At 45.0% G+C, this 71,398-nt stretch overlaps 1 protein-coding gene across 6 annotated transcripts; it reads right to left on the bottom strand.

Annotated features, from left to right (window-relative positions):
- Positions 1-30,833: 30,833 nt before the first annotated feature.
- On the bottom strand, positions 30,834-66,911 carry BCAS1 (breast carcinoma amplified sequence 1). Of its 6 annotated transcripts, none has more exons than XM_032127163.1 (12): positions 66,817-66,911; positions 63,326-63,399; positions 63,153-63,234; positions 58,303-58,829; positions 53,396-53,548; positions 52,846-52,890; positions 47,639-47,674; positions 47,173-47,373; positions 42,594-42,761; positions 40,173-40,238; positions 36,661-36,912; positions 30,834-31,896 (listed from the first exon to the last, which is right to left on the bottom strand). In XM_032127163.1, exons 2-12 carry the CDS (start codon positions 63,392-63,394, stop codon positions 31,822-31,824), a joined length of 1,674 nt encoding a protein of 557 aa, XP_031983054.1. In that variant the 5' UTR covers positions 63,395-63,399; positions 66,817-66,911; the 3' UTR covers positions 30,834-31,821. The 6 variants fall into 6 exon arrangements, with proteins under 6 accessions (XP_031983054.1, XP_031983051.1, XP_031983050.1 ...); XM_032127160.1 differs by lacking the exon at positions 47,639-47,674 and adding an exon at positions 50,528-50,668 and having other exon boundaries at positions 66,817-66,909; XM_032127159.1 differs by lacking the exon at positions 66,817-66,911 and adding an exon at positions 50,528-50,668.
- Between the last annotated feature and the right edge of the window lie 4,487 nt (positions 66,912-71,398).

Below are 71,398 nucleotides of genomic sequence, written 5' to 3'. Positions count from 1 at the left end.
ATAACAAACCCTAGGACTGGCTGGCCTCAATGAGACTGAGCCCCGGTGAGAGGCTCCAAGGCCTTGGTGATGCCTTCAGGAATCACGACTTTATGCCTGGGAGTGTCATGAGGGCATCCCTGACTGGGAAAAAGCACTGCCTGACCCTTCTAAAATCCTGTGCATCTCTGGATCCTGCACAACTCAGCAAGGCCTCGCTCCTTGGGAGCAATCAGGCAGTTCTAGGGGAGGAATTGAAGGTGAACAGGTACAGAGTGAGGCCCGCCCAGGGCACCCCTCGGTGCCAGCCTCCTGCAGCCGCTCCCATTTGGGATAAAGCTCCCAATTTCCCAGGGCATTGCCCAGGGTCCATGTGCTGACTGAGGAAGGGCCGAGAGCTTTCCCAGCAGGTTGCAGACCTGGAGCATGGCTGGATGGGGCAGTTCCCAATCCCAATGCTCTGGGATTGCAGGCAGCTCCCCTCGCAGCCAGCCCAGCACATGGAATCTGTCAAATTAGTAAATATATTAAAGTGCAAACTTCAAAATCCCTGATGGGAAGGTGGTGACAAAGAAGGACACCAAGCAAACACACTCTGACGGTGCAGATCTGGGTAAGAGCTGGAAGAAGCCTTGAGAAGATTTTTCTCTCGCTCAACCCCATGGTTTTCAAGTGAAGGTCTTTGAACTTCTTTATCTGAACACTTATATTTTTATTACAGGAAATTAAGAGGCTGAATGATGTGTGATTTAACTGTGGATCCCTGGACATGAAATGAAGCCATAATAAAACATTTTCATATGAAATCAAAACCAGAAGCTTGACTCTCTCCTACTTCTGACCTCTGCTCTATGGCCATGGTGGGAGCCAACAACTGCTCCTTGTTGTGTTGCACCAGTAAGTCTTCAGATGGGTTAAGTGCTGCTTTAAATTATGTTAGTGGCCATGGAATCCCTAAGAGCAGATCCCTGAAGGCCTCCCAGCACAAGGCAGGACAGGGTTATCCTTTGGCACCTTTGTGCCTGGCTGGACTTGAAACCCAAGGCTGTGAGTCCCACTCCATTTATTTACTTTGCCTCCTCCCACCACACTGAGATGAGACACTGAGACACAGACTTTGGTCTATCCTTTAGAAGGATGAAGTCAAGAAATGAGGCTAGGCAAGAGAAGGTTGCTTCAAAGATGGTTTTTGCTTTGAAAGTTGCTACTTAGGAAGAACAAATGCAGCCACTCAGTGTCCTGCTGCTGCTGCCTGAGCTGGCAGAGGAGAACATGTGAGAACTGGAAGCATCAGGCAAAGAAATCAAACTGATGCTCTAATCAAGTGCAGCTAAAATCTGTAATGCCCAATAAAAGACAATCAGCACAGCTGGAACTGTGCCAAACAACTGAACAATACAAATCCAGGGAGGGCCTCTGATATTAAACTACAAAAATTAACAAACACTGCAGTTACAGATAGACCAGCCCAGGGGCTCACCCCCTGTGCCAGCACCTCCAGCCACAGGGATCTGGCTCAGGGAGCTGAACCAGCCAAACCCAAACCATTTTCTTTGCTCAGGCTCCATGAAATGACCAATTGTCAGAGGTGAGTCTGAGGGGAAGAAAAATGCAATGATTTCCTTCAGATCCTTCTTGCCAGCTAGATGGGACACCATCTTCCTGCTCCTCACTCTTGTTTTGGCATCCCTCATCCTGCCTTGCATGCCCCATTTCTGCTCAGATCTTCTCCCCATCCAGGTTCCAGATCTTCAGGGCAGCCCTCTCCTTATTTCGTCATTAAAATGGAAATAACAAGGGGGAGCAGGGACACCATTGTTAAACCATCTTTATGCCACCTGTGCTGAAGAGTCAGAAAATAATGGTTCCAAAGCTCCAGGACAAAAGCCACTGTCTGTCACTCTGAAGTGGAACAGTCACCTGGGCACATTGGAGCAGAACTGTAAATACAGGTGATGTGGTGACAGGCCAAGGGACAATTACCCCAAACACAAAGGTCCCTACTCAGTCCCTACTAAAGGGAGTGTACATTGCCAACACCAGATGTGTCACACCTGGGTGACAAAGGTCCCTCACCTGTGCACGAGGGACACTGGGACAGAGGGATCGGCACTGGAAAGCAATACCCAAACAAGGCAGAACGAACACATGGAGAAGTGAAGTGATACAGAAACAGAGAGGAGGAAATAGAGGAAAACAAAAATAAAACAAAAACCCCAAAGGTGCTTTGTCTGCTACTCAGATCTAAAGTGAAGGATTCTTTCTGGTTCTGTGTGGTCATCAGTGTCTGGAACACTCAAATTTACAGGCAGAAGATGAGAGGATGCCAAGGACAGGAGGACAGGGATTGCTGGGTTGGGGCAGCACCTGAAGCAGTTTTCCTGGTTTGTGACCATCAGTTTAAAGCAGAAAAATGAAAGATCTGGTCTTCCAGCATCTCTGCCACTGCTTCAGAACCAACTCCTCCACCTGCAATCTTTGGCTTTTCATTTACATTTGGAAGGATGTGAAATGCACAGTAGCAAAACAGTATTAGAGTGAGCAAGCCCAAGGAGAAAACCAAAAGAGGAAGTGAAAGGCTTAAAAAATAAAAATAAGACATAGCATTGGCCTCTGACAGTATTTGCTGAGACAGTCAAATGGAAATGTCATCTGGAAATGGTGCAATTTCAGTGGTGGCTACTGAGTGTGTGGCCAGCTCCCATCTCCAAGGGCACAGGACAGCAGGATACAGGATTTCCTTGGAGCACCACTTGGAAAAGGCTTGGCCATCGCCAGGACATCTGGCCTTGTGTTTAGAAACTCACAGCTTAGTTCAGAGCTTTTGTTATGACAGCCCCAAAAGCCCTGAGCTTGGTCGAACACAGCCTAAGATCTCCCAAATCTTTCACAATCCAGGTAAATGATTTGTAGAGAAAATGCAGATCCCAAATGTTTGGGGAATTCTTCTCAGTTCATCACCAAAACATCTCCTCAACTCAGCCTGAGTTATCTGGGTTACCAGACCCCTGATCTTTTCTAGTGCCTCTAAATCTATCAGCAAACCTCAAGAGCAGAACAATGAGGATTATGACGGTTGAAATAAACAAGGTGTTTTCCCTGAATTTTCGGGTACACGGTCTTTTATCAAAAATTTATATTCCAGGAAAAGAGCTGAAGGGGTCTTCTAATTTTATTTACAAATGCTACTCTCAAACACAAACTCTGACAGACTCAGCCTTAGTGAAATAACAGTGTCACAACAACCAAAAGTTTAAGTCAAGAAGGTATTTCCCCTAAGCAACAAACGACAAATAGTGCTGATTTTGTTAAACATTAAAAAAAAAAAAAGTCATCAACTTACACATTAATGATGGGACATCCTGGCACTGTCCAAACTTTCCTAGCAAAAGTGATGCAAGAAATTACAGGAAAAGTTTTCACACTTCTTCAGAGAGGACAAAATCCCTGTTGCTGTTAAAAAGAAAATCAAAACAAAACCATAAAACAATTAAAGGCAAAATACTTTTTAGAAGTGTTTATTTCTCAAAAGAGACACAAACCAAAGCTCAACAACCCTACTTTTGCCACTTTAAAAAAAATTATTCTAATTTTAAAATTACAGCCTTTGCTGATCTTTTCAGAGTATTTTCAGTTCTACAGTATAACTCCCCGGAACAAACCTCCTCCCTTAGCCACCATCTTTACTTAGGAAGCTTTTCTGAGGTTATTTCTAGGAAAAAGAAACTAGGAAATTACAATATTTGCTGTTGTTTCAGTACTGGTTTGGGTTTTTTTGTTTCCTCCTACTCCTCATGTGGTCATCCTGAGATTACTGGAATGTACAGGAACACCTCGGTAGAATAAAGTTCAAAAAGAATTTTATTACAGAGCTCAGAAAAGAAAAAAATGCAAGGCTGGTAATTTTTCCTAATTCCTCCTGCCACGACATAGAAATGCTTTCTGGTTCATTGAGCAAATTGGTGGGTCTGAATTCCAGAAATTCAGATATCCTCACAAAGGCAGCATTATGAGCAAACAGGTTCTGTGTTGGGAATTCTGGCCCGGTGCCACTTTGTTAATAAATACAAGTGTTGGATTCAGCTGGATTTAAAGATTGTGTTCTTTGCTTGAGCAAGTCTGAAAGTGCCAGAGTTGTAAAATTATCGTTGAGCTGGTGCTTTGAAACTCAGAGACAGCAGTGCAGATAAAAAGTGTCTGATCCTGCCGGGAGAGCGAGATGGGCAGGGCCAGCGGTGACCAAACACTCTGCAAACACAGAGATTGCACCCCCTGGAACAAATTAATCTCTCAGATAACCTATAAAACATATTTAATTTGGCTTTTCATTTTTTTAATTCTAATTTTAGTGATAGAAGACAAAGCAGCACAGAGCAGGATTAGAGATCAAGGCTGAAATTGTTCCTTTTTGGGTCTTCTGTGTTCTTCTCCATTAAAAAAAATTCATTTTCTTCGATAAAATGGATAATATTTCATCATCAACAACAGCAACCAACTAAAATTTTAACAAAAATCGCCCAATATTTGGGGGTTTTGGGGTTTGCTTTGTTGTAATTTGTTTTAATTACAGGTTTATCAAATTCTCCATATGCAAAACTGTTCACAACTCAAATTTGGGTTTATTTCTTGTTCTTATACAAGTGTGAGAGCCAAGGAACTGTCTTCACTTAAGCAATTCCTCCTTCCATATACAGGTTAGTTGGTCCAACTGCTTTGTGCTCCTTTTCCTGAACATTTGGGACTGTGCTGGTATTAACAAGAAAGAGAAACTTCGCCCTTTCTCTCCCAGTTCTGCTACAGTTCGAGATTTAGACCCAAGTGAAAGCCTTGTTTCATGAGAAAAACAATGATTTGGTTTGAAATTACTCAACTAATGAGTCTGTTTTGAGTGGCTTTGGGGACAACTCTTCATAAAACCTTCTTGTTATTAGCAAAGAGAGTTTATAATTGGCATCGTGCAATTAAAAAAACCCCAAACCCCAACATCTGGACTGTCACTGTCTGCAAGAGGTGTTTGGCACTTCTCTCTTTGAACATTGAACAACCTGGGATAGTGAATGGTGTCTCTGCGTGGGATGGGACTGGAGGATGTTGAAGGTCCCTTCCATCCCAAACCATTCTGGGATTCGTTCTAGGATCCATTTCCCTCGGGTGCTGCGACCTCGGGATTGCAGAAAGCTGAGTGGAACCCTTACAACCTGCAGTGCAAGATGCAGACAGGCACTGAGTGGGAAATTTAGAAATTCCCTGGTTTTCCATACCCTTGGAACGCTGAAATATTACAAGGAGAGGAACTGAGCATCTCCTGGAAGAATAAAGTGAGACTTCCAGTGTGGAATGGGCTCAGTAATACGGGTCCTGGTTTAATGCTTTCTTTTTTTGCTCTAAAAGTGTTGGAAGGGTGTAATTGCAGCAGCCTAATGAAGCTCTGCCATGCCTCACTTGCTTCTTCCCAGGGCTGGGACACACAGAGCCGGGGGAGGAGGGGGAAAAGCAGGAAAACAAAAGGATGAGAAGTACATCCCTTATCGGAACACTTGGCTAGGTGCTTTTCATGACATTGTGCGAGCTAATCTAGTCAAAATAATCCAAAACATCCAGTGAAAGAGATGAGTGACTGCACAATGAAACCTTGCAAGACATTTACTCCCCTTTCAGACGCCACCCACGACCCCGTCTGAAGATTTCCACACTTTTTCCCCAACTGGGCACATTTAAAGTCACAGCTCCTCCAGCTGCACCATTGCTCCGTGAGATCAACACTTGCGTTGTAAATAAAAGTGCACGAAATACCCCTCTGCACGTATTTACACCCCCCGAGCTGTGGCGTTTGCAGAAGTGCAGGCACGTATTTACCGAGCTGTTATTTTACTTCTGTGTTTGTACAGCTCAGGAAAAAAAGGAACAGTGCAGCTCTAACGGGGTCGTGTTTATGATTTTGATTTAAATACTTGGGAGCTGTGTGCGTTCCAACATCTCAAGGCACGCACGTTGTACCGGCATTTTTATCCATTAAAACGGCGCTCTGGAGAGCTGTCTCACCAAAATGTTTTGTGCTCCTCGAGTGAGGATCAGTCACAAATAATAACTGCTTTGATATTTAATCAATATCGAGATGTCACTGGATGTTAGTGCCTGTCCACATCAGGGATGTAATGGATCTATTCCCACATTAAAAATACATGGAGAAACTTCCCTTGCACCGAGCTAGAACAAAAAGCTTTTAATCGCTTTACAGATGACTTGACAGTTCACACCACATCTGTGGGCAGAAAAAACCCTGCTGCACTGACAGCTCTGTGTCTATTTTTGTTCTAAGATACACCTGAATCTACTGGGCAAAGGTCTCAGCTCTTGCTTTTTACTTCCAAAATGCCCTTCTGCTGCTCAGTCCTCGCAGAACTGATCGCGGATCAGATATTCCAGACAGCCTGGGTGGAAGAATTTCGCTGTGTTATGCCTTTAGATAGAGCTTCTATGGTTAACCTTCAAAAATCTCTCACTTTCTCCGCAGTTCTTATCCTAAATAACATTTCCAGTCTGAGCACCGCTGTGTTTAATTGCTGTAGTCAAAACAGAACCACAAAGATCTTAACACGGAGCCAAAAGAATGGTCATTGTTCCTCCTCTTACCTCAGCATCCAAGTCTTAAATTGTCCTTAAGCCAATCAAAGATCGTTTTCAGGGATGTTAAAATGTCCTGAGGTAAAAATACCTCTTGCCTTCTCTTGAATTTAGAGGCGTTGGATCAGATTATTTCAATTCAGTGTGAGAAGAAGAAGAAGTTTTGTGATGATTACACAGGTGTCAGACCTGAGCCTCTTCCCCCAAAGTACTGCCTTCCCACCACAGCAGTCCTCCAGCTCAGGCTGCTGCCTGACTATTTCTTATATTTACTTTTTGCTCTTTCCCTCCACCTTTTTGCTGAAATTTTGCCCGCTAAACCCAGATAAAAGGAATGAAATGATTGAACTTTTGATAGTTTTAACAAACAGAATGTGAGGTTAACCTGTCAAATACTCCTCCCCTTGCCCAGCTGAGCACCAAGCTCGGAGTTTCTGCTCCTTTTTCTTCAGCAAGTGCAGATTTGAAGCTTTGGCAGATTATAATACACAGACCCAGGCTGATTTTTTTTTTTACCCAGTGATACAAAGGAAGTGGTTTTGTTGTAGCAGGTACCTTGCTTGGGATATTAAGATAATGAGAGTTCATCACCACAGACAAATTGTAACTGCTCCCCATCCAATCTGACCTCAAGCCTGAGTGACTGAATGAGAGACCTGCATTTGTAACAGCCCTCCACCTCCAATAAATCAACTTCGCCTCCCCTGAGCTGTTAGAACTTCGATAGACACAGATTTAGAGCAGGAAACAAAAAAAACAAACAAACAAAAAAAAAAAAAAAAACCAAAAAAAAAAACCACAAAACAAAAAAATCTTTAAGAAAGAGAGGTTTCAATGGCGCTATCTGCATGCAAATCAAAGGCCAGCTCAAACTTTAATCGCATTTAGCTTTTCTTTCTTCCAGCGATTGCTCCCTGATTGGAACAATCACACTCTGGAAAAGAATGCACGGGGAGGGATATCAAGAGGCAAATTTACTCCAAGAGATAGGAAAGATTAGACATTGACCCTTAATTCTGCAAGGCCGGTCTTACACCATGAGAAATGCAGATTTTAAACTGGTGCAGGGAAATACAGATACATGAGCATGTGTTTGAGTCATAGCAACTCAATAACTGGGCTGAATAAATACCAATAAAGGCACTCCTAGCTCTTGCGCGCACATGTATAAAAGGTCTTCTCTCCAGCCAGTACTTTTTGGGTTATTTACCAGTGTTTAGTGCCTCACTGCTGTGGGTGTGGTGAAACAGTCACCCCGCAGCATAACCGGGTCACCCTGCTAAAGACACTTTCCCTCGAAGCTGAAATAGTCACTTTTGCTGATTAAAACGGGTAAAAAAAAAATTCATGTTGGTGGTTTGAGATTAAATAGTCTGCTATACTTCAAAAGCCTATTTACCTGTGATTTAATACCAGTACCTTTTGATCAAAGAGATAAGCTGTCTCCATGCTGTCTGCTGATCACCACTTTCCTAAGGCCTTTCCCCCTTGAGTTAACTTGTAGTTTTACTGAAGTATGAAAGGATGCAAGTTTCAGATTTGTCCCTGTGCATTTTCACACAATTTTGCCGGGCTCTATCATCCTGCATGGGAGATAATGTTTCAGCAATTTAAGATTTAACAGCTGCTGCCAGGAACTGCAATTGGATGATCTCGGGGCTGCTGCTGCTTTGAAGTTGCCAAGTCCCAATAAACCCCAAATCTCTGAGTGCTGCATTCAGGATTATTACCACTTAATTGGAAGGTCTTTTGAAAATATTGAAAAGAAAACACTAAGATGCATTGGGGTAGATTTCTGCTAAAACCAGCTGGAAACAGCAAAGCAAAACTTTATTCTTTTTAAGGCCAGCATGGAGTGGAAAGGGAGAGATGAGAGTTTGACCTGACATCCTTTGGTGCTTGTTTCTACCAGTGGAGCAGAAAGATGCCCAGGGCCTGGCAGCCACTTCCAGACAGCAGGAAAAATAACCCACATTTACTGCAGGTTGCACTGAGATCGGGGAGTTCTCGTATCACAACTCATTCATCTGGTCAAGTGCTAAAAAAGAGATGTGAGACCTCCCCTGCTGGACAAATTCCAGCAGAAGAGACAAGAAATCCAGAGCTAAGGGAAGGATGCAGTGACACATTTCCTCCTCGAGAGAAATACCCACGTTATTTATCTCTGATAGCAACCAACAGTTTGTCCAGTATAAAATGCTGAAGCTGAGTTACTGGGGGAGGCATCAACACTGATAAATATTTACTTGAAAATATCGTCAGAGCTGAAAGTTAATTGAAATGCTGAAGCTTTGTTTGCTTCCCCGCTTCAGCACAGCTGAAACAACAAAACCAGTCAGACAACTTTTTTTTTTTTGGTCAGGTATGTGCTGAATTTCTGACAAAAAAAGGTTTGGGGTTCTTAGAAGAGCTGCAACACCCTAGGGATTTCTCCCAGCTCCAGAAGGAGTGACTTCATTAAATACCCTGGGTGCTCTTTGTGTGCTTGCCTGGCACTGAGTGTGCATCTGGTTTGTGGTCAGACACAGAATTTGGTGTGAAAACACTGCTGGGACACCCTTTCCCAAAACATTCAAAGCTTTATAAATGAGACTTTCAGGTTCTAATTGGTGACTGTGAAGGGCCAGGGTTTGTTTTTGCTGCTGCACACCCCCCCCTTGCAGAAATGAGGAGCGTGGAGATAAAAACTGTGTTCATTTTGCTCCACTCCCTCCTCTGTTTGTTTTCTGGATAAAATGAAATTTCTGAAATTCCATAGTGGGTTGTAACATTTTGTAGAATCCTAGTGTTTAGTAACTTCGGTTTTTTAAGTATTTAAAACTTTTTTTTTTGAATGCTTTTTACAGAGTAGCTGTAATTACATAAGTGCAGACTTCCATGAAGTGCTTTCACACCTCTTTTGCGTAAGTGTTAGTGCTAAATAGATGCCACAGCCTTCATTTTACAGCTGGAAAACTTCACCATAGACCCCTGAAAGGTACCTGGACATTTATCCTTCCATCTGCATCCGAGGCTGTGTGCTGGGAGTGGTCAGGCCAACCCCGCTGAGCTCATCCTGTCCTCCTGGCCATCCCTGACTCTTTCCTGGGGTCTGGAAGCAGAACTCCATGGACAGGTGGAAGAAGAGGTGTAAAGGAGAAGGAGCAATGCCTTAGAATATCCTGAATACAGAGGATTTTTTCTTCCTGCTGACTCTTCACATTAATATCATTTTACCCGTGTTACCTGAACTAAACCCAGCAGCAGCTGCTCTATCCCATAATACTACTATTCCCTCACTCTGGTGTAAATGTAGATTAAGCTTCTAGTTAAAATCCTAATTGTCTTGGCCCAAAGTAATCTAAACAGGACAAAGCCCATAGGTCAAGATTCATGAAAATGAAGAAGCCTAAATAAATGAACCATTCCTATTTACAGGGGATTGTGGAGGCAGGAAAAGGGGCAATGGCTTCAGACTAAAAGAGAGGAGGTTTAGATGGGATATTGGGAAGGAATTCTCTCCTGGGAGGGTGGGGAGGCCTTGGGATGGAATTCCCAGAGCAGCTGTGGCTGCCCCTGGATCCCTGGCAGTGCCCAAGGCCAGGCTGGACATTGGGGCTGGAGCAGCCTGGGACAGTGGGAGGTGTCCCTGCCATGGATGGGATTTAAGGTCCCTTCCAACCCAAACCATTCCATAATTCCCAGTATTCCCAAACTGATTCCAACTGAGGTGAGGGCAGGAAACACCGACCCTGCTGAGAAAGGTTTTTAAAGTTTTTAGAGAAGAATTTGATCTGACCAGCCCCTCCCTCCCCCCCCCCCCCCCCCCCCCCAAATGGACTGAGGAACATTCCGTGTTCCACAGGCTGTTCTTTTTCAGAGAAGTTTTGTGTAGGACTTTTCCAGGACAGGTTTCTCACCCTGCTTTTCAGTGGAAAAAAGGAAGAAAATAGAAATTATTTCTCTGTGTGTTTCTGATAATAAGTTAAACGTGGTGATGCATACCAGAATGTGGGTGACACAAAGGTCTGTGTTAATATTATCCAAAAAAACACCTGTAAGAGATGGGGAAATAAAATGTACAGAAAAGACACATTTAAAATTCCTGGAACTCTCATTAGAAATCCTCACCCACACGAAACCAGACAAATATTCCTGGTTTTGCCTATTCAATAAGTTTTTTTTTTTTTCTCTGCAAAGAGCTGTTTAAATGGCTGACAGAATAATAGCCAGCAGGACCCAGGAGTGTCTCTTTGATTGGTGTTCCATGAGTTCCCAGGTAAGATTTTCCCACTAGAGCACAAAGGAGGCATTGAGGGCCCCACAAGGCCACGCTCAGTACAGAACCAGCCAGGAAACTTTGACCCTACAGCATGAAATCATAAATTGATATCATTTAGGGACAAATGTAGCATCTTATCCCACATTCATTGCCACCAACTGCAATAAAATGAAGATTAATGGGGGGGATGAAAGGCTCCTGGTGGAGCTGATCATATCAACACCTGAGTGTTAGATAGAGTCCAAAGAAAGCAGAGTCCAAAGAAAGCTCAGCCCAAGGTATGCAGGGACAGGATGTGTCATCTGCCTTCTAGACAAAGCTTTTAATATATTAAAACCACTTAATTTTAAAATAAACAACCTTTAATTCTCCTTCTGAGGCTTCCTGTTAAAGCATCTGCTCTGGGTTCTGCAGACCTGCAACACTGAAAAATGAAACTACAAGGTTCATGCTATTTTTGTGGCTGTTTTTCAAGAACTCACAGGTTGTTCTGGGACACAGCAGAAACTCGAGACCAAATCTGTAGAGCTCTGAGTTTCTCAAGTTGTGTTCACAGGAGACTGTGGTGCCTTTAGAAAGTGGAACAAGTGCCTTGGCATTTTGAAGAGCGGCTGTAGAAACCTCCTGGCATTTTGATTTGCATAAATGTGTTTGTTTTCTGGCTTGAAGCACTTCAGGATTTTTGAAATGGGGGAAATGGCAGATTTGTGATGCATTTTTGGCCAGAGCAAACCTCTTTTCCCCATCCACCTGGTCTGTCTGGGAGGTTCTGGTGATGCTGTGCAGCACAGTGGAAGATTCTCCACCTGCAAGTAAAAAACTCAAGGTAATGAGTGGGTGAAAAAACTCAGTGGAAGCACTAAACTGCAGACCAAGACATTCCATCTTGATAAGAAAAAGCAAATCAAAAAGCACCATTTCAGAGGGATAAACTGTGCAAGCAAGGAAAACCCGTGTTGTAACAACTGTGCTTTTAATCCATGAAGATACTGAGAACAGAGGAGGGCACCTGATGATTTCTTTTCCTAATTTCAGAATGTCCCTTGTACCTTCCTTTCCCCTGGTGAGGATCCTTTATTAATATTTACAAGCAGTTCTCCAGTGAGCAGGTAAAGGCTCATAATCAAATCAAATTACTGTGCTCCTGATGGCACTTCATGAGATGAGCAATTTATTAGGGAACAAAAGCTTCCAGAGAGATTATTTAATGATAAGTACGTCAGTTTCTTTAATACTTTAATGGTAATTGCAAGCAAGACAATTCTTTTTCTTGCCCAATGATTCTTCCTCCCCTAGTGAGCACTGTTGTACTCAATGCTTAGAGCATGATATAATTATTCAGAGTTCATTAATAGACAATATTTCTTGTCCTTTCCTTAAACCAGATCTGTTTGAATAAGGATATATAAATCAGCAGCCGTGCAGCACTCACTTTTTATTTTTGTTTAACTGTTGAGGAAGGAACAATACGAGCCTGGCACTATTCAGTAAATTGAGGGAACCTGACTCTGGTGGCGTGAGCAAATCTCTATCTCTCAGCACATCTGCTCCACTTCAGTTTCCCACAAGTCAGACAAGGGCAATTATTCCCCAGCCTTGCAGGGAGCTTTGAGAATTTAGAGCTGAGCAATAATAAATGACTTACAGCCTTTTTAAACCTCTGCCAGGCAGCATTGAGCAGTGATAAGACATGATGATAAGGCCAGAGGGATGGGTGCTTCTGTAGTCCCAGTGGCCTTTTGGTCCCAGGAGGAGAAGAGCTGTGGCAGTGACCATCATTTTGGGGTGCCTTTTGCCTGTGGCATCCCTTTCCACCACAGGACTTCTTTATGAAGTCTTTCCAACTGGAAGCCAGCAGTGGCTGAGCTCCTGCATGGATTTGGGTGGATGGAAGCAACGGTGAAATGTTTCACCCCCTCAGCCACACTGCCACTGCGTGATGCGAGTTTTGGACAAGGCTAAGGAAAGCCATGTCCAAAAAGGCAAATCAGGGAAGTGTTCTCATGGATAACAGACATAGCATCAGCCACAGAGGGAGTTTAAGGCACCTGCTACACCCTGAAATATCAACCCAGCCTTGTCCCTTGTCTGAGCTCTGCAGATTAGCAGTAACTTCATCTTATGATTAAAGACAGAGTGCACCAACTTTTCTAAAACCTTAGAATTCTGCTTAAGAGAGATGTATCAGTTCTGAAGCCCTCTGAGCCTCTCTGCCCCATAAAGCTCCAGTCCTACTTCAAGTCAAGCAATCAGAATGGTGGGAAGAGCAGCTCTGATGCTGAGCAGGCAAACAGGGGAAGTACTTTTACTGAGTGTTCCGTGTGAGACCAGGATTTGCTGCCAGTAAGGAGAGAAAACAAGGCACCACCTCCATCGGCAGCTGGATCAGTGCACAGAACACTCTGAGTTTGCCCCCTACGGTTTTGCATGCGAGGGGCTGATAAAGATCTTTTCCTCCAGTTTCATGTTTGCGTGGTATTCTTGTGTAATGGCCAGACCTGTTTGGTTACAGATTCCTCTGTCTGGCCTGATTAATGTTCTCCTCTTTGGACCCCACGAGGGAATCTGGGAAGCTTTTGGTGCTTTTTAGGCCATTTGTTGCATTATCTGGGCTGTCATTCTCTATTTCAGCTGGGGATTGCCCAAAAACGAGTGGTCTATGCATTGCTCAGTTTCTCTGCTCTCCAGAGCAACTTTTCTTTGAATTGCTACTGACACCAATTTCAGGAACAATCAGAACTTACGAGAGTTTAATGCAGATATCCCAATGTCTCTTCAGCCAAGGATTTCAAGCCCTGTATGTGCAGGGAACCAAGAAAAGCACAGCTGTTACAAACTCCAGGTGAGTCTGGGCTTGTGAATTCCCTATCAGCTCATAGCAGTGAACAGGAAATCTGGGGTGCTTGTCCAGTTTTAAAGGAGGAGACAACAGCCAGTACACAGCACTGAAAAGAGCATAATGTGCCAGCATTCCAGTCCCAGCGTGAGGCAAGGTGGCAGCAAATTCCCAAAGTGGTTGGATATTCATGAATTCCCCACAACCTGAAGAAAACAAGCTCAGCACAGAGTGAGTTACACCTGTCCTGTGGAGCGCTGCTGCTGCAGCCTGGAGAACCTGGGCACACAAGGCCTGGAAAGGTGATTAAGTAAAGTCACTTGGATGTGACATCCTCACAGAGACTGTTGCTGCAGCAACAAGACCTTTAGTTCCTCAAGTCACTTAAATAATACCAGGAAAAAGAGATTCTGCTTCCCAAGCCCTTGTGAAGTGCTCACAAAAGCCCATTTCACCTGAGAAGCACTCGGGATGAGGTGTACAGCGCTGCAGGGCTGTAATCACCACCTTTTTCCTGATCCTTATTCCGAGACAGCTCATCATCCTCTCCACTACCAGCCAACCACCCCCACCCCCCCCCCCCCAAAAAAAAAAAAAAAAAACAAAAACCCACAAGAGGAAAAGAAACCAGGGCATTTGGCTACAATGTACTATTTTGAATGGCTAATAGAGAAATGGGGGTGGAAAATGAAAAGTGTATTTATTGCTGATTCTCACTATTAGATTTGACAGATAGCATTTGCCTCCAACCTTTCAAGCCAGAAGTGGAACAGATGTTCATGAAAAGCCAGTTAATTTCCTGCCATTTGTGAACTGATTAGAAACTGAAACATTAGCACACTGACACTTCTTTATTTTTAATCTTGCTCGTGTTTTGAAAGGAAAAGAACCACCGGGAGCTAAGGTCTGGTTTTCAGATAGGAATAGCTGCACATTTTTGTTTCCTCTTCTAACCCCAAACCTCGTTGTTAAGGAAATGGGAAAAAGCCAACCTGAGGCTGCACAGGCAGTAACAACTTGGTGCTGCAAAGTGTGTGCTGGTGCAGCTCTGCCAGGGAACGAGGAAGAGGAGGCTGAGCTTCCACACACCCCTGTCTCTTGTTACAGCTGCTAAGTTCATGCACAAAGGCTCTACAACCGGTTTCCAACAGCTAGTAAACAGGCTGGTATGCTTGTCCAGGTCACTGTCAAAAACGCAGTGTTCTGCCCTGCAGGGAGGAATGAGGAACGAGGAACCCTCCCAGTTTTAGTTTTCAGCAGTGTTGTCACTGAGCCTCTGCTTTTAAGAGTTCCCAGAGCAGAAATTCAGGCCCAAATACAGATCTGGTTGAAGCAGGTTCGATTCTATTCAAAACTGAGCGATGGCTCCAGATATAATTCAAGGAAACAATATTTATGGACTGCTATTAATCCCAGTGGGAGAACTTTGGGCGTGCATTATCAGTTACTCATACACTCCTTGCCCCAAGAAAGAGGATTTTACTCTTGGGTCAGATGGAGCATGTTACTCAAAAGTAAAGCTGGGCAGAAAGTTTCTGACAAACCAAGGTTTTGTTGGGCAACCACAATTTGCCAAGCCTGGGACATGTTATTTAAAACATCCTGGGTTTGACGAGCAGGCACCGAGGCTGGGGCAGGTCCAGCCTAGGGCTGGGGCAGCTGCTGGGCCATGGCAGCTCCTGGCTTTTCCCTGCTGTCCTTGTCAATATTCCTGGAGGGCTGTGGAGCTGCTTTGCAGCCAAATTAAAAAACTTCATCTTCCTGGGACTCAGAGCAAGCTGGAAATGAGCAAGCAAACAAAAAAAGGGAAAGGAAACCTTGTGAACTGGAAACCCTGCTTTTCTGTACTGAGGAGTAATTACAACCAAACGAAACAAGATCTCTGTGTTTAATACCAGGATTTAAGAGGAAAATCGGTCAGGAGAGATTCTGCCCCAGGTCAGCATGCTGGTCAATATTATATATATTTTGTTTGTGCTGCGCTTACAACCACAACTGGAAAAGCACGTGATTTCAAGCATGGAACATAAACTTTGCTTTTCAACAGCCTGAGCAGTGCAAATGTGCTCAGGTCCAGGACTGAGGAGCGGTGGGTTGAGCCCAAGTGCGTGTGCTCATGTGTCCTCACACGTGTGTGTGCGTGAAGACAGGGTACAAAAATCACAGAAACGCAAAGCTGGCAGCAGGGACAGCAGCGGAAAAGTTTCACGCTGGCAGACAAAAGCGTGTTCCCTCACAAAAACCTTCCCTCCGACCTGCCCCCCAAGGTGCGCCTCTCCGAGTGCCTCTGGAAAGGTACAGCATTGTTTTGCTGCCCGAGTTTCATGTTTTAGTGACAGGTGGTTGGGCTAATCCTCCCAGCACAGCTCGCAGCACACAAAGCCGGGCCGACTCTGAATGCTGCCTTGGCCGCTCGGAATCAGCACACACCCAGCTTAAAGGTTATGAAACCTCTGGGGTGAAACTCTGCGAGTGAGTTACCTCTCCCTCAGCGTGTGAGCAGTGGGGAAGTTACACAAATCATCTCCTCTGTGCTTTATCCTAAACCTTTAGGCCACACCTTCCCTTGGAATCAATCACGGTCACTCAGCTGGCATCAGCAGGACAACGCACAGAAAATTAAAGGAACTGGCTCGCTTAAACACGGAGCTGTCATTACCTCCCAGCGTTCAGCCCTCTTGCTAAAAGTGTACAGTTCCCCTTTAAATTCCTTTCCTTACTCCACTTTCAAGTTTTCTTTACTTTTTAATTCCTTTCTTCTTCCTACTTCTACCACCACTCCTCTGCTTCCTCCCTCTCTGGGGGAGGGGAAAGGGAAGAATAAGTGCTTTGTTGTTGCTCCCCTCCCCCAGCCCGTAAAGTTTGCTTCTCCTATCCCCCTGGAAAACAGCATTTCCCCAACCATTTGAAGAAACACTGCGATTTTTAATTGACAATTGGATGTTTGAAAAAGAGATGGGAAAGGGGGGGAAAAGGCAAGCTTTGTGAGGGAAAGGATGAATCGGGGTTTTTGTTGTTGCTGGGCACGTGATGGGGAGCAGGACCTTCATCCCAGAGCCCCCAGTGCCCACACCACTCCCACTGGGGACAGCCCAGTGACCCCAGCTCAGGGACAAGTGACAGAAGCCACCACAGCTCCATCTTCCTCATTTGGAGGCCTCTGAGGGTTTTGCTTCTCCCTGCGGCAGGAATTTCCTATTCCCGGCTATTTCAGGCGCTTTATGGAGTGATCAGCTGCTAAACAATTCCCACTGGCAGGAAACCCCATCACTGCACTCGGACACTTCATGTTCCACACACGGAGGAAATGCAGGGCAGCCTCCCTGCCTGCCCAAAAGCCATCCTAATATCAGCTTAAAATTCCAAGCAGCTTCTCCAGCATCATCTGCTCGCTCCTCTGCCAGCCCCAACTCCTCTCCCAAAGCCAGGCTATTGTTTGGAAAGGGCAATTTATTGTCTCACATAAATCATAAGTGTGCTCAAATTAAATCATCATTGGAGAGCCTGGGAAAAAAAATTAACATAAGTGACTAATTTTAGAATTGCTCAGGAGCTCTGAACAGGCAGGGAGAGGATTGTTAAAAAAACCAAAACCAACCAAACAAAATCACACAACCCCACCCAGGATTAATTTGCACAATTGTTGTTATCTTTACACAGAATAAAAATAAAATCTTAATACTTTCAATTAAAAAAAAGTTGCTACATTGCTGAGTATTTTTAATATTTCTATATGAATTCACTTTGATTTCAAAAATTTCCCACTTGCCCCCCCCCCCCCCCCCCTTAATGCCTATTTATAGAGTTCTACTGCTAACTCAGGGAATAGAAAGTAAATTAAGTAAATTAACTTATTGAAAAGCAAAAAGAAGACAACAAGAAAAAGGTTGAATGCTTGTGATGTGACCAAATTACGATTAAGGGAGGATATGATAACAACCTAAAATATTTGGTGTGTGTAAGCTTTAGAGACTGGCACGAAATGAAATAAGGCTGGGTAACAGCACAGCCTCCCGGAGGTTCCCTAAAGCCTCTCCAGCAGGAGATGAGGGAGATGCTGACGGTTCCTTCTGCTCTCAAAATGCAACCAGCTCACTCCAAAGAGGGAAAGAATAAAGAAATCAACACCCAAACACATCACCGGCCCAGCTTCTCCGTAAACAAAGATCTTATCCCAGCAGAGCTTTGATCCTGAGATGCAGAAACGATCCAGTGCTCCGAAATCCACTACAGACCCTGCTGCTGGCCACACACTGACCTCTGAGCAAAACTCCCCACTCCAAAGAGGAGCTAATTCCAGCAGAATTATTAAAGGAATCTTTTCTAGGAGTTGATTTTCACATATAAATAGCATCACAGGTCCAGAGCATGGAAGAATCCTGAAATGGCAGGGGACTAAATGGACCATTTGCCCAAACTTATCTCCTTTTTTATTTAAAAATAGCAATTTAAAATTGCCCCTACAGTGTAGTTAAAAATGCTATTTAAAATCGGGGTATTGAATGAACATGAACTGAGGCATTTACTGATTTACACCAAGTCACAAAATCAAAGTTTGCTGGCATTGTTTTGTTCTACTTATGTTGCATGAATCCAACCTAGTCAGATGTATTTATTTCAGGCACTGCAGTTTTAAGGGGTTGTGTTTTGTTCTGACTGAATTACAACAAAACTCAGTTAGTTCTTCCCCCCTTCCCAGATACACCTAAACCACAAAAATAAAACTACAGCTCTGCAGAAAGTCTGACTTTGGACTAAGACATTGAATTGCTGGATCTATTCCAAATGTTAAAAAAGGTCTCACATATTTAGACTTGTAAACTCTCTATTTTTCTTTTTAGATTTGATAGCACTGTAGTCTAAACTGTAGTCTAAACTACAAAATAAATAGACAAAACCAAATACCATGGGGTTTTTATTGCTAAAATTAGCTTAAATGTAACCTTGTTAAACCTTTCTGGGTTTGACCTGAGCAGAATTCTGGTTACAGTGGTGTGATTTCATAAAGCACTTTAACTCCAAGAGTCCTGCAGATAATCAGCTCCTGATTTCCCCTGGGTGAATTACCCAATCTGGGGATTACAGGTGGCTCTGCCACCTCCAGGAACACCCCTTGCTGCTGAGAGGGTGGCACGGAGCACTCTGCCTGTCCTTATTTACTGCTGGATGGTTTATGGGGGTTTAAAACAGGAATTTAATGGGTATTTTGTATTATTCTTAGAAGCTGACATTCGTTCTCCATGATGGGTTTTTCTTTGTGTCTCCCCCACCCCCTGAATTTCAGAGGCACCTGAAAGTGAGAGACAATCAGCAAGTCCAGTTTGGTCAAACCACAGACAGTGCTTGAACATTTGCTTTTTGCTAAACATACCTTTGCAAAAATGTCTTTTATGAGCTGCCACAGAATTAGTTTAGTGACTTTCCTTTTTAGTGTGATCTCTGCTCCTTCATTTTAATTTAAGGTGATGTTAAACGCTGTGGCTGAGCTCGTTAAAAGCAGGGTTCTGTGAGCTACAGGAAATGAATCTCTTCCTCAACCATCACCCATTTGTGCTACTTTTTTTCTAATTTTAGCTCAATTACTAATGGACAACAAAGCCAGGGCCACAAGAGCCTGTAAATGAAAGGTGTTATTTTGGTATAAGGTGTTCCTGGGGCCTTTGCACGAGCAGCTCTGTGTCCTGTTGAACTTGGCCCCCCCTGGAATCCTACATCCAGCTCTGGGGTCCCACACGGAGCTGTTGGAATCTTTAATGTGAGGGTGGGGAGGCCCTGGGATGGAATTCCCAGAGCAGCTGTGGCTGCCCCTGGATCCCTGGAACTGTCCAAGGCCAGGTTGGAGGGGCTTGGAGCAGCCTGGGATAGTGGAAGGTGTCCCTGCCCATGGCAGGAGTGGAATGAGAAGATCTTTGAGGTCCCTTCCAACCCAACCCACTCCATGATTCCATACTGGTGTGTGAATTTAGCAGCAAAACACCCCCAAATGTACATGGAGCTGCTTTACATGGAAGCCTCAAACTGCCTTTCCACAGGGAGACAAAGAACCTGGCCCATGATACAAGAAATGAACGTGATAAATCAACCGAGCAACTGTTCAGATGGAATTTTAAACAAAAGGTGTGTAAACACAAACAAGAAAGATTTGTGCATTGTTGTTCTCCAGGACTCTGAGGAAAAGCAGCTCTGGCAGGAGTCCTGAAGCCAAACATGTTTTGGGTGGAACAGCAGAGAAAGTGTTCTTGGGTCAGTTCTCAGAAGCTGGGTTTATTTGCATAATAGATCAGATAATATGCAAGGCCTGCAAATCTCTTATTTCTGTCATCAAACAGGAAACAGAAATAACAGAATGTGACTTGTGGCCGATCATGTGACAAAAAGCTGAACAATGTGAGGCTGCTCCTGGACCATCTACGGAAAAATCACAAGACAGGGGTTGTTTGCACAAGTTATTTGACAAATCACTGTGAATAAATCAATTTGAATCAGGTGATTTAAAATGAAAAAAGGGTTAAATTCGATTATTCATGATGACTGTGATCAATTCTAAGTGGTTTATTTTGTCTTATTCCATAAAATACTATTTTTCGTCTAAACTACCCAATGCCTAAATTTAAGTCATTTAAGTATTAAAGGGTAAAGTGAGACACACTGAGTGAGATTTGAAGTGAAGAAGAACAAAGTTTTGAGCCTCTTGCAGTTCAGATTTGGGTCACTTCTTTTACTCAGCCCAGCCTGCTCATTCCAAACCCAACCTGTCTCTCACCAACATTAAAAATGTCACTTCCCTACTCCAGTACTGTGAGATTTTTTTTTTCTTTTTGAGCACACCAATACTCAAACATCTCCTGTGTGGAAACAAAATCAGCAGCTTCTCTTTCTGTAACCCCCTCTGACACAGAAAACACCAACAGCTTCTGGCCCAAACAGGCAGGAGCTCGCAGGTTATCAGTCCCTGTGCACAGTCTGGGGAGAGATCCCCAGATCTTCTGCATCAAGTTCCAGAATTGGGGTTTGTGCCTCAATCCTGTTGTCACTTGATAGGCTTTGAAGAAGGAAGGGCTATTCTTGCTTCACAGAATAAATCACCCTGCAAAATATCGATTGCTCGGTTCCAATAAACCCCTCTGGGCCTTGCAAACTGCGGCTGCACTTGGGAGATTGTCTCTCTTTTCCTCCCTCTCCCTCCAGAATTTTATCTGGAGCCTAAAATAAGTGATTTCTTAGAGCTCTTTCTAAGAACAGGTATTTTGAAGCAAACCTGAAGCCAGAAAAAGCCCTGCTGCACGTGGGAAGTTGCATTTCTCATTTCTCCAGCCGCTCCCAACCTGCCTTTGTTGCGCACGCCAATAAAACCAGGGCACAGGCCCTGGGAGTGCTGCATTTATTTGGTCTTTAAGCTTTGATAGAGAATTAGCTGCTGGGTGATCTTTACTAGGAGCAAGGAAACACCATGGAGTTTGTCAGGCAGATGTGAAGCCCTCTGTGAAGGTTTTTTACTCCTGGCAAGCCCTAACAGCCCTGCAAACAAATATTTTGTATCAGTGTCCAGCATGCATTTGATTGGGCTTTACATTTCAAAATTTCATCCATTATAATGGGGTCATGGTCAGAAAAGAACTACCTGAAAATAGGTTCTTTTTCACTGTGCCTCTCACTGTCCTATTGACCACAACTTCAGTCCGTCTCCTTTTACTGTGCAGCTGCATCACCACTGAGGGGAAGCACCGAAACTGGATTAATTCTGGTAATGAATTCTGATAATAAATCAATAGCTCCCCATGGAGGAAAAGCTGGAAGCAGCTTATCACCAAATCTTCAGCAGGTTCTCCATCCCCACTCAGCCGCTCGTTGCTGCCAACTCAGAATTTGCTCTCAAACTGCTTTTTATGGCCCCTTGTGGCTCATTTGGCCTGAACTCCGTGAACGTGAGCACAAAAGTGAGGAGGTTTCTGGCAGCCTGGCTCCTTTTGCCCACGGTGGGGTTGGGACCATCCCATGGTCCCCAGGCTGGGCAGGCGCTCCTCGTGTGGGTACACAGCATCCAGGATTGGGATGGGGAGCCTGGAGCTGCCCAGGGCACTGGCCCACACTCCCTGAGCACCCCAGCTTGCCCAGGTGGATGGCAGGGCTGGGAGGAAACCTTACACTGAGATCTTTCAGGGCTCAGGCAGAAGATGGCAAGCTGCTTCCTGAGGAGGTGCTGCTGAGGACGAGCAGCAGCTTTTCCTCAAAGCAGCGTGGTGGGGCTCATAGGTAAGCACGTTTCCTCTCACCACGGGCTTTGGCCCTTCATCAGTAGCATTGTTTCAATTTCGTTCTGACTCTGAACGGGACGGTAAGAGAAGAACAATACCACATTCACAGCAGCGCAAAAAGTGACTTCCGTGTTGTGGTATGGACCAAATCTCTCCTGACCTTTTTTGTTTCTTCTGCATTTGAAAGACAAAGGGAAAATGGAGTGGGGAAATATATCTTTTCATATACATAAGGCACTTATTCTCATTTATCCTCTCTCTTTTTAATTTAAAAGCACTTCTGTTGTGCTTGCTTAGCATTCTTGTCACACTGCGCAGTTACATTTTTAGTGTTAGTTGCATTATTATTCTTTTCTGTCTTAAGCACACTGGCTTTTGCAAGGATCAGTCTCTCATTTCCCCTTTATCATCACCCCTTTTCTGGTACTCCTTGGCTTTTGTGTGCTCCACATCAGTTTTTAACCAGTGGGATCCCAACAAAGGTACCAAATGATACCCCACCGCAATGATACCCCAAACAGAGCCGAGCAGGAGCTCTCTGAGCCAGGTATTGGGATTTAAACCATACAGGGGCATTGCTTTATCCTTCGTGAAGGAGGCGAGGATTAACAGGAAACCTGAACAGAGATTACCGGGCACAATATCCAGTCTGAACTGTAAATCCTGGAAAATATCAAAATGCCCAAAAAGAGCAAACAGAGAATGAACAGGGAAGTTTGGGGGGGTGCTGAGCTGGAGCTGGGATAAGCCCTGGTTTTGCTGAGGCTGCAGAAGTGTTATTTACCCAGAGATGGGCAGAAATTGCTCCGAAAACGTCTCGGAGGAGCCTTTCATTATCCTCCCTCCACGATGGGAAGGATCCTCCTCACGAAAGCAGATGAGTTGGAATTCACCACAGCGGTGCCTTCCCTGCAGTGCCACCCCCAGCTCCTCCCCGGGCTCTAAGCGGGATCCTGGATCCTAAACTGGGTTCGTGCAGATCGGGATTATTGGCTTGTCTGGGGTTTGGGTTTTGTCTCCACGTTTCTATGAATGGGACAACAGGAAAAAAACCAACCCAAACAAAGTGCAACTGCTTGAATAGTTTTAGAGCCTGAAACGTGTGAGGAACTAAATCCAAGTGCCCTCTGCTGGCATTGCAGGGAGAGCTGGGGCTGGATAACGGGGAGGAGGGAGTGGTGTGGGGCAATAGGCCAAGGAGACGGTGCCAGTAGGGTGGGGACGGTCTGGACGCTCTGGTCAGCCGCAGACAGGTGAAGGCTGGCAGGCTGGGCTGCAGTGCTCAGCACATGCCAAAGAACATCCTGCTGTGTGAGAGCTGGGCCAGCCGCGGTGCTGAACCTGCTTTGGGGTGGAGAAGGGGAGATAACAAAACTCTTTTGGATGTCATGGCTCTGTTGGGACAGCAGATCACTCTACTTTTTTCACATTTTTTTTAAAAAAAGTTTTTTGCCTTTTCAATTTCACACTGGAAAAATTAGCAGTGGAGGCAAGGAAGAAGAAACCTTTTGATTATTTGGCACTTCATGTCGTTATTTTAAAGCTGAGAAAAGCAGTTGTATAACAATGACGTTACCACGTGAGTCTGGTCCTGGAAGAAATTATATCATGTATGCTTATGGGAACTTAATCCCTGAGGTCCCGGGAACGCCGGGATGGTGTGTGCACACACACTGACAAAACACTGCCTGGAAAACCTGTTTCAGGCAGACATTTCTGAATAGAACAACTCATTCCTGCCCTGGTAGAAAAGCAGCATCTATGGTTTTATTGCTGACACTGAGTGAGTTTGCAGGGTGAAGAAGTTGTGTGTAAAACAGAATTGTAGGGCACAGAGATTTTATTGAGCTCAGTAATCCACAGGATCCTCTCGACAGCCTTCATAAAACTTAAACCAAACATTATTATATATATATTATATATATATATAATATATATAAAACGACAGTATACATATTTTTATATGTATATATTATATATATAAACCAAACCTAACATTATTACAGATTGACTGCAGTACAACAGCAGGGCTATGGTAAAAAGAATAAAAAAATTTTAAAAAGCAGCAAACTTTGATAAACTGATGATAAAAAAATACATACAATTCTGGGGGAATAACTTCCCAATTGTGTAGTAACAGCAGTGATGTCGTTCAGAGCTTGTGTCCCAAACACTCTCAAGACAAAGGCGCCGGGGGAGTGCCCGGGGAACTGGACAGGGATGGGATTCAGCTGCTGCACGAGGAAGAACTCGGGGAAGTGACAATATTGCCTGGGTTTGTGCCAGGAGGGAGGGGAGGAGCCTGCCCTGCACAGCCTGAACAGGCTGGATTGGGATTACTCACTGCTGTGACAACCGCAGGTCTGGGACAGTGTCCTTTTCCCTGCTCTGCCCAGAATCAGTTTCAGAATTGTCATATCCCAAGTAATCCAGGAAGTAGCTGCAATATTTATCATCCTGGGAGAGATTTGCAGCATTGCTTCTGTTCTGCGCTCTGTGACTCCATTCAGTTTGGGGAATCCTGGTGTAAACCCATTTAATGACAGTAAAAACAAGTTGCTTTTTGACATCTAAATTATCCTGCCGCACATTGAAACCTGCCTGGAAGAGTGACAAGACCTTCCATGAACCCAGGTTCATGCATTAGACTTTTTCATGAAAAAAAAAATACAACTGCATTTTGCATTTGTTAGATTGGAATTTGTGAGAATCACACAGAGTTCCAAGTCACCAGCACTGGAGCAGCCTAAAAAAGCTTCCAGTCTTGGTCACCTTTCTGATATAAAAATAAATCCGAGCGTTCTCCTGCTCACCAGTGAGCTCAGGGTCTCTTTCTGCCTGGAACACATGTTGGTGTTTGATTTCTGCCTTTAATAGTGTCCATCTGCGGCAGGGCTGCCCTGCCAGTGCACATGCATGACAGCAGTAATCTGATTTTCAATAGCCAGGATTGTTTTCTCTGCTTAATCTTTAATATTTCAGTGCTGACAACGGGTCCTGCAGGTGGTTCTGCAGCAGCTTGTGTGCAGCTCAGGTCAGTGTGGACCCCTCCCTCCCGGCACCTTCCCTCTCCCACCTGAGCTGAGCTTTTCTGCAGTGCCGCAACATCAGCTTCTCAACACTGTTCATCACCTGGCCCCAGCCTAAACCTCCTTGTGGGCCGGATATTAAATCAGAAACAGCCCAGGACTGCTTCTGATGATGAAAATTTAATGTGCAACAAGAGAAAATAAAGAAAAAGCAAAAAAGGAAAAGTCTGTCTTGCCTAAGTGTGGACGTCTCTCACCTGAACAACGGCCACGGGAGAGCCAGGGCTCTGGCAAAGCTGGAAACTGGCACCAAACCTGGCTTGTGGAGGAACAGCTCAGGTGGAATAAACACTGGGAAAAGGGAAATTGAGCCGTGGATGTACCTCTCTTATTGCACATCCCCTGTATCTCTGCCTTGGATGTAAAAAACCCCAGAGACATCCAAGAAGGATAAGTAAGTGTGAGAAGAATAAAGCATTCTCCTCCTGGAGGTGTCTGATTTGAAGACCAACACTGCATTAACTTGCAAAAACTGCCAATTAATTAATTTTTTTTTCTACAGACAGTTAAATTCAGGCTAACAACTGGAATAAAAATCTCACTTTACATATCTGAGATGGCTGCTAGTGATAACAACCAGACTGCTACATTAGTTTTAATTATCTCAGCTTGCAAATTGAGATCTTTCAGGAGAACTTTGTGTTCTCTTGTTGGCAGGGCAGAGATCAACTAAGTGTATTAAGAAGTCAGATATTAAAAAGTACTTAGATAAATGTGGTCGATATGTGGAGTCCAGCAATAAATTTTTATCCTGAAAACATAGACAATATTCCACAAAAACAGTGATTTGTCCCCAAACTTCCAAATCCAGTTCCAAACTAACATCACATTTTTCACCTTTTATAGGAACTAACAGTACAATCTTATGAAGAGTCAATTAGGAGTAAATTCAAGATAAAGGAGAAATTGAAAACATCAATTTCAGGTGTCCTCAGCGACATCTCATTGCCAAAGAATCAGCATTTATACATTATTCATTTCTTGGTGAAATTACGAGCAGAACCCCCCAAATTTGAAGTCTGCATAATCAGGAGTTGCTTAGGAAATTCTTGGCAGCCGTGTGCCCGTAAGAACAAAGCTCCAACTGTGAACAAAAAAGCCTGAGGAACACGCTCTGCAAACCCCTAAATACTATTTCCAGCCTAGAATTCAGACATTTACAAGCAATTCTGCCAGTAAGCAGCAGTAATTTTAGTACCGTGTTTGTTTCCAAGTTCTTGAAAGCACCTACTCTGTGTAAAGGACTAGGAATAGCAGCTACCATCTTTACCCTGTCTACAGCAATTACATTTTTTCCCCCCTTGAAGCTCAAAAAATGAGGCACAGACTGAATGGGAAGCGAGGAAATTTTTCTAAATTCCCCCCCTTTCAGCATATGGTTTAGTTTCAGTTTTTTCCAAGCTAGGACAATATGCTTTCCGGGAGACAGGATGATGAATGCTTAATTTTGGGCTCAGTTAAAACAAACAACTTTCTCTAAAAGCACATGCTTTGCCTCAAAGTGACATTTGGTAAAAGCCTCGGTGTCCATATTATGTTACATCACTGCAGGTCAGCTCTGTGACTGACACAGAGCCACAGGACCAGGGGAAAAGGAGATTTCCCTTAACCCTCTCCTGGCCACAGCTCCTGTGTGCTCTGAACACAGAATTCAGGTTCTTTTTACCCCATTTCTTAATCTCTTTGCACTAATCGAGATAGTTACAAACTTAAGAGATGCAGAGAATTTTGTTTGTTGAGAATGAATGAAAACACAGACAACCTCCCCCCAAGATTAAGCCAAGAAAGAACATTTCCGGCTGTCTGTCTTTTATGCTGACATGCCAAAATCCATCATTTTTTCCCATCAAAACTCTCAATACAAGCCCTGCTTGGGTGTCTCAGACACTTTAGTGTCACATCCTCTCCTTCCCAGCACATTTTATAGGGAAAGGCCACTTTAAAAACTCATTATTTCTGTGATAAGTATTCCCCTGTACATCCAGGCTCCACTAAATTTACATTTTACCATTGCCATTCACCTTTAAATAGTTATTTAAGGAGGCCAAAGCTGCTTATGCTCCCAGGGTTGAATTAGGTGGCCGAGGCCACAGTTTGGCTTCCAGCAAAAAGGTGGGAGAGCAGATGGATGCACTGGGGTGCAGGTGGGCAGCACCTCCCAAAGGTGGGGTTTAGTGGGGGTTGAGCCAAGCAATTGCACAGCACTGCCGGGGCAATCACCCCACAGACTCCAGAGGAATCACCCCACAGACTCCAGAGGAATCACCCCACAAACTCCAGACAAGGCTGGAACCAAAAAAATCTTATCAAGGACTGGTGTCTCCTTGGGAAGCCATAAAAGAACTGAGAAGGCACCAAACACACAAATTTCCCCCAAAATTGGCTGGGCACAGCTCTTACCTGCTCCTGTGAAAACCCAGCCCTTCCTCCAGCAGCTCCCGTTGGCTCTGCCTCCCTTCCCCATCCCGTTCAGAGGATTAAACCTTCTCATCAGCTCCCAAATGAACCCAGCAGTGCTGACCCCTGTGTGATCCTTAACCCTTGCTGGGCCCTGTGGCACCTGCAGACCCCCCCTCAGCAGATTGACAGGGGCAAAACTTCATTTTTACTTGGCAGCTTTACTGTGGTGGGACTGTGTGGAGGCTACAAAGTGGGAAAAGAGAGCCAAAAAATGATTCTCAAGTGTAGTCACAATGTCAATAAAAGCTTTGCATGGATTCAGTCACACTGGAATTAAATTCGTGCTGCTCCACTCACATTTGGAAGGACCAAAATGCTTCAGGTGTGGGCCAGTCCTGGGTTCTTGGGGTAGAGAGAATTTTTTCTGTAGCATCTAAGACTGGTTCTGCTCCATGACTGGGGTTGTGAATATTGATACAGCATTTTGTGGCAATAAATAGGGAGTAATAAAGTTATCTAGCCCTGATTACTGAATTTGATGAAGGATGCCTGAACATTTGATAATTATGTGCCTTTTCAATACTGTGAAGCAGTGGCTAAAAATAAAAAAAAAAATTAAACAAAAATAGGAAAAAGATTGCTTCAGCTCAATTTTACGAGCAAATTTTTCCCAAGCAATTCTTTTCCTTCACTCGTGGCAGCCATTGCCAGGGCTCAAAAGCTGCAGAGAGAAAGCTTCCTGTGATGACAGAGTCCCAACATTTGGGCTACTTCAGCTTCATTTACCGAAGTAATAAAATCTCAGCCTTTAGCAGCTCAGAATCCATTTCTCGAATCGACTCCAAACTGCTGACAGCAAAAAAAAAAGTGAAAACTCTGCCGCTTAATCCCCACTTCCCTCCTGTTTTCCAAACAACTCCAATGAAGTAACCACAGACATCCCTGAAACTGGGGAACTAAGATGAGTCTGCAAAATTCTAATTGTGTTTTAATTGTGTTCAGGGTCTGTCTTTATCATTCCCTGTGCCCTGTGATAAGAATAAAGGACCTTGCTGCTGCTCTGTGCAAAGGTAGGTGAAGGGGCAGTGCTGGATTCTGCATCACCTGCTCACGCTGGGATGTGATAAAGAAGGAATTTGGACTTTGTCCCTTTCCGGTTTAAAGTCAAATCTCTGGTGCTTCCTGTGCAGGAGGCTGCTTTCCTCTGCCCTTCAGCAGGTGACAACTTTAATAGGAAATGATTAAGTAAAAGCAAAGAGTGGTGATAAGAGGTTTATTCTTCTTCGAGGCTTTTGATAATTTGTTTTCAGAAAATGACACTTCTTTAAGGAATTTGTACGCATCTTCAGCCTCCGTCAGGGCTGCTGCAGAATTTCCTGTTTTTGTGTTCTCAGAACTGCTGAGCTGCTGAAGTTGCCAGTAAAGCCCAGGGTGTGTTATCCAGAAGAGGTGGAGTCTATAGCAAATCCAGATTCTTCACTGATATTCTCAAAGAGCGTGAGACTGTACAGAATTCAGAGCTATTCCATCTCCAGCCTCACACACGGGGTCAGTCCCCACAGCCACAACCCCTTTGTGTTTATCTCCTGTCACACCATCCTTCCATGCAGGAAACCACGGATTTTGTTGCAGGAGTGGCTTCAAAGCCAGCTGTAAACATTTACATATAAAAAGGTATTGAGGTGCTCTTAGAACACGTTGTGGGTGCAGAGCTGTGAAACACAAACAGTGGAAGTCAGGTCCTGTCTCAATGTGAGCAGACTCAACTCCTAAAGTGAAAGATCTTAAACTTACGAGGGGCAAGGTCCTGGTCACATTGCAGCTGGAAGCCTGCTCTGAGGGTAGACACAGGTCTGGCATGGCCAGCAGGGCCAGAGTCGGTGCTTTCTGCATATTCTCAGAGGAGTTTATGGCTCTGCAGCCCTCCCTGGGAATGCAGAGACAGGGGGAGGTGAGCTCAGCTCCTGGGGACAGCGGGATGGACACCTGGCAGAGAGAACCTCATGGGGAACCTGCTCTTCCTGAGGGGCAGATGAATATCTGTGTGTTGGAAGCCAGCATTTCTTACATGAAAACTTGCAATTTCGATCCATTCCCTTTTATATTTATCAGACGGAACTACCTGCTTAAAGTCCTTCCAAAATGCCCACACAAAACTCTGAGATCCATGAACAATGTGATCTGCTTCAGTTCTGCTCCAGAGATCCCGTGCATAAAACCAGAGTTTATTTGTTGACAACAGGGTCTAAATGCAATGCACTGCCTTGGCTGCTCTTTTCCTTTGTCCTGGGCTGCAGCCTCTGCCCCAGCTTTGATTTCCAATGACTTGTTGACCTTTCCTGGGCCTGGACATGAAAGCTGCACTCTAATGTTTCTTGCATCACACGTGAAATGTGGAATCTCCGCTGAACTGAGGATGCTTCTCCTAAGACCTTTCTTCCTCTTGGGGCTCCACGTGTGGCTGCTTTATGGGAAGGCTGAGTGGCTTCTCCAAAGCTGCTGTTGCTGCTGTTAGTAGGAGGAATCAAACAAACTGGGCAATTTCTGCGTGGGAGGCAGTGCCAGCGCTCAGGGTTACTCTATTTCATCTGCAAGGAGAGCCCTGTGCCATGAGGGCACCCCCAGCCACACTCACTGCTTGGCTTGTTTCTCTGCCAAGAGGATTTCCTGATTCCTCAAATCAGCCCCTTTGCCAAGTGATAGGGTCAGAGCACGTGGTCAGCAGCCCTGATTGCCTGGGAACACAGGCTGCAGCCAGCACAGGCCTGCTCCCGAAGCGGGGCTGGGGGAGAGCTGCTCTCCTCCAGAGAACGCCTGGCCCACCCATAATATAATATAATATAATATAATATAATATAATATAATATAATATAATATATCAATATCCTGTAATCCAGTAATATGCACAGGAGTCACTGATCCTGCCCAGATGGACAAGGAGGGGTTGTGAATCAGGTTGAAAACCTGTGAGCAGTCACCATGGAGTGATATCTCTTTATAAGGCATGAAAGTGCCAGGGAGGGGAGCAGAAAGTGCCACTCTAACTAAAGAACCTTTGGTCTGTGCTCTCTGTGTACAGAACCAGCAGCAAGTTTTGGTTGTGCACCCCAAACCTGCAGGTTTGCAGAACCCAGAGCAGAAATCCCACTTAGCTGCAGGGGCTTTTCACTTCTGTCCTCCCTGACTAGTTAAAAACATAATTCTGCAGAATTTACAGAATTCTCCCTTGGTTTCCAGGTATAATCGTCACTGAAATAAAGAGAGAATATCAGCTATTCCCTCCACAGGCAGGGTTTGTATGTGTTGATTTATGCCTTAAAGTCACATTAATCACTAGACCACAGGGATGTAAATAACAAACTTTGTTTGAAAATTGAGGCAGCAACTGATTTTTTTTTTCAAAGGATAAGTATTAGTTTATTTAAAGATAAGGATGTCAAAATATACAGTATTGTATCATTAAGATCAGTGTGGATTAAAATGTCAGGCCCATGGCTCCCTGTACAGGCTAGGATTGAACAAACAGAAATCTTAATTTTCTGTAAAATTTATTAACTACAGTTATTACAGGAGTTTTGTGAAGCAGAGAGCTGCCTGGGCAGCTTCGATTTTGGTTTTTATTAGGATTAATTACAAGTATGGATATAAACAAGTATCAGGATAAACAACTAAGTTTCCTATGATCTAAGGAACATTAATTCCAGGCTGGCAGGCACAGCCCGGCGTTAGGGGACGTGGGTGCCCTCTTGTGTCCTATTAGAACCTTAAATCGCTTTTAATTTGTTATCCCACTTCACCCGGCCAAGAGAGGAGCTGCCTCAATCACGTCAAGCCTTTGCATTTTAGCGTTTTAATTTACATTAATAACCAATAGGAAGTAGGACTTTTTCACCACTGATTCTATCAGACTGAAGGGTTCAGCTCTAATTTCAGCTCTGTTGAAACCCCACTAGAAGTGGCTCGGCTGTTTTTACATTGAAGCATAACATTTATCCAAGGGATTGGTGCTTTTCCTGGCTGCTTTCAAGCTCTCTAAAGTGGAGGATTTGCTGCTCGTGCCTCGCTCCCCTCCTTTGTCACGTGCTCTGTTTTTCTGCCATTTATTTCATTCTCTGCCACCCTCCTACCTGACTTACTCTCCCCTCTACACACTTCAAACCATCCACATTTCTCTAAACACATTTCTTGGGGAACTTTAGAGCTGCTTTCCAACAGGTAAGGAACAAACCCTGCCAACGATACACCTGCAATGATACCCCAGTGTTTGCTTTATCCTTGGGCATTTGCTGACAGCCATGGGAAGGAAAAGGAGTCAATTCCACTGCCAGGAGCTCCCAGAGAGCTGCTGAGCCTCCCTTCAGCAGCCACAGGCAGGCACTACTTGGATTTCCCAGCGGGGAGGATGGACACGGGATCTGTCTGCACTTCTGCGTCCGACATCCTTTTGGAACCCTGTGGAACAAGAGAGACACCTTCAGAAACATTTCCAAGTATTTCAGAAAGGTCAAATCTGGAATTGTGTCGTAGACTTTTGCTACCAGAGATTTTACACTGATTTAATCTCCCCGCTTCTCTTAATTTGCTCTTTGTTTAATAAGCACGAATATATGAGCACCACCTATATCATGAGAACCTCTGCCTGTGACTCTGCCTAAATGAGGGGGTTATTTTAATATAATTTTCTCAATTGGCATGGAAACAATTGTTTCCAGGAACTGGGCTCACATACCAGAGCCAGGCTGCTGTGTGCCTGTAGTGTTGTAGTTTTGGCATAACTTTCTCTAAAATTTCCCCACCCTAAATGCTTCAGTGCAACTCTGCTCAGAGTCCTTGAAGCATGATTAATGGTGTACTACAGCCAGCCCTGCTCTGCTCTAGGTTAAAGGAACATTAAATACTTTTATGCATGACAGGTATTCGACAATGTTTGAGTGATAAAGCTTCTTTTACACTGCAAATATAATTCTGGGTTTGGAACCTATCCAAGACACTAATCCAGTTTAGATGAAGGAAATGTATAGCTCTAGCTATACCAGCTACGTTTTTCACTAACTGACAAAAACTTGGCTCTGGTTTAAGGTGCTTGACCTAATTTTGCTGGCCTTGAAGCTGCGAAAACTTCAGCAAAACGGACCAACAAACACTGTTTGAGGTCACTGTTATCACAGCAGGCTGTCAGTGCTCTTCATAGCCTAAATCTTGCCATGCTAAGCAGAAAATGCAGCACGACAAAGCTAAAGGTGACTCTGTGTGCTCTCCCGAGGATAGGAACTGGGCAGAATCATCTGTGAATTGTCCTTTCCTGGAAACCTGAGCCACCGCTTCAGGATGATTCTGTGTCAGACATGGAGAGTGAAAGGTCTCCACTTTGTCATCCCCTTCAGGGAAGCAAAAACAGCGGGGTTTTTTATACTGATTAGGCTCCACCTCACTGATCTTTTAATGTTTCACCTTGGAGGATCTAAGTATGAAAAAGAGCAGCCAAAAATCACAATGGACTGAAAAATCCCATCTTAAACTGACTGCAACCTTGTGCAGCTCAGCTGGCTGCAGTGGCTTTGCTTCTGCTTCCCCTGATGTTGAGTTTGGAGGATGCTCTAGAGCAGAATAAAAAGGTTTGGCCATTTACAGGTAGCAGCAAATCCATCATTTATCCATCAAACAAAACTAAGCGAGCTACCCATTCCAAATGTTTCCAGAAAGCCTAAAAACCTACACATCAGGTAAAGATTTCCCACATCACAGGAGTAATGGGCTCTGTCAGCTACAGCCCCTGTCAGAGCATGATGAAGTCACCTCTAAACTGATCTAGGAAATAAGGTGATCCATTTTCCCTTTCTTCCTATACACGGGTGGAGGGAGGAGACAGGAGGGGAGGCTCCTTGGAGATAATCCCCATTCTGCCTCTGTTAGCACTCGTTTCGCAGAGGTGTCGCGCTGTTTGCTCACTGCAGTCTCCTGCTGCACCCATGCTCAAGGTGGTTGCTGATTACAGCAGGAAGCTCTGAGGGAGACCGGCTCATGATTCTTGCTGAACTGGAATTTCCGAGCCCGGTATGTGAAAGAAAGAACTTTGTTCTGCCTTTGAAGGGACAAATGCCAGCTCTGCCCTGGGATTCGGGAGCTCAGGTACCACCAGCTCACGGCTTTGTGACAGCGAGGCTGGAACATGCTGGTTTGGGCAGAGCATTTTAAAGTGCACACACAGCAAAATCCTGGGACTGGAGTATTTTTTTCCCCAGGTTTTGCTCAGGAACAGCCTGGGTCAGTGCAGCGCATACTCTGATCAGAATAAATCTGAATACTTCTCACATGCTGAGCACTCGCAGCTCCTGACAACGGGACTGTGAGTTATTCCAGCTCAGGAAACAATGTTTTTCATCTTTTTTCCCCCTCTTTCTTTCTAATCTAATCTTTCAAAGACTCCCTAAATACATTTGCTACAGCTTATAAATTAATCTCTTTTACCATAGGAACAACCACTGGACTTTATCTCTGCTCAAACCCTGCAGTCGGGCAGTGATGCTGTTTGCTCACATAAGTGGCTCCAGTTGTAGCCAAAATTCCAGCATTTTTAGCCCAACTGGGAGCAGAGGCTGGAGCTGCAGTGTTCTCATCTGCATTCCTGCACTGTGACATCCTCTTGCTCTGTGCCCTTTCCCAGGGGAGTCGGGATCCAGGAGAGGGTGGTGGTAAAATACAGAACAGGAGTTGTTCAGTGAGCACAGGCTGGGTGAGCTGCTGGGTCCCCTCTTAAATATCTCCTGCTCCTATTTTATCCACAAAAAGCTGAATTTTTCTGCTGAGCTGTTCCCAGACAATCGAGCTGTTATCTTGAAATGGCAGTGCTGGCATTGGTTGGTGTGTGTGATCTGATACTTTTAGATTAATGATTACACCTTCCTGGGGCTCCAGCTGATCACCTAGGAGATGAGCAGATTATTTTTTAGCACTGCAGAAGGAGTTTCATAGCTCTTGGTAATCTTGAGGATATTCAAAGAGAGGTAAAAATTTTCCATGAGGGATTTCCCATACACAGACCTCATTGTTGTGTGGTGTGCTGCCACTTTAAAAGGACAATAAACGGACCAAATCAGCTTTACTCTTGTCAAAACCTTCTTTTTTTTAAGAGCCATCTTCTGTTAATGGAGAAGGAAGCTGCAGGAGCACTCTTGGCCTCTGTAATTGCAGCAGAAGATAAGGGGCTGTACAGCCACACTGAGGCAAGCAAAAAAAAATCTTACAGAACCTCTCTACTTCCTCTACATTCATTCTGTGTTTTATTTCTCAAATGGTCTTTTCACCTCTCACAATCTCCTCCCTTGATCTAAAAGCTTCTTCTTGCCCTTTCAATCTGAGACACCTTTCCTCTCGCTGTCTTTCATGAATTTTGAAGGTGTTTCCTCACGAGCTGGCACTGCTTCAGATCTCCCTTTCTGGAAGAATTCTAAATTTGTGTCTTTTGTTAAACTCCACGGAGGAATTTTGGATACATCGATGACACCACACAACAGGAAGTGTCACTGTCAGCAGAAAAACTCTTTCTCACACAGCGAGAATTGTGCCAAGGGAAGGCTCTCAGTGTTTCATTTAGAGAAATCTCCAGCCCAGAGAAACAAATCTCTGTTATGTCCATAAATATCACATTCCACACGTGCACCAGTGCTGGGCACAATGGAAACTCACACAGAATTTGGAGGCAAAAGGGGCAAAAAAGAGAAAAATGCACATGAGGATGGGTTTGATGACTTCAGTCAGCTCACAGAGCTCTGTAAAACGATATCCTGACTTTTTCACATTGTGACAAGTAAAAAGATTTCTCCTTGTGGCTTCACTGAGAGCCAAGGTAAGTGGAAGCCAATTAAAGTAGTTCAGGTGAACTCCAGCACTTCCTTGCTCTATTGAAACCCCAGAAAATCCCACTGATTCACAGTGAACCAGGATTTTACTCCAGAACTACAGGGTCATGGCTGAGCTGGTGCTAATTTATCCTGCAGAAAGTTATTTTTATCTTTTTTCCTAATTCCCCTTGGAATATGTCATTACTTTGGTGATGCAAATCTCCCTCTGTAGGATCCACAGTAATTCTGTGAAATCTATGCAAATCAAACACGTCTTAGGATGTGGAAAAACATCTGCCTGTGAGTCACCCTGCTCTGCACGGCAGCTTTACAGCCCAGTGTCCTACAGATTTTTAACTCTGTCACCATTTCAATCTCTATTGTTTGACTTCTCTACTTGAAGGGTTGCCCAGCTCTGTTTCTATCCCAATAACCTTAGAAACGAGGAAGGAAAAAAAAGCTCTGTGAGTTTCTCAGGGTCGCCAGATTCACCAGGAATCACCACAGATAACGCTCACATTTCTTTGTGTCTTGAAAGCTGTGATGGAGCTTGGTTTTCACACGAGGTTTCCAAAAGGTGCTAAAAATGACCCCACAGTGGATTCATTGCTGCTGTGGCAGAGTGAGGGAAAAGGAGCATCCTTACAAATGATTTAGGCCCCTGAACATGAACAAGTGGAAAAAATAAATTTCCATCTCTTTAACGCGCTGTGGAATCCCCAAACCACCGTTGGATCAGCAGCGCCAAACCTTACGGAAATTCAGATTTTTTGTGTGCTGAATTCTTTCATCTCTGCATTTCAGGTTTCAGTGAAGGGGGCCTGACAAGTTTAACCTAAGATCTAGCAAAAAGCAAGAATTAAAAATGCCATGTGTACTTTTGGTGTGCTTTAGTCTATAACTGTTGGCTAACATGAGGTGCTTATCTTGTGGCCCCTGTGTTGCTTCCCATGCACCCAGTGCCTTCTCTTGATTCTTACCTCGCAGGGATTTGGTTCTGCAGGGATTTGGTTCTGCAGGGATGTCCCAGCTGCACCCCCATGGGGGCAGGCAGGCTCCTCTGCCAAACCAACCCCACCTCTACTTTTCCTTAATTAACACCCTGTAATTCGTAGGTGGCTCAGCACTACGGGGACATTGAGTCATCCCCATAGCCAGGGCTGTGGGAACAATCACAGCTCTCCCTGGGCAAACCATCCCTGCCTGAATCAGCACCCCGAGGCCTGAATTTTCCTGCCTTTCCCAAAATCTCGCTGTTCTTTGACCCAAGTCCTGCTGGTGAAGTTGCTGCACAAGTCCCCCCTGACCAGAGCCTGCAGGCTGAGCGCTTAAATCAGCTGGAAAATGGCTAAAAAAGGAAGATAAATTAACGTACAAGGCCTTTAAAAAACCCTCCAAGGGACTGCCTCTTCTCTGTCTTCTTGTAGGAGGGCTCCTTGGCGGCGTCTCCGCCGTTCTGGATGGAGTCGGAGTCGGCTGCCGGCTGCTCCCGAGGCTCCGGCTGCTCCCTGCCCTTCTGCTTGCCCAGCTCCACCGTGGACTTCTTGTCTTTGGAGCCCTCTTTGCTCCTTTGGCCCCCAGGGTCGCTCTCAGATGGGGCAAGAGGCCTCTCTGTGGCGTTTAAAGTCTGCAGTGGTTTCAAACAGGGGTTATTTTTAGTGGGGAATAGAAAGAGTTTGGAAGGAGATCCATAAATATGTTAGAAAAAAAAGTTTTTAAAAATGAAAGGCCACCTGGCAGGGAGCAATCCTGCTGTCCAGCAGGTTTTCATTTACAGAGGTTGGGATGAACTCCTGCAGTGTTGGCTCAGGGAAGGACTCCCAGGGAGCTGATGGAATTACATGAGCAAAGACTGCAAGATCAAACCATCCCTGCGTGGAACAACTTCATTTATGTGTGTGCTGAAGCAGCTTGAGGAAGCAGGGAGCATGCACAGAGAGTCACTGCCCACTGAAACACCCCCAGGGTTTGCACCCCAAGCAGGGAAAGAACCCAAAAAGTGCAAGGAAAAGATTTGAGAGAGGAAAAAAATCAAAAGACCCCATAAAGCAAAGGATAAAAACAAATTCCCTGTGAAACTGCAACACCCCATCCAAAAATGAGCAACACAGGGTTTGGCTATGGAAGGCCAGAAGATGGTAGAAAATGTCATGTACAAGTGCAAAAGAAGAGACAGAAAATCTGCCAAAAAACCCACAATCACAAAGCATCTATCTAGAGTAAAAGGGAAGATCCTGGAACCTGGAGAAGTTCAGGATACATTTGAAGTTCACAGAAGAAAAAGTCATATCTGGCAAACAAAGGATCAGACAATGAAATTGTCACTGTTTGGAAAGTAGTAAATGAGGATGTTTTTGCCAGGAAATCTGTTTGCAAATGGGACTTGATTTTTTCTTATGCAAAAAAACCCCCATATGGCTTTATTTATTACCATCATTAAAAAAGCACGAGATTGCCATGTTGAAAAGCTGGAAATCTCACATCTGTCCTCAGGACATGGCCCAAGCTTAGTGCTTGTGCATTAAAATAATGTGTGTTTTTCCAGCTTTGGGAATTTTACCATTAGTCTTGAAATATTTGGTGTTCTTCTAAAGGCCTGGGGTTATGTGCTTACACAACAGGCTTAGCTTTCATTCAAAGCAAAAACATTTTTAGATATCATGATTTCAGAGAAAACCCTGAAAGTAGAAACTCTAGAGAGACAGAATGCAGGAGAGCATGTGGAGATGGAGGGGATCAGTAGATTCATAGCTCATTAAAGCAGATTCAGTAGGGTCACAGGAGAGCAGAGGCGTGGTCTGGGGCTGCACAGACACCACACACAGCCCACCTGTGTCTTGGTCACCTCACCTGGGAAATTACACCTGCTTTGGAGTGCCCAAGGGATGCAGGAGCTCTCCCAGCACAAGGATGAGCACAGAGCAAGTTTAATGTTGTCTCTGGCTCAGTTGAACTCTGGGAGCCCTGAGCTGCTGCCCCAGCAGTTGGTTCCCAAGACCCTTCTCACTCTAATTTGCCTCAGCTCACCTTTGAAATGATTCTTTGGTGCAGTTGCAAACGTTCACCTGCGCCTCAGCAACAACCACAGTGCCCCAAAAGCAGCTCTGGGGCTGAGCCCAGCACTGAGCCCAGAGACAGCTGAGTTCAAAGGGGCCAGAAGAGGCTGGAACCCTCAGAAACATTCTGTGAAATCTGTGGCTTTGCTCTGTGGGTGTCAAATGAGAGCCTTGCTCCCCACACGTGCCTGAGACAGCGCTGCAGCCAAGGCAGAGTGGTCCCCATTGCTGAGAGCAGGCTGGGCCTTTGATGTCAGGCAGACAAAACACTTTAAAAAAATATTCATAATACATTTTCCAGGCAAAAAGCCGCCCCATCAGATAATCTCTTTGAGGTGTTTCATATTAACCTTGAAAGGCAGGAAATTGGCATATTTGATATCGATGGGAGCAGCTCAGGAAATGCGAAGTGAGGCCTACGAATAATGAAAGATGTTAATGCTCCTTATTCCAAAGGGGAGCTGCTCCTGGCAGATTGCTCTGCCTCCCTCAACATTAGCAGGGACACTGAAATGAAAACAGAAAAGATGGGCAGTATTTCCCCCGTTATCTTACAGGAGACCTTGATCCAAGGCTGATTTTTAAGCCCAGAATTTCTGCGGGTTTTGGAGTGGTGCTGAAATTTCTGGAGGGTACAGAGTGGCAGGGATGGAAAGGGGAGAAGAATCACAGCATTCCAGAGACACTGTGGCATAGTTTAAGGAAATCCTTTCAAAGAAATCCCCTAAAAAGGAAGAAGTCAGCAGCAGATCCAGTTTTCCTTGGGCTCCTCTGTGTAATAAAACTGTTCGAATTTACACCAGGGCAAGGGAGAGAAGGAGGAGGAACAATAAACTGATTTACAAAAATGGAAGCAAATTGGCTGCTCATTAAAATAATAAAATAGATCCAGGACTGTAACTTTTGGTGTCTTACCCAGACCACTTCACAAAACTCCTGTATAAAAGAAGGATTCAATGTCACAAGACAAGACCTTCTATATTTAGGATGCTTTTAGAGACATAATTCATAAAAATTAACCTCAGTGTCATCAGACATTGTGAAAATAGGAAGAGAGAGAAATAATTTTACAGTTAGTAAAAAAAAGGAAATTCTGAAATGTCAGTTTTGAATGCAACTTCGGTTTTTCTCTTAGAGGAAACAGTCTATACCCAGAACCTTGTTTTATCTCTCAGTACTGAATGCAATTCTTCTGCATATCTTGACTTGCAGCAGATGAGGGTTTGACTCTCAAATTAACAGCATTTGTACTTCTAATCAAAATATGATTTTTCTGAAGCCTTTTTAAAGCCTTGAAGTATAGAATGTAAATATCACACCCAAAGGTTGGGTTCACCTTTTATGAACATGGAAGAAAAAAAAAACAGAACAAGAAACAAATATTTTGATGGCTTTCGTTACATTGCAGCGAACAGTTTTCATTCTCACTTTCATTTCTCTTTTGTAGAGCTTCCACCTAAATTATTCTTTCCTCAGAAGGCAAGTAAATTAACAAAGTCAAAATAATTCTGTGTGTATTTAGTTCCACTGCCTGAGCTGAGGCACTCGCAGAAAGTCAAATAGCAGCAAGAGAGGGAAGAAGACTGAACATAAATCCACTAATTATTTTAAGAAAAGGAACATGATGTTGACTCTTTAAAATCTTGTTTAATATTACAAATAGATAAAAGAAGCAGATAAGTGAGGAGTAAATATATGAAGCTCAGTGAGGGTAGCACTTTTCTCTCAGGGACTTTTACATTTCAAGAGGCAGAGCTGAGTGGAAAGAGGTGGCAAGAACCCATCACCAGAGGATGAAAAAGTCCAGGCCAAAAATAAAAAGTCCACTTACATGGGGGCTGGGGCTGGGGCCATCTGCCTCTTCTGAGCTGGGTGTGCCTCCACCACCCTTGACTGACTGAAATAACAAAGGGTCCTGTTTGAGGCATTCAGCCTGGATGAAAGCTCACAGGAATCAAGGTTTGAGTTTAAGCCACTCTTTACAACAAAACCAGGCATTGTAGCAACTCCACTTTGGAAACATCCCCATCTCCAGGGTGGATTTCGCTGCTTCTTTTCTGTGGGATTGTCTCTTGCCAGTCAGGTTTCCCACTAAGGTCTGAGCAGGGATCACTTCAGCCACTAAACAAGAACCTGCTGTCAGCTCTGCCGCTGGAATTTTCCAGGAAAGAGCTTTTCCTTGCTCTTCAGAGCCAAATCTGTCCTACAAGACCTAGTGGGACTTCTCTATTTATCCACCCTACTAAGCTCATGTGATGGGAATATAAAGCCCACTCATCTTTAGAGGGATGTTTTTATATTTTGTCCTCAGCATCTATTTAATCCTGATTTTTGCGTTCCAGTTTATTCCTGCAGTCCTTAAACCTCTAAATAATGATCCTCCTTGGTTCCTACTCTTCCTAGCCTGGACAATCCAAGCAGAGCCTGAGGCTGCAGCACTGGAAGGTCACGCAGAGCAAACCTTGACTCTGAAATATCTTTTTAAGGTAAAATCCCCTGTTTCCACCTAGATTTAAAAATGAGAAACACCTGTTTGACCAAAGTGAGTAAATAGTACAAGCTTTGTGAGAATTAGGTTAAGCTTAAGTTACAATCAGTGCTACAAAAGAGACAACAGGAATGAGCGTTTGTAATTAAAAATGTGTTGGAATGTTCAGTGTGTTCTCCTGGGCACCACAGAAGCCACAGAGCTCAGCAGCAAAGCGTAAAATAAACTCCAGGATTTCAGAGTGCCCAAATTTAAATGTCATTTTTCATTGCAGAAGTTCAATGAAAACAATGAAAGGATGTGACTTTTGTTCTAAAGATAGCTCAGGCGGAATTGTGGTTTGCTGCAGCTCGTACATTTGTAACTCAAAGCACAACAGCATCACCCCGATCCCACAAACGGTGTCAGTGCTACTCAGACCCTGATTTGCCTATCAAACCACAGCAAATCAATACATGGCAGCAGCAGGAGAGAAAATTAAACAACCCCAGGACAATTAATGGCTTTTGTGGGGAAATTCTGTCTCTGGAAGGTGCCGCTGCTGAGCCTGGTGCAGGTTTGTGCTCATGGCGCTTTATCTGTGCAGGAGACTGCAGAGGTGGAGGGGAGGAAGCACAGTGTGGTCTGTGCTGGAGAGAAACCCGGTCCAGAGTGCCTGAAGATGCATTGTGATAAGATCTACTTTGCATTTCTGTTTCAGCAAGTCCTCAAATGCCTTCAGAAAAAAGAGTTTCTGCTCTAACAGCAATCAGTGTTACCTTTTCCCCTATAAACACTCCAAACCAGGAAAAAATACCCTGCTTCAGCCAGCCTCTCTAATCCACCTCTTCTTTTCTCTTTTTTTTTTTTTTTGGTTAAAAATAACAGAGAAAAGACCTTGAGGTCTAGACAAAGCTCCCTCTTGCTGCCAGTGAGACGAGTACAAAACAATCCCAAGGATTTCTCTCCAGAGCACTGCTGACCTCTTTTCCTTGCCTCTGGTCACTTGGGATTGCTGCTGGCCAAGGCTTCCCAAAAAGTTTTCTGCAGCAATCAGGGTGGATTGGGATGTTTTTCAATGGAGGAGGGTGGGGACAGCCAATACCTTGCTGCATTTTCATGAATAGTTGCAACAAAATAAAATTTGTTGTTCTCGATTCTAGATGCTATTTATTGCCCACGAGTTTGATTATGTGGGGAAGTAGGGCAGCACAGAGACTGCAGATGATTTGGGAATGATCTTCCTCTGGGAAGCAGGATTAAATTATACTTTATGCCTTTTTCCCATCTGATGGACCTTTGCAGCAGTGACTGCCCCCTTTCCTTTCTCGTGCCAGTTTACCTGACCTACATCAACTGCCAAAAAAAGTTGTCCCGCTAAGAATACAACTCGCTGAAGGCAGCACAGGACAGGTCACAGCACAGGGAGGTCTGACAGCACCGTGGCCAGCGGGACACGGATTCGGAGGCGGGTTTGGAGATGGGTTTGGAGATGGGATCCTCCAGGAGCATCCACCGTTTGAGCAGCGGAGCATCCTCGGTGTGGCCACCTCGGCGGGGAAAGGGCCACCGGAGCCCTCGGGACGTTCCGGGAGGAGCCGCGAGAGGGAGATGCAGGACGGGGAATGCGCGGAGGGATGCGGGGAGCAGCTCCAGCCGCGCATCGCGGAGCATCGCTCGTCCCTGAGCCCTCCCAGACAAAGGCAAAGTGTTTTCCAAGCCTCGCCCCCCAGCCTGGCAGCGATCGCTTCTCTCTGAGCTCCCGAAGGGAAAAGCTGCTCTTACCAGCTTAAAAAACTTCCTCAGGTTTGCCTTGGGGGTTTTGCTCTCCGCCCCTCGCGGTTTCACCTCGGCGGCTTCTGCGCTCTTGCTCTCGTCCCTGTCGGGAGCCGCAGCCTCGAGAGCCACCTCTGCCTTCTCATTGCTGACAGCCTCTGCTTCTTCCGAGGAGTTCTGGGGTTGGGAAAGAGAGTGGAAAACACATTCAGCCTCAATCTGTGAGGAGTTGGTTGGGTTTTTTTTAATTTTACAATCAAACGGAGCACAAAAGCATCCTCAGCTTCATTGGTCTCTTCATGTTGCTTCAGGAATTTGATTAATCCCCATTGAAAAAAAGTAAATAAGGGTTAAAATCTCACCAGTTAATATACATTAAAGGAATAACCTTTCTTGAGTTGCCGGTTCCCAAACACAAGACTTTAGCTTTGACTATGATTTTAAAAGAACTTAAATGACATTACGTACAGCAATGCATGTCCTGAGAAGATGACACTAAAGTAAAACCAGTAAATATGAGAAAGATCATACCCAGGAATTTGCACACAAAAGAAGAATTAAGATTAATTAAAACATACCGTGGGTACAATTAATTGCTAAAACCTGACCTTGGACCCTTCCAGGGATCCAGGGGCAGCCCCAGCTGCTCTGGGCACCCTGTGCCAGGGCCTCCCCACCCTCACAGGGAACAATTCCCTCCCAATATCCCATCTAAACCTCCTCTGTATCAGTTTGAAGGCATTCCCCCTTGTCTGTCACTGATTTATTCTTGTTTGTCATCACATTCTTTTATTTGGACTCTGCAACTTTTATTTTGAACAATGACATTTCCTGTTCCCCTTTTACTTTACAGCAGTTTTTCTGTTGTCATCTCCCTTTCTGAGCAAATAAAATCCCAATTTCTGTCGTTCTTCATATGGAAGCCATCCAATATATTTACTCAATATTCTACCTTTTAGTTCTGTCATATTTTGAAGTTGCAGGGAACCCCACGTTCAGGAAGGGGGCTCACCATGGACTCCTACAGCAGCAGGAGAGATTTTGCTTTGTTCCTGACTCCCCTTTTGTTGAAGAAACAACATTTTGGGGGTGGGGCAGCAGGGAGAAGAATGATGAGGGAATAAATATTCCTTATCCCCTGCTGCCTGAGATGGCTGCAGCACATCCCACTTCCCCGTGGAATTGTAGATTTAATTTATATTTATGACCTGATTTGAGATAATCAATCTACAATAATTTTACTGTGGATCTCTGCCTATTCACACATCCATATCATCAATTCCCCATCTATTTGCTGGAAGGAAAGGATTCAGTGCAGGAGTGGAAACAGCAGCTCAGTAAAGCAGAGCTCAGCTCCTGGGAGCTCATCACTCCGAGGGGGCAGGTTGGGATCACGTTGCTGCATCCCGAAGGAGTTTTGTCTCTGCAGCTCTGGCTCTGCACTGGAATTGGTGGCACAACCAACAAAGGCACCCTGGGAACGAATGCCAACTTCCAAAATCCCTGTCCAGTTAAATGAGGGTTAGTCAGCCATTCAGACACTGAGTTGTTTAAGGCATAGGGGATTTTTTGCACATTTCTTCAGGAAATTCTTCTCCAGGAGGAGGGAATGGCTTCACACTGAAAGAAGGGAAATTTGGGTTGGATATACAGAGGAAAGCCCTCCCTGTGAGGAAGGAGGGAGGGGAGGGTGGGGAGGCCGTGGCACAGGGTGCCCAGAGCAGCTGAGGCTGCCCCTGGATCCCTGGCAGTGCCCAAGGCCAGGCTGGACACTGGGGCTGGGAGCAGCCTGGGACAGTGGGAGGTGTCCCTGCCATGGCAGGGGTGGCACTGGGTGGGATTCAAGGTCCCTCCAACCCAAACCCTTCTGTGATTCTGCATTTTTGCTTCACCCAGCAATTAACCAATTTGCTGTTTGCACATCAGTAAAAAGAGCACGATTTTCCTGCAATTGCATGGCCAGAGTTGCTTAAAATTCAAGTTCTTTAAGAAAACTCATCTGCTTTTAAAGACAGTTCCCAGAGCAGTCTAAATAATGCTGCCTTGATCACCTTCCACCCAGCCTGGCCTGCTTTGATCAGATAAATGTGGAGCATCATGTTTCTCTGCCCTGATCAGATATCTACGAGCCCTTGAAAGCAGGTTTCCAACACAAATATTGGAAATTGCCCACTGTAATTCCCTATTAGTATTCCTCCTGAAAAAAGAAGAAAAATGCAGGCACAGCAAATATTTGAGTAACAGTTCTGAAAATTCTTGTGAAGACTGATCAGGAAATGGGGCAAATACAAAGTGGCTCCCAGCTGAGAAGCTGAATAAGGAATTTTTCATTTTCCCTTTCCATATTTATTCATCTGCAGTCAGAGCAGCAGCATTTAACTGCCACGTGTTGACAGGCACTTCATTAGCTGCACTTTGAAGTGAAAGCTCATCAGAAGATGGATATTTTAGAGACTGCCTGGAAAGAGAAGCTGGAGCTTCTCCTGGATCTATTGAGTGTTCTGGTTGCTGTTTGTTACTTCAAAAGCAAAACTACTCCTGACTCTGAATTCTCCACCTCTTGGAGCTTGGATTCTCTGTCCTAGGAAAGGACAGTCTGTTAGATGTGCCAGAAAAAGATAAATTCACTGCAGGAAACCCCCACAGAATCTTCAAACCAAGCTGTGTTTGAGGCCAACCTGTTGTCTTTTTGGTTTTTGTACATCTCTCCTCATTTTATTTAGTTTCAAGCTGACTGGGTCACCAGGGTCTTTCACCAAAGGAAATATAACATCATTCTCTTCCAAGAAAACTCAACAAAGCAACATCAGCCTTTTACAGGTAAAGGATTCAATGCTCAAACACGCAGAGGATCTTTTAAAAAAAAATTTCTTAGGACCAAATTCAGTTCTCTACTGCAGAAATTCCATCCAGAAAAGTTGCAAAAACATTTGGTCTCAGCATGATCCCAGACCCAAGAAGTTGTAACTGAACAGAAAGGAGATCGTTCGACAAAGTTCAGATTTCACAGACTACTGTAATTCAGTGCATTTGTGTAAATGCTTTAACCAGCCCTTAATATTTTTGGCAGCAACAAAATCTGCTTGGAGTGGTAGAGAATTCCCTACAAAACTTTCTATCCCCTGACACAAAGAGCTGAGGGTGATGTAGGAGAAATTAAACCCAGCATTATCAACCAACATGAGTGAAAGGCAATTTTGGTGCAAGGTTTATACCTGGAGGTGTTTGAGATCCCAGAACTAAAGATTTTTATAGGGCTAAAGGTGCTCAGAGCAGGTATCAAACCCTATTTTAGCTGAAATATGAGATTTGGGGAGCTGGTGTGGACAGAGCCTACATTACACAGTAGTGAAAATATAATTAATTTGGGTCGGTATTTCAAAATCAGATTTTGAAATTTTACCAAAAGCCTATGAGATGAATATTTTAAACCAACCATCACCACTGATTTCTCCCCCACAGGAGTGATTCTCACTAATTTTCTGCAAGAAAATTTTCCCTTCCTCCACATTTTCTCTTTTTGTTAAAAGACCTCGTTACTCCATTATGAAATTACTGAATTCAGACCAGATTTATTGCTCTGTTTTACACCAAAATGACACACCAGAGCCTGCCAGCAGGCCTCTTCTTTCCCTTATTTCATCCTGATGTTCAGCACACATCCTGCTTCCCAGCTCTGTTTTCCAATAAGCCAGACTACCAGAGGAGGAGGTTTCTGTAGCAATAACAACTACAGAAAAAACCTCCCTCTCCCTCTTCTTCCCAACTTTCCTCTCATTCCAAGCACCTGATTCACTCAGATCCCCTGGAAATTAAGTCCTGAGTGTCAAATGCTTCAAGCCTCGATTATTTTTGAGAATGTTTACTCTGTAAATATCTAAACACCTTCATTTTTTTAACATAAATAAAATATCCAGACTCTATCTCCAGTAGGAAAACACAGCTAAAGAAGGACCAGCAGCCACTCAGGAGCACCTGGGTGTTTGGAAGCAGCAAATTTCTGGGTTTGAGCTTGAGCAGAAGCCCAGAAAAGCAGTTATTCAACATACAGTGACTCAGTAAAGTTTAACACAGCCCTTCTATGAAATGAAATGAATAAACTTCAGCTTATAAACCATAAGGATCTGGAAACAGGAACTGTGTTTTGAGAGTTAGTCCTAAATTAAGTTAAAATCATTATTTAACCTGAGGAATAATGTGTCTTCCCAAGCATCTGAGACCCCAAACTTAAAGCCTGATCTGCACTGCCACAGAACTTTTCCTGTTGAGTAGGAATAGACCCAGCCAATCCCAGCTCTTCAGACATCTAAAGCAAAGAAACAAAACAGGGTTTTAGAGCTTTATCTCTGTTAGTGATAAATTTTGGTAGAGAGTGCTGCGATCTCTGGGGGATATTTAACAGAAGCATTGAATTGAGAGAGAACAACATTCCTGATGCCATAAAATCAAAAAAATTTCCACAGATAAAATTTGTGCCCCTCACGTTTAGCACGTGGGAGCCACTGCCCATGGTGGGTTTGGCTGCTTTGCTGAGCTTGGAATCAGCTCCAATCCCTGCCTGGAGCTGCCCAGCTCCCAGATCCAGTACCTTTTTCCAGAAGAGCTTGCTCAGGGGCAGAGGAGTGGCCGAGCCCTTGTCCTTGGTCCCCTCCCGGGGGGCTTCACTGGTCACTCCCTGCGGAGGGGCCGCGGCCTCCGGTGCTTTCGGGTTCTGCTTTGCCGGCGGCTCTTGGGAGGGAGGGACATTCCTGTCTGGTTTTACACAGGTAACAGCAGGCTGCTCAGGGCTCTGGGAAAAAGAAGGACATGGAGATCATGAAGAGGAAATCCAGCACGTTCAGGCATCACCTGGTGCAGGTGAGCACCACCTCTCCCTGCTCAGCTGCATCCCTGCCCTTCCAGGTACAGGGACACTTTGAACAGGGAAGCAAAAGACACAGCAAGCTCATCCCCCCCAGAACACAGATAAAGAAATTAAAACACTCAGAGGCTGAACATGCCAGCAAGAATTCCCCTTTTCCTGCCTTACAGATAATTCAAACCCTCCTACTCACTTTGGTGTTGGTTGTCTGTGGGGTTTCTTTCGCAGCCTGGAGGGAAACAAAACACAAAGATGGGTCTGTCTGAGGCAACGGCAGCACTTGCAGTTACACAGGCCAGGAATTGTCTGTGCCACCAATTATTTGATTTCTAGTGAAATCAAGTCCTGGCTCCTGCAGCCATGGCAACTGATCCCTGGAAGAGGGGAGGCTGCTGGAGGGAATGCCAGGTGCCATCCTGTACCTGCACCAGCCTGGTGCTGCATTCTTTGTGCTTGCAGTCCTCAATTGTTCTTTAAAAATATGTCTATTTGTACATGCATTCCCATATTCCATATACTCCAATTCAGCTCAGGTAAATAATTTCAGAGAATTTTAAAGCTTTAACAGATTTTTCTGTGTGTGCAGCTTCCAGTGCTCTCAGACACACCAAAGCTGGGTGTTTTCCATGGGAATCCCACACCATCATCAGGGATGTGCTCCCGTCACCTTCCAGCAGGAGGCTGTGATTTCTGGGATACAGAACACAGGCAGCACACGAAAACCTGGGAACCAAGGCACGGGACAGCACTGGCTTTGTAAATCAAGGCAGGAGCTGCAGCTCTGCAGGTGCTGGAGGTTGGTTTAACCCATCCTCTCATATTTCTGGGCACGAGGTGGGATTCCCTTCTGTAAAAACATCATTCTCAGCGATGGGGCTCCTGATTCCAGCAAAACACACAAACCCAGGAGGATCCAGTTAAACTCCTCCTTGGCCAGGGATATACTCCAGCACCTCTTACCCCTCACCCAGCAGAGTTCACACTGAAGAAGAATTACCTGAGCTGTACAAAAAACCATCCAGCCACAGCCTGAGCCAGGTTCCAGTAGCCTGCCACAGCTCCTGGCAGAACAGGGGAGGGATTTTGCAGGCGAGTTATTTTGCAGGAGCCAAGAACTTTTTTTTTTTGTGTTCAGCTCTGACAAACAACATCCAGAAGAGGAGGTGAGAACAAGTGTGAGAATGCCACGGGCCGGCTTCAGAGTTAGTGCTGGAAGTGAGGGATTAACCCTTCTCTTCTGAGGAAAAATTCCATCAATCCACACAGTCACACAAAATTAGGATGTAACGCAAGGCAAATACATATGGATGGGAAGAGCATCAAAAGCTGCTTTAAAGTTAGTATTTTGTACCACAGGAGCCTGAGAAACGGTGTTTCTGTTAACTCACAGCCAATCTAAACTGGACTGGGGTAGAGAAGCGTATTTTGAACAATTTGCAGAGAAAGCACTGTCAGAGGAGACAGTGAAGTGTTTAAACATAAATATATACGTTAAAATGTTCATTTCAAATAAAGGAATTGGTTATCTATTCGTCCAGTTCACACATCGTGGAAAGCATTGCAAACTTAAACGTATAAACGATATTTTTCATGGTTTTTTACTAGAAGTGGTAACTCCAGGGCCTGCCTGTCACATCCCTGCTCTGAGCTGAATTCCCACTTTTAACCAGCCTCACAAGCAAACTGTTGGCACCATTTAAATCCATCTCCTGGATTCCTAATAGGTCATAAATGATATCTCAGTTCCTGCTTCTGTATTTTGTATGTGGAAAGAAAACTGTGAAAATAAACGTAGAAACAAGAAAAAGCTATTTTAAAGGTGATATTTTACAAGAAAGATTTTGCTGGGGTAAAAATTTACTGCTCTTGCATTCCTTCAAGATAACTGCTGTCATTCCAGACAAAAAGCTCTTTAAATTTTCATTAAACGTTCCAGGAAATTTTCTCACTGCAACTTATTGCAAGATTAATTGTTGGAATTGAGTGTTAAAAAATGCCATCCAGGTTTGGCTTTTACCAGGAAGCCCTAACTCATTATGAACAGGTAATTCATATTTTAATTTTATTAGAAAATGAAGCTGAGATCTCAAATTTAAGCTTTTGGCAAGAACTGCACACTTTATTCCATTTGGAATATTATGTAATCTGCATATCACTAATATGCAGATTACATTTTTTTTTTCTCAAAATGAGACAGTGGAAAGAACATTTTTGGTTTTAAAATTTATTAAAGCATGGCTTGTGCTCGTGATTGTAAAGCCCCCTACTCACCAGAAATTCCACGTGGGTGTCTGGAGGGAGCATTAAATATTAATTACTTTCCTCCCCCGCTGAAAGGGTCTCTGCTTCTACATTCTCTGGGCTAAAAAGCTGCAGTTCTCTGCATCCCTGCCATGGGTTATCTTCAGAGAGTGCAGAAATCCCCAAATATAGAGCTTGAGACCAAAAGTTTTCAGTGATTTTTGGGTTTTGATATAAAAGCTCACATCCTCTGAAACAGCCATTTGCTTGACTGGGCATTTTAAGCACTTTAAACTATCCATCAAAACCTGATCTTTTTTCCCCTCCAAACTAAACTAAGATTATAACCAATTCCTTTTCTAGCTCTCAGTGAGAAACCCCTACTTCTGCAGGAAATTCCATGTTCCAACCTCCTCTGTGCCGTATCAGATGCCTCCAAATGCCAATTTTAACCAAGGGATGGTGCACATTAATGACATAAAACCTGAAGTGCAGCTCTCTGACAGTTGCAGGCTCTGTTCACCTCTGCAAAATTCATCGTTCATCAGCAGCTCTGATTTGGTTTCGTTTTAGTGGCTGGGGGGTTTAGTCCGTGTTAGTAACCGGGCAGGAATTGTCACAGCAATTGCTCCAGAACCCCGAGCTCACAGAGGGCCCAACGAGAGGAACTCTGCAAGTGAGGATGGTTTCCATCCCCCCCGGCACAGAAATGCTCCCACAGGGATTGCCAGAGCTCTGCACATCTGGCCAGATGTTGGGAGAGAACTCCTCTCTCTCTGTCTCTGCCAGGAGCCCTCTGTGGTTTCTCAGGGTTCTGCTCCTCCTGGAGCTTCATACCGACCTTGTGCCTAAAGAGTTTGCTAAAGGTGCTGTGCCCCAGCTTGGGGCTCTCTGCCTTCTTTTTCTTGGCTCCTTTGGAGGGGGATTCTGCCGCTGCCTTCGGGGCAGGCTGCCCCCCATGGCCCTTCTCCGCCTTGGAGCCCTTGTGCACAACAGCAGGGGGAGGTGAGGGTTTATTGCAGATATTTGCTTCATCAAAGACATTACTCCCTTGCTCACACACGTGGGATTAAAGGGAAATACTCCCTCTTAGCCCTGGACAAATCATGTTTTATTTTTCCTGGGTGGTTACTCAGCTCTCCTCAGAGTTTCTTTCTCATGAGCAGCAAAATAAAAGCCAAGGCAATCCACCTGATTCCAAATTAAACCACAACTTTCCCTCTAAAATCTCCACTAAACTGAAACCTAAATACCACAAACTTCTGTATTTGTAATTCATGAAGAAGCAATTTAGGATTTATAATTTTAAAATAGGCAAATATATAAATCTTTGGAGCAACCTTCAGTCTTTTTATTGCAGCCTAATAGGGACTTTAAAATGTTTCATATAATGCATTATTTAGGAAAAGGGCAGTGTGAATATTCATGCTATACACCGCCTAAAATATTTCAAGTTTGCATTAATGTCCATGAAATTAATTAACTGTTCACGGTCTCAGGATTTAAAGCAGTAAGATGCCTTTGGTTACCTGGCACAAAGGAGGATGTAAGATTATTCCTTACTACTTATCACAGCAAAATTGACCCTTTTCCCTGCAAAATTCCCATAATTCCTGAATGCAGAGTGACACGGGACCAGCTGAGGGTCTGCCACAGCAGGGTCAGGTTGGGGATTTGGGGCAGATCTTGTCCAAACACCCTCTTGGTTTGTAGGAACTGCCCGAGGAGGGCTCATCACCCGGTGTGGACAGGACGAAGGGACAGTAACCAAGGGCGCGCCCGCCTGCGGGAGCACACGTGGGCCAGCAGCTGATTAGAGCCGGAGCCAGCGCTGATAAGAGCCTGATCCTACAAAAAGAGAAGGTTCTTCCCCCCCGAGGGTGCTGGGCTACTGCCCAGGCTCCCCAGGGATTGTTCACTGCTCCAAACCTGCCAGAGCTCCAGGAGCGCTTGGACACCGCTCCCAGGGATGCCCAGGGTGGGATTGTTGGGGGGTCTGTGCAGGGCCAGGGGTTGGATCATCCTTGGGATCCCTTCCAGCTCCAGGATATTCCATGGGTCTATGATTTGAAGGCACAGCAGCCACCCAAGAGCCCCACGGAACTCGGCAAAACTTCACTTAGCAAAGCTTTACCTTTAACACACAAGCTGGTTTTTGGGGGAAAAAAATGACCATTACTTCCTATCAACCGAAAAATCTGCACCTTTTCTACCTGGAAGCTGGTAAATTAACCTCTTAAACATATTTCCCCTTTAATAAAGTGCAAATACCATATCAGGAAGACTGTGAAGATAAAGGAATTCCCAGGTAAAGAGAACTCCCACTTAATCTCCTGGAAGGAGTTTGCACGTCCTGCAAGTCACCTGGATTTGTTTACCCTGCCAGGTGTGACAGCCAAACCCACCCAGAATATTTGTGTCCAAATTACAGCACAGCAGCAGTCACCTGGCACAGGGGCAGGGGACAGAGTCAGGGATGGAAATGGGATTGTTTCCATAAAACCGGCTTGTTTCCATAAAACCAGCTTGTTCACCAGCTCTGGGAAGAGCTGCAGGTCTCACTGAGCCAGGGCACTTTAATAACTGCATTTTCTGCATAGCTTGGAAGACCTTCACCCTGGTGGATGATTTTCAGAGTTATTCAGAATTATTGAGCGAAAATCCCCCGTGTCCTCACCAAGCTTGCTGAAAAGACTACCCATTGAATAGGACAAAAGAATAAAAAATATAGGAGAAAACCCAAAAATGATGTGATTTGGGCTAACATCTGCATGGAAAAAACACTTCCATTTTTAGGGGTTTATTCTTGGTTTCATAATTGTTTTCATGGCACAGGGAAAACTGTGAGCAAACAGAGTTTTTTTGTGGACTCGAAGTTTTCACTGCAGTGATCTGAAGTTTTAGGTCAGGACAAGTCAGAGCAGTAACCAAAAGTGTCACCCATCATCACCAAGCTTGCAGAAAACACAACGGATTTTGATTGCAACAGATGCTATCAAGAATTGCACTGTTTATTCTCATCTTCCTTTCCACTTTATCCAGGGGAAAAATACTTTAAATTACTTCAAATGGTGACATCAGTTGGGGAAAAACAACAAAATGGAGAGGAAATCCCTGTGTGAAAAACATCTAATGAGCAGTGTAAAAAGAATTGCCTACCTTGTCTTCAGAATCACTTTTGGCTTCAGCTTTGCTTGGGGAGACCTTAAAAGAATTTGAGGAAAAACAGTCACTCAACTCAGTCTTTCAAAAGATAAGTTTGAAATCAGCAGCTTTTATTTACACAAAAGGAAAAGACAAATATTGCTTTCCTCAAGTGGGAAAATTTATAACGCAAATATTTCTTGAGAAAAGCGTAAAGTGGCTAAAGTGAAAAATGCCTGGATCGAATATTTACTATTCAAGCTTATAATCAATTAATAAAAATGAACTTTTAGAGGTGGCACAAAATGAATATGAAGCAGAAGATCTTTGAGACAGTTAAAGATCTGTGAGTGTGCAGAAGTGGAAGTTTGCAGAGCAGGGGGCACTCACTTGATCATTTCACTGTTCCACAGCCTCTCACCTCATTCCTCCAGTGCCCAGGACAGAGAACATTTTACATTTATTTACACATTTTTACATTATTTATACCATTTATTCAATCCCACAGGGGATTTTTGGAAGCAATTTAAACATAAAAGAGATGGAAAGGAGAGGCAGAACTTACCAGTGTTTTGAGGAAGCTCATGACTGAGCCCTGTCCTGCAGCTGCCTGGGGACTGTCCTGCTCTACCTGTGCCCTTCCAGGTGCTGCAGCAGCCAGGCCCTGTTCACCTGCAGAGTCCTGCCCAAGGTCCTTTTGGGTGCACTCATCTATCTCCTAAAAAAAAAAAGGGGGCAGAGATTGCTCGGTGCCAGCTTGCCTGATTTCCAGTGGAATGCGAAAGTGACTTTTGTGAGTTGCTCAGAGTCAGAATAGCAATTCCAACCATTCCTGTCCAGCCCACGGGTCCAGAACAATCCAGCACTTGTGCCTCTCCTTTCCCTCTTTCCTCAGAGATTCAGCACTTGCTGCTGCTTGGGGGAACATTGTTCTCAGCTACAACAAACACAGGGTGAGTCCCAAACTCCACTCTTCTCTTTTCATGGCTGAACTTGTGAAAAATGGGAGCAAATGCTGAGATTTTGGCCTCTGACAGTTCTGTGTCTGAGGGCACCATACAAAGATTGCTTCTGATTCTCTGTTTTGCCATGCCAGGAATAATTTTTATCTATCAAACACAAACATGGCACACATTAAAAGAAGGAAAAAGGCAACAACTCAAAGTAGTTCCCCTTAGCCAGATGGAGCTGCCTCTTCTCTTCATGGAATTGCAGTTCCCAGAGCCCAAAGGGAGTTTTCCAGTGATCAGGCACTCACAAGTAGGTAATTTTAAGGTACTTGTTTTCAGTTTAGACACCTGTACAAGGGTCTGGTTCTAAAAAACCAATTTATTGAACCAGTTTTGGAGACTTTGGCACCTCTCACACTGGACTTACCTGCCACTCTGGCCACCTTGGCCTTGAGCCTGCGCAGGAAAACTCAACACAAGTGAGAGTGACATCAAAGAGTGTCTAAGTGACATCAAAGGGCTTTTTCCAAACCAGTCCATTATAGTTCAGTGCTTTTTTTAGTGGGAAAAATTAGAATAAAAGTGTTCTAAAGAACCTTTCCCTGTGCTGGGTGCTTAAAATACCACAACAATTGTATAATATGGATTTCTTCATGTCACCAGTGGAAGGAATTGACTTTAAATGCTTTAAAGCTTCAGAGGGATCAGCTGGGTGTGGAGTGGGCAGTGTTAACAGAACACAGGCAGTGAAAGTATACATTGAAATGCCAGAAGGGACTTCTGTGTAGTTCCCCACCCACCAAGTTTTCCAAGCTGGCCCAGGAAGCAGCACAGCACTGCTGGAATGCTCAGCAGGCCATTGAGAAGGGTCTAACACTGCTCTGTGCAGCTGCCAGTCCCAGAGTGGCCCCAGGAACAATCTGTCCCATGCAGGACACGCGTGGCCATGCCAGCCCAGGGGTGGCACCCGCAGAGCTCTGGTCCCATGGAAAGTGCTGGCTCTGCTCCAGGTGTGAGAGGGACAAGTGAGGCATGGCAAGGCGGGGGCAGAAGTGCTGCTGAACAAAAGCAGCTCACAGCCCAAGTGCTTGGTGCCATCAAGCTCTTTAGTGCTGGATGCTATCAAGAAAAATAAACAGATTTAATCATTTTTTTCTAATTATAGACAAACCCAAGCCCTGGCTTTGGGATGCATTTCAGCAGGCAGGATCTTTGCTGCACACAGCTGTTTGCAGCACCTCTGGCACCACTGGCTGATCCAGGGCATCTCCCTGACAAAGCCACACTGAAGAGAAAGCCACTGCAGATCCTGAGAATTGGGGCCATCCCAAAATCCCGAACTCCCACCTCACAGCTCACATGTGCCCCATAATGACCCTGCACTGCTCGAGGATCCCTCTCTATGACTCCCAAGCCAAGGCTGCACTTGGCTGCAGAGATACACTCAAATCTGGGCTGGGATGGGGGCTGTGATCCATCCTGTGCTCCCATGGGAATATTCCTGCAGGAGGAGCACAGGCTCGGGCCATCAACCCAGAAATCAGGCACAGATAATGCACAGCGCTACAGGATCACGTTTCCAGAGCCACAAAATCACCACAAAAGCCTCTGTGGCAGTTCCCTGCTCAAAGCCCCGGGGGCAAATAATGAAAGAAACCCTAGGAATAACAAAAGGGCAGTATTAGAAGTTAATAGATGCTATGTAAATGTTTAATTCACGTCTTTGAGAAGCTAAATTTGGGGGTAATAAACACCTTAAATATACTGTCGTTTCAGTTCAGTCATCAGGAAAAAAAACCACCCCAAACATATCAAAAGAATGTATTCCTGCCAGCACTTTTGTTTGCATGAATCATGGCTCAGTGAAACATTTCAGGCATATAATTTATCTTTTCTTTGGCTTACATAGTAAATGCTTCACGAATTCATGAATTCTGCCCTTGTTTTAATTATGCTGTGCTCTGAATGTAGTTTTGTAGACCACAAAAATAAAGAGTGGCTCAGCAAACACAGAATGTTTGTGCAGCTCTTAAGCTACAACTGTGGAGCCTCTCTCTTACTCACCAGCAACGCTGTTTGTTTTGTCTTGGCACTCAGTGCAGGGAAACTTTGCTTTGCTTTTAGCATTTACAGATACTACAAGTCATAATCCACAAGGGAAAAAAAGAGAGAGAGAGAGAGAGAAAAAGGAGCTGTTGGCAGCAGTATCTTGATTTTTAGTATGATTATTTGGTACCAGTTTGTAGTTACTACAGTAACAGTAATTAAATTAGGCTTGGTCATTCTCCCATCCTACAGGAGAATTGGAACTTCAGAGGGAACAGAAGGCAACTGTGCTGCAAGGCAGAGCCACAGCCTTTGTTTTAGGGATTGAGCTAAATTTGGCAGCGCGCTGGAGTGTTTAGCTGATATATTTTCCACAGAAAAGGTGCTTAACTCCTCTCTGCCTTCACCACATATTCCTTTTCATATCTGAAGAATCAAACACAAAATTATAGCCCAGAAATTCAAGCATAAGGTTAAAATTCCTCTCCCCTGTGATACAATTCTGCCATTTATTTACACAGAGGGACTCAAACCCCGATTTTGTGAGTCCTCAAAGATTTCCATGGGGCAGCTTTAAGCACACACCTCAGATGAAGAGGCATTTTTGAGAAGCAGACCTGCTCTCAGGCAGGCTCCCAGTGCCAAAAGCTGCTGGGATCCTGCAGACACTCCCAGTCAGACCAAACACCACCCACAGCTCAGCAGTGCCTGGCATTTCCAGGTTATTCCCATCGGGGACCTCCAGGGTGTGCATGGGTACAAGGGGACTGGAGCAGAACTCCAAATCAGTAGGAATTAATAAGAAATCCAGGTGTTATGGATATAACAAAGTGTGATCTGGATGAGCAGTGCTTCCAGGAGCTGTTTGAACTGCAAGAATGATTTAGGTTCTCTTCTGTCCCTGATCCTGCTCCTACAGCACTGCCTCATCTGATCTTTCAACAGGACTGTTTGCTCCCAGCAGTGTTTAACTCTGAATTTTAGTTTAAACGGCTCCAAATTGTTCTTTCCTTCCACTTTCACACCATTCCTTCAGCAGCACCAACTGTGACCTCCCCCACTCTGTAAAGTGAAAGCAGTGCAGCGACAGCAAAATAGGAAATGAGAATGTGGCATTTGGTGGGAAAAGAGACGATTCCTGCCAGCCACGGGGAAGACTCGTGTGTGACAGTCAAAAACATCTGCAGGAATTCGGGGTGTTGAAATTCTAAATTCTCTCATTCTAAGAGGCCACACACAGAAGTGCCAGCCTGGCCTGAACTGAGGATTCATTCCAAATGATCCACCCTGTCCTGCCTAGGTGCTGGACGCCTTCATGGATTCTTTAACGTGCATCCAGAGGTGTCCGAAACACCAGCGATGGGAGCACTCCTGAAGGGCAGGGGTGGAAAATGCGGCCGATTTTTCTTAAAAATGAACCCTCAGAAAAATATTACACAATGTGTAACTTTTTACAAGAAATGTAAATTTGAGAAGGTCTAAGATAGAGAAGACAAAGTAGATTAAAAATAAAAGACTTTTGGGACAACTTGCAATGCTGGCAGTGTAAGCAGTGAGTATCTCACAAGTTAAGTTCAACACTACCCAAAGCATCAGTGATCACAATCTTATTTGTAAGCCCAACCTGCCCAAAACAAGCAGTTGTTATTAAAATGGTATTTACACATCGGTTTTCCCTCCTGCTCCTGACATTGGACAGGGTTTGAACTCGATCACCAATTCCTGTATTCCACCTCTCAGCAGAACTAAGAGTTACAGCATTATTCCCATCCAGGGGATAGGCTTGTTCAGTAGTTAATTACCTAAAAATTAATCCTATAGTGCCTTTGCTGACATCAGACTTGGCAGGAAGGGCAAAACCTAAACTCGCATTAACTTGACCAGAATGCTCTTCAGGCAAGATCCATAGTTTCTTATATCACATTCTCATCCTGTAAAATCTATTCTAATGGACATTTCCTTGACTAAAAAAATCACAACAGGCAGGAGTACAAAAATTACTGCTGCATAATATTCCTTATTTTGATGAATAGGGTGTCCAGCTGCTATTGCTCAGGAAGTGGGACTATTTTAAGAATGGCATAAAACACACCAAAGAACTTTTAAAAAACCATCCCATGTCCAACTCCAAGGTCTTAAAGCACAAGAAACAATTTTAGTTTCAGGTGCTTTTGCTTTTATTTGCATCTGGCAGCTGTTCCTCCTGGCAATTGGAGCTGTCTTGCCCAAACCTTTCAGGGAAGTATAAATTAAATTAAACTGGAGGTCAGTGCCAGGATTGTGTTTTGAGACAGAGCTTCACCCCACGGCCACAGGTTCCTCTCCCACACCTCTGTCCAGCCACCCCAACTGTGGTCATTTTAAGGGTAACATTAGTCCATTCCCACCCCCACATGGAGTTATCCCACTCTGTTACATTCCCACGAGGTTTCACTAGTGAAAATGGAATCAGTGGATATTCTGGGGAAGCACTTGCCTTGCCCAGCGGGACCCCGTTGGGTGTGCCAGCCGTGATGCTCCCGTTGGGAACGTCCAACCCCTGCCTTCCCTCCTGAGGGTCACCTTGTGTCCTCTCCTTGCCCTTCTCCAGCCTGAAGATCCTGTCGAAGAGGGTCACATGTTTGGGCTTTGGGGCGGCCACATCCTGTCCCTCAGGTGTCCCCGTGAGCTCGATGTCCTGGAGCGGGGCCTGGCCCAGGTTTTTATGGGTTCCCTCCTGGGGCGCAGCTGCCCCGGGCCCCTGTGTGCCCTCACTTGGGGCTTTGTTCAGCCCGGTGGCATCAAGGCTCTCTGCTCCGGGGGCTGGAGCCGCCGCTGGCTCCTCAGAACGCCCTGGTACAGCCCAGGGAAAGGCGAGCACAGAGCGGGGCCTGGCAGCTGGCAGAGCCCTCCTGGCAGCGCTCCCGCGGCTCTGCCCGCCCGCCCGGGCAGCGGGGCTCTGCTCCGTTGTCTCCGCCGAAGAAATGGCCGCATTATCCCGTCCAGCACCCGCCTTGGCATCCGCTGGAACAGAGGGATAAACGGGAATTATCCCACAGGAATGGGGCACCGTTAATCACGGCTGTGATGAGCCGGTTCTGAGCCGCGCAGGGGCGCACAGAGGGACCCCGGTGCTGCTGCTCATCCCCCAGAGCTGCTCTTTGCTTCCCTGCCACCCCTCACTGAATCAGTGCAAATTTTACCCTCTGCAAACCCCCTCGCAGCTGCCAAAGTCAGATACCAGCCCCGTTTGTCACTACTTAGCCCAGTGGACAGCAAATTAAAGTGAGTGATAGGCAAAAAAAAACCCCAGTAAAACTCGAGACAGTTACATATCAATATATTACCCACTCTTCTGTCAAAGCTAAAGAAACAAAAAGACTGGAAACCAGCAGGATTGATCCCATTTCCTGGCTCGCCGAACTCCCAGCAGGGCTGTGCAGTCAGAACTGATTTCGCTCATTTTTCCTTGCCTTGCTGCCTGCTCTCCACAGTGCAGCTCCTACCTGTATTTCTCCTTTGCCTGCGGGTTATTTTAAGCCTGATCTGAATACTTATAAATCATATCCAAGCTGGGTTTCTTATCCTTACATTTCTGACTGTCTTGACCTCCAAGCTGTGGTTCAGAGTCACATTTCCCCCCCCCCAAAATTCACACAAATCATTCCGTGTGTACACACGTGACCATCACACCTTTAGGTGAGAAAAATCTTTCATTTGAATAGTGTATTTTATGATTTTATAAGACAATGGTGCTTTGATACCATAGCTGAGGTGAAAATCCCCAGTATGGGATTCACAGACAGGAAAAGGCAGCTCCTGTTTACAGAAGACAAAAGAAACAAGAGACAAAAGAAAAATAATCTTGCTTGGATCTGTTCTGTGGCTGCACAGATGATGTAGTGTGAAACCCCAAAAAAAAAGGGTCTTGTTGAGAGGTAAACTTTATAGCTCCCCCTGAGCTTCAGCTTCTCTTTCCTACTTGGGCTGGAATATGGATCTCATTTCCCTGTCAATCATTGCCACATTTCAAGGATGAATTTAGATCTATTTAATTATAACTGTGAAAAACTGACAGGCTCAAAACGACTTGCTGAATTAGAACGGCAAAATTGTCAGTTTCAATGCAAAATTGAAATTATTTCAAATTATAATTGTAATAGTCTAGTCAATATTATGCCTTTCACATTTTCTTTTAAGAGAAAGAAAACCCAAGATACCAGAAAACCCTGACTGAAACACATCTTGCACACAACACATACCTTCAGTGCTCAGATTCATTGGTTAAATTCTTTGAGATTAGGAAAACAGAACCATTTTAGATCCCCGTTTTCAGGGCTATTCCTTGGCTTTTCACAGCAAAATTGCCCCAGCTTCTGGGCAGAGTGGCCAGAGCTCCTCAGCACAACCTGTTCTGGACAGACAGAGATTTCCAGTTTCTTTCCCTGGATTCTCTCTACTGCTGTTCCTGTAAGGAAACAACTCCCCTGGCAAAAATCCTTGGCCAGCAATATCCTCCTGTGATATTTCACAAGCACCTATTTCAATTTCAATGCCCTGACAGGAAAAGCAAAAGTACAAATTACCAGCTATTCCAGCACTTATTTAGGTACTCAGCTGGGGCCACTAGGTTGTAGTTTCCTGAGCCTCCTGTAGTAATGTTTGAAAAAGAACTTCTAATTATAGTTGGAAACTCAGGAAGGAAGCAAAAATCAAAAACCCTTCCTCAGCTAAAGAAAGGAGAAACAATATCTATTGGAAAAGAATTGTGATAGATGCTGAACTTCTGCTTTATGTAACAGATAACAGATGAACCACAGGAAAACTGTCTTCAGCATAAAAATAGGGATATAAGCTCATCATTAAGAAAACCAGCTAAACAAGTAGCAGCTCATGAACCTATGGAGCTCCTTTTATCTCTAATTATCATGGAAGGAATGGAAGCCCTGGCAAATGTCACTGCCATGGGCTCTGCTGTGTGTGTGCTATGTCAGGACAGCTCCAGCTGCTCCAAGGAAAGGCTGCTCTGACAGAGGCAGAGCAGATCCCACCACCCGTGGGACACGGCTGGGCTGGGCTGCACTGAACAGGCACAGCAAACTGAGGGAGAAAAGCCTTGAAATCCCAGTATTTGGGTGAAAAGTGCGTGATATCTTTGTTTTTAAAGACACAGAAGTGCCGTGGTTTTCCTGATTTATTCCTCAGTCCAGAGGCAGAATCACAAAGATAAGCAGAACCTCCCAAATTCTAGGCCAGGTCTGCGAGCAGATCAAAGCTGCTCTTTGTGACTGAGATTCAAAGCTGCTCTGAAGTGAAAATCAATACACAATTTACAGACTGCAGCTCAGGCTGCTCCTGCTCGGGCATTTGCCTTTCAACTCTTTAACAAAAGACAGTCACACTGCAGAAGATTTGTCTCTCTTTCCCCTTCCCTTCATCAGGGTGTGTTAAAAAGGAAAGTTTGAGGCTACACAAAGTCCCTCTTCTGTAGGAACACATTCAAGGAGATTTTTTTTTTTTCTGGAATTTGGCAGATTAGACCAATATTTTTTCCTTGACTTAAGAAAAACTGTATGGAGAAGAGTAATGGTTAATGCAATATCACAGAATCGTGGAAAGGTTTGGGTTGGAAGGGACTTTAAAGCTCATCTCATTCCTCTGTTTTGAGTACAAGCCAGCCACAAACAAATGTTTTGCTTAGCCATGGAATTAGAGTCACACAGCACTTTTTTTTTCTCCCCTGGTGTTCAGATAATTGTGGAGAAAATAGATTTTAATGGCCATGGAGAAACCATTAAGGGCTACAAGGCAACATTTGGCACCAAGAATTGCAGCAGAGCAGGCGAGTACAGGGTACAACAGCCCTGAATGAATTCCTGCAGAAAATACTAATCCCAAATAAAACATTCTCCCTGTCTTTTAAAAAGATAAGGAACTCACTGATATCCTTTTGCCATCTCCACTATTCAGTGCAAATAAAGTTTATGCTCCAAGAATCATCTTGTTTCCCTAATTTAACTTGCATTGTTATTTACCTACAGATGTCCTGAAATGAATGGAAACGGGGGAGAGGAGCCAGCAGCAAGAATAGCAATGATCATTCTCTAAAAACACAAAACACACCTGAAATACTTCACATTTCAGGTCTTAGGGGCACACAGAGCTGCTGCAATCAGGATTTCTGTTGGGTTCTGGCTGCTAGCAGGATTTGCTGAATGGGATTTATCCTCTGGGACAAAGGAGCTGCATCTTCACTCAACTTTTCTCCATTTGTAATCTTTTTAACTCCTTTGTTGTTCTTTTTAGGAGCAGGTCATTGTTTCAATCTGCATGTAATTACCACCCAAACCCTGCATGGAATTGTTCCTGTTTTGTCCTGCATTTCTGCTCCTTGTAGTGCAAGTTAGAGACAGAAAACTTCCAGTTCTGGCCTTCCCCTCCATCACCTGTTGCTCCCCCAAGTACTTTTGTTACTGAAAGTACAAAAAGGTTCCCTTTTTTCAGCTCTGGCTCCCCCAAAAATCCTCACTTTAGACCCCAAAAATGCTATTTGTTGCAGTATTTCATTTTAGAAACACTACCATGTTTTCCATAGTAATGACTTCTATCACTTTTATTCCACCAAGACCTTGATTACATTGCACAAACATGGAGATTTCAATTGTATCTCAATGATTTTAACTGCTTTTCAAAGAGGAATAAAGTTAAAATACAAGAAACACCTACATAGAACCATCTAATTTTTCAACTTGCCACTTAAACTGATTTAGCAATTACATTAATTAGGTAATCCATTTAAGGAAAACAGTCCCATATGCTTCATTTTACCTACGAGGAGTAAAATGTACGTGTATTTGCTAGGTCTTCAGGCAGAGCACATCATCTGGCTTTTATTTACTCCTCAGAACTCTGCTGGCTTACACCAGGAAAAACACACAGAGAGAGGCTTTGCTGGCAGGCAACTGCTGAAAATGACTTATAGTGCGATGGCACTGGGAAATTTGGGCCATGGAACAGGGATTGAGCTGTTATCGAAACCATCTGCATATCCACATACCAGCCTTTGGTAATTTTTACCTAAATTTAGATATTTCGAGTGCCTGTGACAGACTGAGAGGGTTCTCTTAACAATGAATAACAAAGTATTTTTTTCAGCGTTGAATTTCTCAGCAGGAATTCCTTATTTTTCTCTTTGTTGCATTTAAACTTTCCAGCTTCTGTAGAACCCCACTTACAAGGAGGAGCCAGAACCTGGGCTCATCCCCTAATTCCAAGCCGTGCATTGATATTTACTGTACAGTACAAAGCTCCCTCAGGGCACACCCAACCCCCTGTCCCAGCCCATACCTTCGCCGTTCACTGCCGGGGGAGGGCTCGGAGCAAACACCACAGAGCCATTTTTAGTGCTGTCAGGAGACTCGGAGAGAGGCTGAAATAACAGAGAACAGAGTTTTTAGGACATCAGGGGGTTGAATATTGTACTGGCAGCAGCCAGGGGAGGTGAGAGCGGGGTTGCTCACCTGGTAACTCTTCACTGTGCAGGTGTTGTCATCCTCAGCTTCCTCCGGCACACTCAGGGTATTCCCCATCACTCCTGTGAGGTGGAGGAGACAAAGACCCCAAATAACCCTTTCTCTGTCATCGACATGAATTCACTGCCCAGTTCTAGTTGAGAGACAGCCAATGGGACAGGCTGTTAAAATCCCAAAGAAGCCCCACCTGCCTTCCCAAGGCACCTGCCCCATCCTCAGCCTGCCCCAACCAGTCTGCCTCAACCCCCCTGTGCTCAGGGCTCACAGCTGCTCCCCAAAAACGCCACAAACCAACAAACTTTTCTTGTTTGTGGAGGCAAACTGGCTGCAGTCACACCTGCAGCATGCCTTGGGGCTCAGGAGAGAGCAGCATGGAGTCAGCAGCAGAATGAGGATAAAACCTGTGCATCAATTACAGCAGCTTGTGTATTTTGGTTTGGCTTTTATTTAATAAAAAGGCAGAGAGAAAGAAAAGGGGCAGCATGGAAAGGAACCACACATGGAAACTCTAAACTGTAGCTTGTGTACAAGTTCACATAAATCTTCTGGGGGTTTTGTTTTGTTTTTCTTTTCCCCTTAGTTAAAAATACCTTTATGTATGCTTTGAGCTTGCTCTGTAAATTCTTTGGGGCCAAACACCCCCTGAAAATGGTGGAAGGGCAAAGCAGACCCAAGTGAAGAGGGGAGTTCCTATAGACAGGATATAAATGTGTCTTTGCTGTTAAAGCTACACAAATAAACAGTGAGGAAAAAGTCTCCTGAGCCATGCCTGGAGAGAGGCAGGTGTCCAAAGAGAGGAGGGCTGGAGCTGTGCTCATCCTTTGGGATGTCCTGCACAGCCACCACGGCTCCCAAATTTATTATTGCTCTGCTTTCTGCCTGTGTGAATCAGTGAAGCTGCAAAGAATGGAGGAGAACACCTCCTTTAAATAAATTATATTAAATTTAATTAAACCACTGTAGCTCTCAGAAAAAAGGAAAACTTTAGTTTTAGTAAATCACATTCCCTAGGAATGGAATGGGAGAGCGGGGTCAGCTCTCAGCCACAACCCATGGCTCTGCTCTGTTTGCTGAGGGATTTCACAGGGATTTTATCTCCCCAGCTGATATTCCCAGCATAAATCAGAAGTTCTGATTTGGGGTGGAAAACAGCCAGTGCCTCCCCGTGGATGGACAAAGGCCTCTTGTCCTTGCTCTGGGATTCTGTTTCCTGGCAACTTCCAGGGTTATCCTATGACAGGAGAAAAAACAAGATTCAAGCCCTGCTGCTCGGTCTCGATGGTAAATTTAGTGTGTGCTTGGATCTGGAGGATTTGCTTTTGTTCTGCACTCCCAAGGCCTGGTTTGTGCCAGGGCACAGCTCAGGCAGAGGATGGAGCATTTGCAGGTTCCCTTCCTTTCTCACATCTGCTGTAAAATCTGGGGTCGGGGGAGAGAGAAGCAAATTCCTCTCTTTTTTAAAATTTGAACCATGATTTGTAGCTGATTCTCAGCCCCTCCAGCTTCCCGTTGATGCAGATTTCCTCACAGCCAGTGAGTTGTCTGGAGCTGATGCAGAGCAGGGACCACAGGCTCTGATCTCTGGCAGATTTCGCTCCAGGGGAGCTCAGCCATTTCCTAAAATCCAGTTTACAATTCTCGCTGAGATAAAACACACACAGTGGCCGTGTGGAATTTCAAAATATTTTCACTCACAAGAACTGTCTCATAGAAAGATGGACAGGAACTAGAGGCCTTTTTTTGCTAAAAGTGGGAGAACTTGCTGCACAATCCTATATGTGATCCCAAAACGCCAAACTCAGCTCTCCACTGTGCACATGGAACAGAGCAGCTGCTCCATCCCTGGCAGTGCCCAAGGCCAGGCTGGACATTGGGGCTTGGAGCAGCCTGGGACAGTGGGAGGTGTCCCTGCCATGGCAGGGGGTGGCACTGGATGGGCTTTAAGGTCCCTCCGACCCCAAAGCGCTGTATGAGATGCGAAATACACGTGTGCTGCTTCTGCCGTGTACCACAGAAAACTGACAGGTCACTGCCACCTACAGACAAAGCCGAGCAGCAGCAGTGGCGCTACAAACACAGAAAATGGAATCGAGCTGGCGGCGTCTCAAGCTGCCGAGCAGGTGATGGCACAGCTCTGCCAGCACGGCTCCAAATCGCTGCTGCCGAGGCAGCTGATGGTCCCCGAGTGTGGCTCCAGAGCTGTGCAAACAAAAATTCCAGCTCTGGCATTCCCATGGAATGGTTCTGCTTTTCCCAAAGTGCTCACACCTCTGTTCATATGATCAAGTCCATTTTTCTCTCGTTTGCTATCCCATGCCTTGAAGCTGAAGTTATTAAAAGTGAAGGCAAAGAGGTTTTCTGGAAAATAAAGGGGCTCTCCCAATGTGTTTGTGAATTAGATAATCACAGAATCATAGAATAATTTAGTTGGAAGGACCTCTGGAGATCACCCAGACCAACCCCTGCCCAGGCAGGGTCACCTGGAGCAGTGACACAGGAGCTCCTGCAGGTGGGTTTGGGACCCACATCCTCCCGGGAGCTGTGCCAGGGCTCCATGGGAAGAAGTTCTTCCTCACATCGTGAGAGAGAATTTGACAACTTTTATCGGGACAAGACAAATTTTGAGGACTGAGAGGGGAAAAAGAGATCATTCTGATACAAGAACATTCTTCAAGATGTGAAGAAAGCCCTTAAAAGTCAGGAGGAGCTGCAGTAATTCCCATCCTTAGGCTTCCTTTCTAGGTGCAGGTTTTTCACTGAGTTCCAAGGATCTTTTCCTCGTGGGGGGCTCCCTCAGGCCAGCTGGAATGCAGCCCAACTGCAAAAGGAACATGAACTACCAGCTTCTACAGCTCTGAAACAATCCCTTTCCCAAGTTATGCTTCACTGCTTCCATTGTAAAGCAGAAAATAATTCAGAAGGAAAAAGATGTATTTTTAATTGGTTTTAATGTTATGTGAACTGTGGTGTGCCAAGTTCAAGGCTTGGGAAAATCCTCCTTTCTCTCTCTCTCTCAAAAATCTTTGGTTTGGTCCTGGCAGAGTGGTAAAAGCTTTGAAAATATGAGAGAAAATGATAGCAAAATCTGCGATCTGCAGAGTACTCTGGCTAAAGGCCAAGCTTCACCTTTCTGATGTATTGACCAGCCTGGAATATTGCAATCACCTGTGTCTATTAATGCCAAAAGTCCGCAATTAATTCCTCACTAAAACGTACGATATGTTGTATTTAAATACCAAGGAAAATAATCGATTTTCCTGTGTCTATTAATGCCAAAAGCCCGCAGTTAGTTCCTCACTAAAGCTTGCCATATGTTGTATTTAAATACCATAGAAAATAATCAACTTTCCCGCCCCTTGGAACCCAGCTGAGCTCGAGGACATGGCCATGTCCAGCTGGAAAAGCAGAATTTTCTGCTCTGATCGACCTGGAGCGAAAAAAGGACCGATAATAGGACAGAGTTTAGAAATTCTGCTTACCTTGAGTGCAGCTCTGCCTTGTCCTGCAGGAAGAGCTGCCTCAGACACCTGCTGGGGATGATGGAAGCAGGGCCAGGTGGCTCCGAGCCTGGCAGAGGCTGCAGAGGAGCAGTGGGCACACAAGGGACAGCGGGAAGGGGCAGGAGGAGGAAGGGTTGGGATGAGTCACCTACAGCAAACAAGAAACACCCGGGAACACCTTGAATCCAGCCTGGCAGGGGCTGGGCAGCCAGGATATGCTGAGTTACAGTCCTTAAAGCTCCTGGGACAGTTTTGTACAATTCTTTCAGCCACTCCGCACTGGAGCCGAGTGGGAAAAGCAAAATAGTTCAAACATTCACACCCCGGGCTCTCAGGGAGGGGACAGCTCCACAATGGCACAGGGTGAACAATCAGTGCCAGCCTGGCTGGGGGAAAGGCTCTGCCACAAAGCTGAGCTTCCCCTTCTGCTCTCCTCGAGCAGAAAAAGCCAGGGTACTGCGAGGGAACAGGCAGAGCAGGTGCTTTGAACCCCCAAATAAAGAAAACAAGACTTGCAGGAGCCTCCAAGATCCTTGAGCAGGAGAGCACAGGCAGGACTGCTGGAGCAGAGCAGCAAAAAGCAAATGCAAAAAGTGCAAAAAAATGCTTTTACAAAAGCAAAACCCAGGAAAAGCCAAACCAGCAGCAGCCACACATTAGGGAAGGATACGAAGGCGTTACCTGGGGGAAAGGGGCCGGGACAGTCTCTGGGAGCCAGAGCTGGGACAGGTGAGGTGCTGCTCACCCAGCCCCGACAGCTCTGCCCCTGCCCCTGCCCCTGCCCCTGCCCCTGCTCTGCCCCGCAATCAGCCCAGGGAGTGCTCACAAACACTGGGTGCAAACACAGCCGGGGTGGAGCAGCCCCGTGCCCCTCCCCAGCCCTCTCCAGGCGCCTTCTGTTCTGAGCTCTCTGGCCACCCAAACCTGCCCAGGGCGCTCCTGATCCGTGGCTCTGGGGCAGCCCCTCACCACACCGCATTTGGGAATGGTGGCACTGTGCTGGACACCTACAAACCCCTTCCCAACACGGGCTTCTCCCAAAATGGGACAAAACAGCAAAGTTCTTTTAGTGGCACGATGGTTTGCTGTAGTCAGAGTGGTTCCTAAGCCCCTGCAGAGTGTGCAGACTGACTAAGTGCTGATATTTTAAACCCCCTGTCACGATTCGCTGCTCCCTCAGGTGAGTCACGGAGCCCACGCTCACACTGGGGGTGTCTGCAGCAGGGAGAGCCTTTTGTTCTGAATTTTCACAGCACCTCAGGCAGTAAAATCTGGCTTTGGAAGGTGAGGTTTCCGCAGGCAGTCAAAATACCAAGAAAAAAATTCCTTATTTTACTGCTTGAAAGGAACACCATCGCAAACCCCGGGACTGACTCCCTTGCATCATCCAGCTGCCACTTTTATTTCGGTGTTGCTTTATGGGTTTGGGTACAATTCTGTTCCTAGCCCTGATAAGGAAAGGAAAACAGATCTGTCCCAAGGGTTTTGCTGGCTGTGGAGGGTGTCAGGGGATGATGAGGAACCTGCAAGGATGGAAACAGAGCAGGAATCTGCACCCAGCACCCCAGCAGCGCGTGGGCAGGGAGGGATATCCTGACTCCCTCATTCCTTCCAGCACTGGCTCAAGCATCTTTCTCATTTTGTGCTTGGTGTAAATCCCTGCCTGCTTGGATGGCATCCCTCAATTTCAGTCTTAAAATCCCATCCAGAGACGGAATGTGATTTGGGAATGGTCTCCGGATGGCTCATCCTGGGCTAAGGCACAGAATCCCAGCCTGGCTGTGAAAGCACTCACTGTGCAATAGTGCTGGGCTAATTTTTATTTTTATTTTTTGGTCTTTCTCCTCAGGTTAAAATATTATCTCAAAGTGATTTTGAAATGCAAAATGCAAATATTTAATTCTGGAATGCTTCATTTCTGTAGGAGAAGGTCATTAAATTCACTGTAAGTTTGCACCCTGTTTTGCTTTCCATTGGTCGATTTGCTCCTTAAATGTCTTCAAATTCAGCTTTAAAACCTTAATATTCATCATGAAGGAAGTAATTTGGATTATCATATACTTCACCTGTGAATATAAGAATAACAGTCCTTCTTTGCCTCAAAAAAAGACTTTTCCTTGAACTGAGCCATCACAGTGAGGTTTATCCTGATTAATTTTTCCCAGTTGTGTGGTCCTAATGGACAATTAACCATCCATTCTTTGAGGTGTCTTTCAACTCTTTAACATTCTTTTCCAGTCATTTCAAAGCCATCCCATGTTTTCACCAAGGACAGCCCAGAGGGGCACACGGTGAGTTTTGTTTTGCCAAACTGGGAATTATTTAGCAGCCACAGAGAATCTTCTCCAAAGCACAGGAAACTGTGCTGCTTTCATGATTTTTCACCAATCAAAATGCTATTTTCTCTTTCTAAAAATCTCCAATGAAACTGTCACCAAATAAATCTTCCTCCCCTGCAGGAAATGCTCGGCTTGTGCATCTGACAGCTGCATAAAACTTCCTGTTCATTAATGGCACAGAGCTCCCAACAATTACAAATGATTAACCAGCTTCTTTTATTACTGTCCAGAACAAGAGCCAAGAGCATTCAAATATTGACAATCGAGGAGCAGATGACTGCTGCTCTATATCTGCATCTGCTCTTGCCACACGTGGTCCAGAGAGGGGCTGATGTGTGAATTCAAGGTGAGGGTTTCCATCTGGCTGCTGCTGTCAAGGTTTATTCAGCAGAGCACAAGGGATGAGCAGCAAAACCTCCCTGGCAGCAGGAGAAAGGGAGGAGAGAAGGAACCTGCAGGAGAACAGCTGAGCAAAAAGGAAAATTGGGCATAACTCCAGTGGAATTCTGATGGTTTGGAACAAAATATAAATGAGGATTTGAGTCAGTTTTGCTGCTTCGCTCCCAAGAGGATGGATGGAGTGAATGATGGACTCTTACAGGTGAGAGAACCCAGCATTTGCATGGATTGATGGATCCTGGATCCCAGGCGGGGAGAGCTGTGGGAGCCACCTGAATCCCAGAGCCAGCCCAGCCCCTGGGCCTCTGAGATCCACAGGGTTTGGTTCTTCACATGGAACCTGCATTCCTAAAACACTCAGTGACACCTCTGAGGTCCACACGGGCAGTTCAATGTAAGTAGGCTTCCGAAAAATCAGAGGCAGTGCAGTGACTGATGTTGTTACACATCTGGGGCTTCTGCATCTGACAGACCCCAAAATAAGGCGCTGGCACTCCTAAATTCCTGATCTCCATTATGAAATCCATAATCCTTGGGACAGCTGGAAAGCTGGCGCAGAGGTGAAGTCACCCCCATCACCCCAGCACCACAAACATCCCCTCTGTGGGGGAGCAGGTGCTGCCTTGAACTGAGAGAGGAAAGCACATCTGAACTCGTGTTCCTGCAAACCTGAAAAGCCTGGCTCAGAGCTCCAGGGAAAACTGTTTCTGCTTAAGTTCTGCTTAAGTTCTAAGCTTTATTGGATCTGGCTCCTTTACAGTTGGTGGTTCCTGGTGATTGCCCAGAGTTATGTTTTCAGCAAGTCGGATTTCCCCGCTGTCTCTTACGGAGTTCCCATTAATGGCTGAATCTGTCTTGTGTTCCGCCAATGTGGTCTGACTGGGTAATGAAAAGGAGAGAATAATTGCTGCAGTGCAGGGAGCTCTGGGGAAGCAGCATCATCTCTAATCATTCCCATGCTTCCCCTAGCCCTGAGTGAGGCTGCAGCCTGTTCCTGTGGTCTGGCTCTGCAACAGCTCCACCAAACGCAGAGGAATCCCAGCAGATCCTCACTGGTGTGGGAGCAGCCTCTGGCTCACACACTCCAGCTGGAGCTCAATGGGAAACACTCCCTCGTTCTGCTCCCCAGAGAGAGCCTGAACAGCATTTTGCAAGTGATATTTCAGCCTCGAGTTTCTGCAGACTGTGACTCACAGTGTTGATGTAGGAAGGGAGCTGCTGATCTCTGACTGTCTCTTCTTCCCCCATCACAAAAATCCCCCAAGTTCCTGCTGTCACTATTCTTTATTTTTAAAGAAGGAGAATTACAGACTCCACACCAGCTATTTCTCCATGTGGGAGCTTCTAGAACAGATAAAATGTTCCTGTGTCAGGATTGAAACAGAGAGTTATTGTAGACATGGTGCCTCAGTGGGTGGAACAGGCATTTGAACCACAATCATTCTCCTGTATGAGCATTTTAAGTCTCTATCAAATATGCAGCGATGATAACAACACTATGTTAAATATTCACTTCCTTCATGCAGCTTCTGCACAGCCTGGGTCATGACTTTCCCCAGCTGGCTCAGCTTTGAAGCCCCCTGGCTCTGCTTTCCCCGTCAGTGCTTCACTTTTCCCCTTCCCAAGCCTGAAATATGGAAAATTTGAGGAGCTGGGGTTACTAAAATGAAAAAGCAGCGAAAAAAGTCTTATTGTAAATTCTGTATTTAATTCCTGCCTTTAGTCAGGAAGTACCAGGCACATGAGCAGGGACCTGCAGCAGCAGCAGGGAAAGAGAAGTGATGATTTTTGGGGGGTGTTTGATCCACGTGGATCAGGTCTAG

This window comes from Corvus moneduloides, chromosome 17 (genome assembly GCF_009650955.1).
Source record: "Corvus moneduloides isolate bCorMon1 chromosome 17, bCorMon1.pri, whole genome shotgun sequence".
In the NCBI taxonomy this organism is placed as follows: domain Eukaryota; kingdom Metazoa; phylum Chordata; class Aves; order Passeriformes; family Corvidae; genus Corvus; species Corvus moneduloides.
Note: the sequence above shows the minus strand (reverse complement) of the source record. Positions and strands in the feature narration are given on the sequence as shown.

Coding starts and splice junctions, on each gene's coding strand:
- BCAS1 (XM_032127159.1), bottom strand. CDS start 63,394: ATGGGGAATACCCTGAGTGTGCCGGAGGAAGCTGAGGATGACAACACC. Junction 47,675..50,527: donor GCAAACTCTTTAGGCACAAG/GTCGGTATGAAG, acceptor GTTTCCCTCCAG/GCTGCGAAAGAAACCCCACA. Junction 42,762..47,172: donor GCAAGCTCTTCTGGAAAAAG/GTACTGGATCTG, acceptor TCCCAACCCCAG/AACTCCTCGGAAGAAGCAGA.